This window comes from Muntiacus reevesi, chromosome 2 (assembly GCF_963930625.1).
Source record: "Muntiacus reevesi chromosome 2, mMunRee1.1, whole genome shotgun sequence".
Lineage (NCBI taxonomy): Eukaryota > Metazoa > Chordata > Mammalia > Artiodactyla > Cervidae > Muntiacus > Muntiacus reevesi.
The window spans coordinates 37,309,082-37,380,641 of NC_089250.1; the positions used below are offsets into that span (position 1 = coordinate 37,309,082).

Consider the following 71,560-nt stretch of genomic DNA (forward strand, 5'->3'; position numbering starts at 1 on the left):
GATTAGACCTTCCACACTGCAGACCACTCCTGAAGAGGGACCTCGCCATGGACAGTGAAGAGCACAGATCAGAATGCATGCTGGAATGACTGTGGAGTGGGGCTCTGTGTGCCATTTAGCTTCTAATAGACTTCCTGGGGACATCTCATTCTTTCTTCTGTCCCCATGTTAGTCTGATTTATGCACTCTTTGCCTGATGTCTTCATGTTCCTCACAGAAAGTTCCCAAATAAGAATGTTAGTCTGTCCCTTGTAAGAAAAATACTAAACCTTAATTCATTTTTTTTAGGGGGTTATTTATGTATGCTAGGTTTGAATGACATTCTGATGTGATTGTTTTACTTCTCTTTCTCCAAGTTTCCAAATGCTATCAACCTATCCTTAAAATGCAAACAAGCAAAAACCATTCCAAACAGAAAGAAGCTGAGACAATTGTGTATGTTTTTAATGATCTTAAAAGTACAATGGTTATGAGATTGGTTACTACTGGAAAAGGATCAATGTTGCATACATTTTCCTGATATTAACTCATTTATTCCACAAAGATCTATTCATCTTCTTTTTCACTTTAGCTCACTTTTACTGACCATGTGGGAAGTGCAGTGATAGGTAAAGTGCTATCAGAGACAAACAAAATACAGCTTTTGCCTCCAGAAGTTTAAAATATGACAGGAATGAAGAGATCTTCTGGTGTGGCAGATTAAATAATAATAATACAAGAATTAAATAAACTACATCTGACTATATAAGAATTTTTTAAAATTTCTACAAAGATATCAAGATAGGAAAAATGACATCATTAGATGTGAGGTGATTAAAAGCTATTTCAGTGGGTACATTTTGCTGCCTTTTTGGTAAAAATGAGGGAAAATATTTGTATTTGCTTACACATACTTAAACTCTGGAAAGATTCATGCAAAATGAAGACAGAAGTTATCCTAAGGCAATGGGGAAGATCTGGACAAATGGGGAAAGAGTGTTCACTGCTTACCATATGTAAGTGTAAATTACAGAGTTTGAAGACTAGATACAAAAACAAAATGTGAAATATCTCATTGATAAATTTTATATTGATTACATGTTGGAAGGATAGTTCAGATATAATGGGTCAAATAAAATATATAAAAGTTCATTTCACCTGTTTATTTTTTCATTTCTGTTTTTCTTTTCTTGTTTTTGATATGGTACAAGAAAATATAAGATGACACCTGTGGCTCATGTCCTATCTCCTGGATGGCACTGCTGGACAAAAGAGAGACCTTTGAACACTCAGTGAAGATTTTCCAGCTTCTTTCCTTCCCATGTCTTGGTCATTCATCTTTTCCTTCAATTATCTGAAAACTTCACAATACTTCATAGATTCATGTATAAACTAGCTGAAGTCCATATCTATTTCTCGCCACAAAATTAAATCGCAGGATGTTGCATGTATTTATAAGTCCATATTGATATAAATAAATGATTGAATAATTTCCTGAGTGGGAGAGAAGAGACACACCTCCACTGTAGAATTATATAGTTCCTCCACTGAATTCCCATTGATCCATTTCCATTGATCAATTCCAGCACTAGAGGGAAGACTGTGTTGGACCTACTGAGAGAAAGTCTATTTTCTCCAACAGGCCGCCTTCCTTCAAGGAGAGTTTGGACGGTGGATGGCTGAAATGAGAAGCTAAGCTCAAGGAAGATGGGACCCTATTGCTTACTATCTGCTAGGGCCCACATGGGCCATACATGAAGCAGGGCCCTACATTTGCTTTTTAAACAGTCCTAATGGTGCCTTCACGGGGTCCCACGATGTTTCCAAACCGTTTGGTGCTGAGATTGGAACATGTACATAAAAGAGGATCACTGGTGCCACTTCAGCAATGCCCTCCACCTTCTTCCTAAACAAACAGTGGCCTCTCTGCCTCATCTTTCTTCCTCAGCACTGCCTCACATGACCTTCAAGTTCACTATACCTCCGCCCTCACCTGTGCACTGCTGCCCACCATTTATTCCACCTTGAACCTTTGCTTGCCTATGAACACCTCCCTCTAGATGAGAGTAGATGATTAATATTACCAGCGACTTGGAAATCCACAAGCGCTTCGAGGACCTGGCCCTCAAACCTGCAGGACAGAAGCCACGTTACACTCAGTGGTGAAGGCATTTTTTCAAATCCCACCCTTGCACGAGTGCAGGTGGAAGCAGCGCTGATGACCATAGTGTTCAAACACGGGAAGGGGGCTGTACTTCCTCCACTTCGTTTCCATTGCTTGGTTCTCCTACAAGCTGCTCATCTCCAGCTGCACTTGCTTTTGACTGTGTGGTTCAGCTGGTAAAGAAATGGCCTGCAATGCAGGAGACCTGGCTGGGTTCAGTCCCTGGGTTGAGGAGATCCCCTGGAGAAGGGAAAGGCTACCCACTCCAGTATTTTGACCTGGAGAATTCCATGGATATACAATCCATGAGGTTGCAAAGAGTCGGAGATGACAGAGTGACTTTCACTTTCACTTTTACTTTGCAGAGACTGCAGGGAAGGGCAAAGGGTAGTTTCCTATTCTAAGCAGTTTGGAGCCTTATCCTAAGGAATGGGGAGCCATTGAGAGGTTTCTGAGAAGGTCAGATTCATTATTTTTGTCTTAGATGGTAAGTTCAATCTGATGGCAGTGTTTAGGTCTCCCGGTGGTTTTACTTAGGAAGAAGTATCACGCACCAGGGGCTTCCCAGATGGCTCAGTGGTAAAGAATTCACTTGCCAATGCAGGAGATGCAGGAGAGTTGGGTTTGATCCCTGGGTTGGGCAGATCCCCTGAAGAAGGAAATGGCAACCCACTCCAGCATTCTTGCCTGGGAAATTCCACAGACAGAGGAGCCTGGCGGGCTACAGTCCATGGAGTTGCAAGTTCTACATGACTTAGCTACTAAACAACAACAAATACATATATATGTGTGTATGTGTGTGTGTGTATACTTTTTCAAATTCTTTTCCACTACAAGACATTGAGTATAGTTCTCTGTGCTATACTGTAGGTTCTCGTTCTTTACCTATATTATATAGTATATAGTAGCGTGTATATGTTAATCCCATACTCCTAATTTATTCCCCCATTCCTTTTGGAAACCACAAGCTTCTTTTCTATGTCTATGAGTCTATTTCTGTTTTGTAAATAAGTTTGTTTGTAACGTTAAAAAAATTCCACATATAAGTGAGATCATGTATTTGTGTTTATCTGACTTACTTCAGTTAATAAGACCACAATTCTTGATAGTCATCATGGAGAAAAAACTTTCTTGGTGCAAAAAGCAGTGATAAAATGTGAAGTCTTTTTTATTCAGTTCATAATTTTACGTAAGATTTTTTTTCTTTTTGCCTTGCCCCACAGCTTGTGGAACCTTAGTTTCCCAACTAGGGATTGAACTGGAACCCTCAGAAGTAAAAGCACGAAGTCTTAATTGCTGGACTGCCAAGGACGTCCTTTATATAAGATTTTGTATAACAGTAGGCCATGCATATAGATATGAGCACAAAATCTATTACCACTTGATTCATCTTCACGAATACCCAGTAGCAGCATCAAGATTAGGAAACAGGACTTCCCTGGTGGTCCAGTGGTTAAGATCCTGAGCTCCCACTGCAGAGGGCCTGGGTTTGATCCTTGGCCAGGGAACTAGATCCACGTGTTGCAACCAAGATTTCACATGCCACAATTAGGACCTGGCACAGCCAAATAAATAAATATTAAAGGGGAAAAAAAAAGATTAGGAAGCAGGATGACATCAGCTTCCCAGAAGACCCACTCACACTCTATTTTTTCAGGAAATACTCTCCCACGCTGCCCCCACCCCCAGTAAGGTAAGCACCTGCAGACTTCTGCAAGTGGGATACACACAGATACACTTGCACATGTTTTGGGTGCACACACCTATGCAGTTCTGTGGGGCCTCCATCTGGGGTTGAAGGTTCTGGGTCACAGGATTCAAACTGGTTCAGCTCCAGTAGATTCAGCTGAAGTGGTTGCAAGAGACACTCCCACCCAGAGCACAGCGCGTTCCAGCTGTTCTACGTCTTTGCTAACGTATGGTATTGTCAGTTAAAGCCATTATTTTTTTCACAATGATTCATAAATTTACAGCAGTCGAAATTGCCTGTCTTTAAAGGATCTAACAGCTCCTTTCTTCCATTAACAACCGGTAAGGTTGACATTTTTCTCTGACAACGTGACTGGATTTTGAATCCAAAGGAACTCAGCCAGCCACACCAAGAATTTTGAATCACGGTTGGGGCAAGTGTGGTGAGAACGCTTGCGCTGCCTCTAGCTGGGATGTTGCTGAAAGGCCCTCTGAGCTGCAAATGAACAGACTTCTCCCAAGGCTGTGAAGACAAGGATTCCCCCTCCCCTCAGGGCTGAGGGGGTCCCCATCTCGCCACTCCTAGGGGATCCCTGAAGACTTACTGGCCAGAGCATGACATGCATTACTGCCACATACCTGACTTGGTGCAGTCATGCTGCTAATTCATCATCTCAACCAGCAAGCCCAGGGGGCAGCAGACATATCAACTGTCCCCACAGTGCAGAGGGGGAAACTGAGGCCCCCGGAGGTTAGGTACTGTCCCCAGTGAAGCCAGAAGCCCTTTGTCGTAGAGCTTCACTCACTGAGGCCACTTTCTGAGAACAACATCCTGCCAGAGGGCAGCAAGGCTCCCACAAAGGGAGGAATGGGATACTCGAAAACTGAACTCGAGGCCCATGTGAACGGGGTGTAGCTGTCAGAGGCCAAATGAACATCCTGAGAGGCCAATGTTCTGACCTCAGAACCTACGGGCAATCTGTTGCTTTCCTGTTCTCTTCTTTCTTTCTCTCCTCCCACCTGTGTGTCTAACCTTAACTGCCTCCCTTTCTTTCCACTCCTCCCATTCTGTAAGTACCTGAAATACAGAATTGAAAGTCTACGTATACACATTCTTCTTGTTGATTGCCTCAAGGTGAAAGTTCTCCGTTAAACCAAGTGAATTCACTTTTAAACCAGGTGAGTTTAATCTTTTGTCTTTTGAAAACAAAACTAAAAACCAATTATGTTGCTCTGTAACTTTCAGGCTGTGGACTCTGGGCAAGTTACCTTCCTCCTTTGTATAATGGGCATAATAATAGCACCTATTAAAAAAAATATAGCACCTATTGTGCAGATGAAATGAATTGATACATACTTTACTTTTTAAAATATTTTTAAATATTTTAAAAATATTTTTTATATTTTTTATTTTTATTATTATTTTATACATATATACAGCTTTATTTTTTTTGCCTTCTTTTAATAACTTTATTGAAATCATAATTCAGTTCAGTCACTCAGTCGTGTCCGGCTCTTTGAAGACCACATGAACCGCAGCACGCCAGGCCTCCCTGTCCATCACCAACTCCCGGAGTCCACTCAAACTCATGTCCATTGAGTCGGTGATGCCATCCAACCATCTCATCCTCTGTCATCCCCTTCTCCTCCTGCCCTCAATCTTTCCCAGCATCAGGGTCTTTTCCAATGAGTCAGCTTTTCGCATCAGGTGGCCAAAGTATTGGAGTCTCAGCTTCAACATCAGTCCTTCCAATGAATACCCAGGACTGATCTCCTTCAGGATAGACTGGTTGGATCTCCTTGCAGTCCAAGGGACTCTCAAGAGTCTTCTCCAACACCACAGTTCAAAAGCATCAATTCTTCAGTGCTCAGCATTCTTTATAGTCCAACTCTCACATCTATACATGACCACCGGAAAAACCATAGCCTTGACTAGACGGACCTTTGTTGGCAAAGTAATGTCTCTGCTTTTTAATATGCTGTCTAGGTTGGTCATAACTTTCCTTCCATAATTAGCATACCTTAAAATATATCCCCTCTTTTTTTAAAAGGGGATGATTTTTTTAGTATTGTTATTTATTTATTTGGCTATGTTGGCTCTTAGTTGCAGATAAATAAATATATAAACAAACAGATAATCCATTTCTGAATTTGACACTGTTAACTCATAAGGTATATTTTGTGAGGGGGAGCCCACACCTTAAGGCTTGAGGGATCTTAAGGAATTGGGACATGGAAGTGAAAGTACAGAGTCCTAACTCCTGAACAGCCAGTGAATCCTCATGAGGGACTTTTGAAAAGCAGAATTACAAACCATGTGAAAAAGACAAGCTGAAAAATCAGTCATGGTAGAATGAAAGACCATCTCACTCTGACATACAGTCTAAGACATGCAGCTTTACTGAAGGCTCACTGACTAAGAGGGAGAAAATATCTGGAGTCTACCACAAGTAAAAAGTAGTCTAATATACCTTTTTTTTCTTTAGAGAAACAGCCAAACTGGCTGTCCTGAAGTTTTCTCAAACTCATGTCCATTGGGTCAGTGATGCCATCCAACCGCTTCTTGATCATAATACCTCTTCCTTGGAAAGCCCATTGTCTGTGTGAGCTGGGCATAGTATCTTCTTCCGTGAGCTTCTCAGTTCTCCACTTCGCTCCACCATTTCTGACCCTAGTAACGCGGGCACCTCAACGTGGAAACCGATGTAGACAGGATGTCTCAAGGGTTACCTGGAGACAAAGTGGCAGTGTCTTTCGTACCAGCAGGAGAGGAACCGCTGCCTGGAGGGCTTGCCCTGCAGCCAGAAGGTTTTCCGTCGACATCAAGAAAAAGCAGACTCTGAATATTCATTGGAAGGACTGATGCTAAAGTTGAAACTCCAATACTCTGGCCACCTGATGTGAAGAACTGACTCATTTGAAAAGACCCTGATGCTGGGAAAGATTGAAGGCGGGAGGAGAAGGGGACGACAGAGGATGAGATGGTTGGATGGCATCACGACTCAATGGACATACTGCTGCTGCTGCTGCTGCTGCTGCTGCTGCTGCTAAGTCGCTTCAGTCGTGTCTGGCTCTGTGCGACCCCATAGACAGAAGCCCACTAGGCTCCCCCGTCCCTGGGATTCTCCAGGCAAGAACACTGGAGTGGGTTGCCATTTCCTCCTCCAATGCATGAAAGTGAAAAGTGAAAGTGAAGTCGCTCAGTTGTGTCCGACTCTTAGCGACCCCATGGACTGCAGCCTACCAGGCTCCTCCGTCCATGGGATTTTCCAGGGAAGAGTACTGGAGTGGGTTGCCATTGTCTTCTCCGCAATGGACATGAGTTTGAGTAAACTCCGGGAGCTGGTGATGGTCAGGGAAGCCTGGCGTGCTGTAATCCATGGGGTCGCAAAGAATCAGCAATTGAACTGAACAGAGTAACGCGGGCACCTGAACGCGGAAACTGTTGTAGACGGGATGTCCCAAGGGTTACCTGGAGACAAGATGACAGCGTCTTTCGTACCAGCAGGACAGGTACCGCTGCCTGGAGAGCTGGCTCTGCAGCCAGAATGTTTCCTGACGACGACGTCAAGAAAAACCAGACCCTGCCCTCGCCCTCCCACAGCGTCAATGTGGAAGCAGGGGGACGTCTGCCACGTCTCACCAGGAAAACTCCCTCTCCTGGTGCCCTCCCCTGCCAAGGGGCAACGAGTGCTTAGTTTGGGGATGGTGGCGTGGCAGCGCCCAGCGCTCCGACGGGACATGTGCGACTGAGGGTCCGCAAGGTACTTAAGCCGGGGATCCTGCTTCCCGACACTCCCGCCGCAGAGGACGGCGGATGAGAGGAAGGGGCTCAGGCCTCCAAACCCCGTCCCGGGTGGTGATGCCGGGGCCAGCTCTGGGCGGGGGCTCTTGGAAGTGGCCCCTTTCCAGTCCGCAGGGCAAGGAGACGATCTGGTCACTCGGGTCCTCCCCAGGCCCCGCCAGAAGTCACGCTCTCTGGCGGAGTAAGGGCAGCGCTCGGCGCTCGACTCCCCGCGCCTGGCAGCGGCCGGGCTCTGCGCTCGAGGCATCGCGCCTGGCCCCGCCCCGGGCGGCGACGCGCATTCGGCGGCGGCGGCGGCCCCGGGCCTCTGGCGCTGCGAGCTGGCCCGCGACCGACCGTCAGGCAGGCGCGGGGGATGTCGAGGCGCTCCAAGGTGGTGTTGGGCCTCTCGGTGCTGCTGACGGCGGCCACCGTGGCGGGCGTGCATCTGAAGCAGCGCCAGGACCAGGAGGTCGGTGTCCCGGGTCCGCGCGGTTCGGGCCTGGGGCCTGGCTCCGTGTGGCGCCTCTTTTCCTCACCTTTCCTCCCTCCTCCGGGGCCGGGGACCCCCCCCCCCCCGCCCTTGGGAGGAACGGTCCTGGGGGTGAGGGGGTAGTCCCCGGGTACACTGGGCTCAGGGACGCCCCCAACCCCGGCCCTCGGGCCGCCGGGGTCGGAGCGCGGGAGGTGGACAATTCGCGCTGTGTCTCTCAGCTCTCGCGTCTTCCTTTTCCCAATCGGTCAGTGTGACTCCCGGGCGCAAGCCTTGGCCCCGAGCTCGTAGGGAAGAAAGAAGAGGAAGCGCCCCTCGTCTTGGGCCTGAGGGTCGAGCGCCGGGAGGGGCCGGGGGCGGCGGAACCCGGGTCGCTGGGTGTGGGCGCAGGCAGCGGTGGGAGGGGGAGGTCGGTGCGTGTGCTGGTGGTGCGGAGATGCTGCCGGCGAGGCCTCTGTCCTGTTCCACGCTCTGGAAATCAGGAGACGAAGTCGACGGTGGTATAGGGATTTAGCGGAGGGAATGGAATGATTAACGATGGTAGGACACCGAGGAGATGAGAGATTTGGGCTTAAAATAGGGCTCTAAGGGACTTCCCTGGTGGCTCAGAGGGTAAAGAATGTGCCTGCAATGCGGGAGACCTGGGTTCCATCCCTGGGTGGGCAAGATCCCCTGGAGGAGGGCATGGCAACTCACCCCGGTATTCTGGCCTGGAGAATTTCCATGGACAGAGGAGCCTGGGGGGCTACAGTCCGTGGGGTCGCAGAGAGAGTCCTGCACGACTGAGCAACTAAGACAGCTAAGGGGGTAGCTTTCCGAACATAGGCAGGAGGCTTCCTTCTCTAAGAAGGAAAAGGTGGTGATGGGAGGAAATTTGACAAGGGGGTAGAGGATTCTGTATTGAATGTAGCTCTGAGGTCAGGGAGCAGGGGTTTTTCCGAGTATAGAGTAAGGCTGGGCGCAAGCTTGGTTCTGATCTCCACCTACACGTGCCAATGTTCCTGGGAAATTTGTTGTAGTTTTTTTTTTAATACCGTGAAACCGCCTGGGTCCTGCTCCAGACCTGTCAAATCAGAATCTCTTGTGGGTGTGGATCCCGCTGAAGTATGTTTTAAAAGCGATTCAGGGGTTCTGACATGCAGCCAGGGTTGAGAACCGATGTTAGAATGTGAAAAGTGGAAGATTTAGCTATTTGGAAGTTAGAGGTGAAGGTTGACAAGAATAACTTGTGTTTGTTGTACCTCCAGTCATTCATGTGGCTTACTTCCTGGGAAACAGGACATGTGATTTGACATAGTTGGGTGTGTTGGAAGGTTCAGGGAAGCAAGAAATAAACCAGTGGTTGGTGTGGTCCCCCATTGTTTCCTGACTGTATACCACATACCAGGCGCTGTAGGGAGCATTCATCCTCACAGGAAGCCAGCAAAACTGTCAGTACTACCCGAGGAGTAAGAACTGCACCAGGAGCCAACTTCCAGCTGTGTTATGGTAATGAAGAGGTCTGAGTGGTCAGCACAGTTGTCAACCGGAATTCCCAGGAAGGGTGTGCCAGGCAGTTGGCACAGATCTTGAAACTTGGGGGGAAAACTAGCAAATGATGGATGGAGAACAAGAACCCAAGCCACGTGCCAAAGTCTGAGAAAGGAAGGGAGGACCTCAGAGTAGGTGTGGAAGGTGTGGGCTTCAGGAGTTGGGTGAGGTGTGTAAGTGTGTCCTGACGGAACGCACACAGGACAGGAGCTGGGGAGGGAAGATAGAATGAGAGCTTCCGATTCTATCTGGAGATCTGGCCCAGAGCGCAGGGTTCAAGACAAGTGGGTTTCAGTTGTGTTATCAGTCCCAGAACTCTTAAATTTCCCAGCTCCCTGATAATGGTAACTGAGGCTCCAGGCCTGGAGGAGGGCCGGCACCAAGGTATTTGGTGAGTTGTTAAGGTAGACATAATAGTAAATTGAAAAACCAAAGACAAGCAGATCGGTAACTTGGTGCTTGTTGATGAATTGCAAGCTGGCCTTGCAGATGGAGATACTTCTCTGGTAGTTTATTTGAAAGAGGTCTGGTTTAAAAGTAAAAAAACAAAAAAAACATACCCAGGTCCTATGCCCTGCCCCTGTTATTTTGCCTCACAGGCCACTGCTATGAGAGTATTTAATGACCTGTAAACTATAAAATGTTAGTTATTAGTAATGACTGGATTGATGCTTTAGAAAGTCATCTTAGATGCCACATTCATATTCTGGAATCTTCTGTCGTTAGTGTTTGTGAAAGTAACTGCCATTGCTGGCCCTTTGTTTTTCCTCTGGTGATAGCTTTCTTTTTTTCCCCTTCTCTGCCCATTAGATAGTTGATGGTAATTCTGTGTAATTTGTACTTATTCTCTTTACGTAATAGAACAAGTCAGGTTCTTTACTTTCTCGCATCCTTACACTTTGTTCAAATTTTAGTACTTTTTTTCTATGATATTTATTATTCAGCTAAGACAGTTGCTAACAGGAATGTAGTTCACAATTACTTTAACTCTCCATCAAGGTTTTTTTTGAGGGGGCGGGGGACATAGGTAGCCTCTGTGGGGTCTTTGTTCCCCAACCAGTGGAAGCACAGATTCTTAACTACTGGACCACCAGGGAATTCTCTCCTCAAATTTTTATTTAGCTCTTTTTCTTTTTTTCTCTTCTGTTTTTGTTTTTCACTTTTTTGTTTTATTTATTTTTCCCATTACTCTCAAATTTTAAAGTATCATATATCAACTAAACTAAAATCCAGTGCAGTGGCAGGTTTTTTTTTTTTCCTAAGATTTAATTTTGGCTGTGCTGGGTCATTGTTGCTGTGCTCGGGCTTTCTCTGATTTTGGGTCATGGAGGCTACTCTTCATTACAGGTTGCAGTGCTCAGGCTTTTCACTTCGATGGAGTACAGACTCTAGGGCGTTGAGGCTCATCTGCTAAATAGTGGTACACAGGCTTAGTGTTGCCCTGAAGCATGAGGAATCTTCCCAGCAGAAGCAGGGATCAAATCTGTGTCCCCTGCATTGGCAGGAGGATTCTTACCCACTAGACCACCAACGGAAGCCCCAGTTTTTAATTTTTAATTGTTATTTACCATATTTGTATCAAACAATGTGGAATTTCCTAAAAGACGATAAGAAGTCTGTAATAATACTATGGCACTCTACCAAGTTAATTTTATGGTTTCTTTATTACGTTTATACAGTAAATTAAAATCGTAATTGGGTGGTTGGAATCTAAAAGTTTTAAGTGTATCTAAACAGTGTTTTAGATTTGAATGATGCAAGGATGGGAACTACCTGTTCCAGTTTTACTGAAATCTCTTTCTTAAATTTTTAGAGGCTTCGTGATGGAGTGATCAGAGACATTGAAAGGCAAAATCGGAAAAAAGAAAATATTCGTCTTTTGGGAGAACAGATTCTTCTGACTGAGCAGCTTGAAGCAGAAAGAGAGAAAATGGTGTTGGCAAAGGGATCTCAAGAAACGTGACTTGAAGTGTGTGTGAAGTATTGATGAAAGAGACAGCATTCAATGTGTGTGTTGATGGAGAACAGCTTAGTGAAAGCTTTTTTGCTTACTGACCTTTTAAACTTGGTCAGAAAAAGGACAATGGCTCATATATTCTAAATACTGTCTTTAGAGCCCCTTGTGTCTGAGTAGGGGTGGGCAGACACCCTTGTGAGAGTTTCTGTTTGTGTGGTCAGCGAAGAGCCCTTCAAGCTTGGTGTCCAGGGATTGGGGTTGTTCCTGAGAACCCTGACCCTGTGAGCCAGGAGGGATGGAGGGTAGCATCCACCTGAGCGGTTTGATCAGTCGGCATGATGATGAAGCCACGAGAACATCAACGTCGGAGGGGCTGGAGGAGGGGGAGGTGGAGGGGGAGACCCTGCTGATCGTGGAGTCGGAGGACCAGGCATCCGTGGACTTGTCTCATGACCAGAGTGGGGACTCCCTCAACAGTGATGAAGGGGACGTGTCGTGGATGGAGGAGCAGCTGTCCTACTTCTGCGACAAGTGCCAGAAGTGGATCCCGGCCAGTAAGGAGCTTCTCCTTTCCTTTGCTCTGTCAGTTCCTATGGGAAGATGTGTTTTCCTAACCTGTGAAAGAAACAGGAATGTGAAGTAGATCTAAATAAAAAGATAACTCTTACATTTATTACTAGTTTAGTTGCTTAACTGAAGGTTTATATAAAACATAGACACATTTGTCCTAATAAATATGACTGCTAACCTCTATCATGTTGTTAAATTAACGTTCTTGATTGCCACCCAATAAAAATTAGAAATTCTGTGTGACTTAAAGAATCAGCTGCATTTTTTGATCAGGGTCACATCACTGTGGATTTGCAGACAAATTCTAGGCCCAGCATAGAGCTGAAGTTCAGACTTATAACTCGGGTAATATTTAACTTACATGGAAAACAGCTGCGATAGTTTGCTGATATAAGGAATTAGCAGATTAGAAATGTGTTGCGCCTGTTTCTAGTGTTTTTTACTTTCTACTTGCTGGCCTCCTTGATCTGCTGGCAGTAGAAACACACACACAAACCAGGAGGTCCTTTGCCAGGCATCAGGGCTGTTACCAAAGCAGGGCTTTTCCATTAGATGGAGACTGTAAAGACACATGTATTGGAGGAGTACTCTGTGTAATGGAACCTGTAACCGGGTCAGAGAAATTTAGATATGTGTGTGTGTTTATTTTTTGTTGTGAACTGGGTCATTTTCTGGTATGTGGAGATGTTTTTAAGATGGATTCAGCTATTCAGATTCCTAATACTATTTAATAAAGTGACACCATTTTCACAGAAAGCAAACCTAAAATTTACTACCTATAAGCTAGTTTTGGGGGCTTCCCAGGTGGCTCAGGAGTAAAGAATCCACCTGCCAGTGCAAGAGACACGGGTTCAATCCCTAGGTCAAGTAGATCCCCTGGAGTAGGAAATGGCAGCCCATTCTAGTTATCTTGCCTGGAAAATACCATGGACAGAGGAGCCTGATGGGCTACAGCCCGTGAAGTCACAAAGAGTCGGACACGACTGAGTACATACGAGCGCGTGTGAGCGCACACACACACACACACGCATGCTTGCACGCACTAGCTAGTTTTTGCTCTTGAGCTGTCTCTGCTTATAGACCCAGGGTTCTGGATGGCTGGGTGCCCTGGGTGGCTCTCCCCTGTCCTCACAGCCTACACTGTAAACTGCCCTTCCTGCTGGAGCAAATCCTCCAGCCTCTGCTTCATGTCCTCTCCCCACAGATAATCCCCGCAGAGCTCTGTAGCCAGGGTGAGCTTTTCATTCTCCACAAGCGGGTCTTTCTTCTCTCTGGGACTTTGCACATATAAATTTCCTTTGTGGAACATGTGTCTTTGCAACCTCTATCCTCCTCACACCCCCAGCACCTTTTTCCACCTGCCAATTCTAACCATCCTTCAGTCCCTAGTGCCCCTACTTTTTCCAGCTTTTCCCGTCTTCCTAGTGTAGGTTGGCATTTCTTTTAAGTGCCCTCACGTTGCCCTGCTGAGCCCATCACATTCCACTCCAGGGGTCTTCATGTCTCCCAGAGCTTCAGCACTCCCTGGGGAACTTCAGAAAATGCACTGCATCTAGAGGTTGATTAACTTTGTGTGGGACAAGCCCAGGCATATTAAAACAAACAGTTTCTTGGGCGGTTCTGATACACAGGATGGAGAGCCGCTGTGATGCTATGTTACCTGCTTGCACCCCTGTGCCCCTCGCAGCAGCTGTAAGCCTGTGAGGGCGCTCAGCACGTCTGCCCTGGGCATCCTGTTCCCAGTTTCTAGCCCAATGGCACAGTGGGAGCTCAGATATTTCTTGCAGGATATGTGAGGAGACCTCCTGTAGGAGTCAGGAGTGTTAACAGTTGGAACGGCCAGTGAGGACAACCCTACCCGTCTTCCCAGTGTCTGTTCTGAAAGTCAGGGAACCATGGATCTATCTTACTGGGCATGCACTTGATGTTAGAAGAATAAACTGCTGACTTGGGTTGACTGAAAGAAAAATGGAAGACAGCTTGGGAAACTTGGGAAGTGGTTGGTAAACTGATTAAACCTTTGGTTACCTCTGTTCTAGTGATGTGCCTTTTTGTTTTCCTCCTAGGTCAGCTGAGGGAACAGCTCAGTTACCTTAAGGGCGATAATTTTTTTAGGTTTACCTGTTCCGATTGCTCAGAAGATGGCAAGGAGCAGTATGAGAGGCTGAAGCTGACATGGCAGCAAGTGAGTAAAAGCTCTTCCCTCTAGAGTTTGTGAGGTTGGTCTCCCCCAGGTTTATTGGAGTTAGTGTCTAGAGAATGAGGACCTTACATATGAGCTTTTGAGTTGTTTTGAGGGTCACTTTATTTCACAGTGAAAATCATACTGAATATGTGGAGAAAAGAGTTCTTAGTAAAATTACTCACTGCCGACTTAGCACACTGGGTTTGAGATTCTTGAAACTCTCACCCACACCATTTATATATAATACCAAATTCTGATTTTAGTCAAAGAGGTTCACATTTTTCTGGCAGCTGTTTTTAGAGAAATAAAACCATTCTAAAAAAATGTGAAGATGGTGAATCACTACACTGTACACCTGAAAACAACACGATATTGTAAAGCAACTGTGCTTCAATTGAAAAAAAAGTTGGCCAACCTAACCCTGCCCAGCTATAGTCTAAATAGTATCTTTTAACTGATCTCCAGGTTGTGTTAATTTTGGGGGGGTTGTTTTTATATTAATATGTTTATAGCAAGACACCAATGGTATATGCAGCCTTTTAAGTTCTAAAAAGAATGAATTAAACATCACTTACTCATGGCTCAGCTGGTAAAGAATCTGCCTGCAATGCGGGAGATCTGGGTTTGATCCCTGGGTTGGTAAGATCCCCTGGAGGAGGGAAAGGCTACCTACTCCAGTATTCTGGCCTGGAGAATTCCATGGACGGTACCGTCTATGGGATTGCAAAGAGTCAGACAGGACTGAGTGACTTCCACTTTCACTCAGTTGTTACGTTTATTCTTTTAACAAATACTGAGTGCGTACAATGCACCAGACACTGTTCTAGGCCTGGAGAGCAGAGTCTAGTCAAGACTAGCTAATTCTCATCCAGCTCTTTTCTGCGGTGAATGAGACAGCCAAGAAGACCCCAGCCCCAGGCAGCTGACTTTCTGGACATTTATTTTAGATGATAAGCAGACAAATACATAGGTTAATTATCCCTAGCACTTTTTACTATGAGGGGAAATAAATGGGATAATGAGAAGGTGATTTTATGTTATACCGTCTAAGTCACTCACTTATACCCTCTAAGGCCACCCTCTAAGTGGCCTTAAAGATTGTAGTTGTGTTTGCAGCTTGGGGCTGTCATCTTAATTATCGTTGCTTTTATTAGGACATCTAATGAAATCTGTCAGTGGTGGTTTTAGGGAGACATTTTTTGACTTGCCCAACAATATGTGAATAGAAAATGAAGCTTGTACTGAGGATGTTTACAGTCTAATGAATATTCTAACTGGGATTTTTTTTTCAAAGCATACATGAACTACTTTGTCTTGGCAAGATCAGATTAATATTAGCATTATTCTGATGTGTGCACACATAGGCAGATTTGGAATTATGGAAGGATTCTCATCTTAGATTCTCTGTCCCCTTTTCAGTTTCATTGGCCCAAACTTAATCATTATTTTTATAAGGATGAAAACATGGTTTTGAATAGCATGTATAGCTTCTTGTCCATATATGACTATAAAACTTTCTTTAGAAGAGAAGAGAAATGTCTGAAAGGACAGTCACTGAAAAATGTTAAAAAGGATTATTTCTTCATGGTGGATTTAAAATGATTTTTACTTCCTTCTTTGTTCTTTTTTATACAGTGTGTTATTTATATTTCTGGAAAGTACTTTCCCATTTGGGGCTGTGAATGCATTACCTGAGAAATACACGGTTGGGCCCGATGTGGTGGAGCTGGGGGTGTCGTGCTTTCTGAGGATAAGCAGGGCAGCCAGGCATGTCAGGTCTCTGCCCCTTGTCCATGCCAGTTTCATCTCAGGAGGAATTGGCCATGGCTGAAAAAGGCTAAACCCAGAGTAGATGCTCCCTCACTTTGTCTTCAGCTCTGAAATTCTGATAGTCTCTTGTTTCTGCCTCTGAAGGGCTTAGAAAGTGTATGTGCAGGGGTGATGCTCAGAATATTTAGTAAAGGTCAGCATTATCCATCAGCAACGCCAGCTGGAGCAGGCCCTGGGGCCTCCTGATGCCTGTGGTTAACACGGTGTTTAGTGCTGCCTTTGAGTGATGGAGGGGGCGGGGATGGGGGTGCTTAGGACAGTCCTTACTCGTCACCAGCTCAGCCACACAGCAGCCTCATTGTGGTGACATGTGAGGAGCAAGTGCACATGATTACAAGGCTCAGTGATGCTCATCTGTGGAAGGCAAACAGGAAGTAGAATTCTGTACTGAAGACGCTCCAGGGTATTATCCTTCCCCTTCCCTGATGCCCACTCAGACAGCAAACGTTCCTCCTGTTGGTGTTTTTTTCTCCCAACCTGTGCACTCATGTTCTAGGTGGTCGTGCTGGCGATGTACAACTTGTCCCTGGAAGGCAGCGGGAGGCAGGGCTATTTCCGGTGGAAGGAAGATATCTGCGCCTTTATCGAGAAACACTGGACTTTTCTACTAGGAAATAGGTAATGTGACTTTTAAAAGTCTTATCCTTGAATGAAGATGTAAAGAACAAAATACATGCAACTTAAGACAGTTTATTTATTTATTTATTTGACTCAAGAAAAACATTTATTATTATTTTTTTACTTGTTCTGCAGATTCTTTTGGATTTTTTTTCCTCCCCCCGCCCCGTTGTAGTTGTCGATTTTTTTTTTCTTTTTTTAATTTTTCAGTGGGTTTTGTCATACATTGATATGAATCAACCATAGAGTTACACGTATTCCCATTCCCGGTCCCCCATCCCACCTCACTCTCCACCCGATTCCTCTGGGTCTTCCCAGCCCACCAGGCCCGAGCACTTGATTCATGCATCCCACCTGGGCTGGTGATCTGTTTCACCATAGATAATATACATGCTGTTCTTGATTTCACTTTAAGTTAACAATCTCAGCAGAGGTGGGTATAATTACCAGCATAGATATAAGTGTAGGTTTCCATACTTCTTACCCTACATCCGGGGGAAACTGCTGGTTTCTACTGAGCAGAAAGATGTTTGAACAGATTCTTAGACTGTTGAGAAACAGAGTTTGATTAAATGAGGCTGTTTAATAGCTGGGTAGGTGACTAATTTGAGGACAGAGGACTATTATGTCCTTTTAGAATCAGTGCTTTATAGGTCAGAAGAAGAGTAATAATGTCAGTTATTGACTGGACTCATTGAAGTTGCTCTTGGTTAATTACTAGTGTTTGTCTTTATTACCTCTAGAAGGTAGAAACCGTTGTGTCCTTTTTGGCATTCATAACACTTTGCCAGGTCTGGGAAGATTCACATGCATGTGGTTTATTCATTTGTTACTCTTTTTTTAAAAATTGTACTTATTTATTTATTATTTTTGGCTATGCTGGGTCTTTGTTGCTGCATAGACTTTCTCTAGTGAGAAGGTCCCCTTGCAGTGAGCAGGGGCTATTCTCTAGTTTCAATGCCTGGGCTTCTCATTGTGGTGGCTTCTCTTGCTGCGAAGCACAGGCCCTAGGGCACACAGGCTTCAGTAGTTGTGGTTCCTGGATTCTAGAGCATAGGCTCAGTAGTCCTGGCACATGAGCTTAGTTGCTTTGTTAGGGGGGACCTTCCTGGACCAGAGGTGGAACCCGTACCTCCTACATTGGCAGGTGGATTCCTCATTGAGCTATCAGGGAAGCTCCATATTGCTATTTTTAAAATGGATAAGTGATAAGGACCCACTGCTGTATAGCACAGGAAACTGCTCAATATTCTATAACAACCTAGTTGGGAATTTGAAAAAGAATAGATACATGTATATGCATAACTGAATCACTTTACTGTATACCTGAAATTTATACAACATTGTTAATCAACTGTACTCAGATATAAAATAAAAAGTTAAAAAAAAATAGATTCAGACACTTTGGAAATCTGACTTAATATGAAGTATATTGCATTCACTGCAAGATGGTACCTATGTGTTCTAAGCAATATGTTTCGGGTGCTCAGTTGCTCAGTCATGTCTGACTCTCTCTGACCCGATGGACTGTAGCCAGCCAGGCTCCTCTGTCCATGGAATTTTCCAGGGGAGAATACTGGAGTGGATTGCCATTTCTTATTCCACATTCGTTACTTTTTCATCATGATGCTTTTTCATCATGATGCTTTGAGTTTGCTCCTCCTTTGTGACCCACTCCTTGGGTCATCAGATATAGGGATGCTGGGCCACAGACATCCAGACCAGACATTGAAGCTGAAGTTACCTGTGCATCAAGCAAGATTTTCATTGCTATCAGGGATTTAGCAAGTTGGCCGTTGCACTGGCAGATTGTTTGAGACTGTGATTGTTAGCTGCCTTCTGAAGTCCTGGGTGAGATGCATGAAACCTGCAGAATTGGATCTATATGGACACGATAAAAGGTGGGCACGGGGAGTTTGTGCCTGTCCTCGCCTGTGTCCTCAGGTGCTGAGAAGTCATAGCTGTGCCATAGTTGCTGCAGAATCGGGGAAGGGTGACCGTCTGCAGGCTGCCGTGAGGAGAAATAGATTCGGTGCCTTTTTACAAAAGGAGCTATTTTTGTTCTGGACATATTTAGTGGCATAAGAAAAGAATTGACAGTTTAACTGGTTTTTTCTTAAGGAAAGGAAATCTGTTGTCTTAGTTTAATGATTTAGGTCTATTTATGGAACTTAATATACCCCATTTATAAGAGGCAAGAAAGGGGAAAAAACTGATAAAATTAGATCTTGGCAGGTTTTCATGGTCAGTGCTGTTCTACTTGGTGGATTATCCTCTGGAAGAAGCTGAACCATAAATTACAGTCCATTTGGTCAGTTTTAGCTCTGATTACAGTAGTGTCTAATGACCTCATACCCTTCAGCCCCATGACAGACACCCATACACACCTTCCGGGAGCAGCTTGGCACAGTGTGGGGTCTGGGTAGACACATAGGACCGTGTCCTCCAATCATATTTGTGCTCTGATCTCCCACTGCTGCTTCTGATCACAGAAGTGCTGACAAAGGGATAGGCAGCCTTTGTCATTGCACCTCCCCACACTGTTGCAGGCCCTGCCCCTCTGGCTGGATTGACTTTAAAGGAACTTAAGGGCTGGCACCTTCTTCCCCATCTTCACTTTCCTCTTTGTCCCTCTTTTGGAGCCAGACATTGAAGACTGCAGATGTTCGAAAGCAACCACCTCTACAGGGGCGATTAGTCTCCATGCATGCCTGGGGGAAGGCACAGGCTTAGACGTGAGCCAAGAGGACCTTGAGTTTTCAGTCCAGCTGATCCCTGGCACAGAGACAGCCTGCAGCCATCATGTCCAGTGAACCCTGGGGAAAGAGGAAAGACTGACATCCAAATGTCCCATGTTTGTTTTCAACAGACAAACCCCAAGGAATACAGAGAACCAGAAAGTATGACCCATTTGAAGGGAGAAAATAAACTAACCCGAAACTGTCCCTGAAGAAGGACCTAATGGTGGATTTACTAGTCAGACTTTAGAACAGCTTAGAGATGCCCAGAGAGCTAAAGGAAGAGGTGGGAAACATCAGGCAGCAAGGTATGAATGAAACAGAAATATCATCAAAGAGATAGAAAACCTAAGTAAATAAAAAAGAAGTTCTGGAGCTGAGAAGTACAATAACTGAAATGGGAAATTCACTAGAGGGATTTGTAGCCAAATAGGACAATGGGAAGAAAAGTGAACAGCGCTCCAGAGACCTGTGGAGTGGGTTCCCCTGGTCAGACCTCTGGGCTGTGGGGCCAGGGGTCTGGAAGATTCAAAACCAGGTGAGATGGTGGCAGAAGAGAGGTACTCTGGGGCCAGAGGCTGGGTGTCGTTCTCCCATCTCAGTGCTTAGGCTCTTTACAGTCTTTTTGTTTTCTGTGAGGTTCTGGTTTATATTTGTCTAGTATATCTCTGTTCTTAAGGATACCTTTTTCCTTTGCTTTTTCAGCAGTATTTTCCATCTGTTAGACTGGCCTTTGTATGAAAGGCGATTCTCCAGGATTTCTGGCCATGGGTTTATGTTTTCGAGGTGGAAATAGAACACTTTCCTTAAATAATAGACCAGTTTTTTACAGGAACCTGAAGAGTTGACATTTTGTGTGCTGTGCATGCTCAGTCATGTCCGATTCTATGTGACCCCACAGACTGTAGCCCACCAGGATTTCCCAGCAAGAATGCTGGGGTGGGTTGCCATTTCCTACTCCAGGGGGTCTTCCTGACCCAGGGATCCAGTCTGTGTCTGCTGCACTGGCAGGCAGATTCTTCTCCCATGCATGCATGCATGCTAAGTTGCCTCAGTCGTGTCTGACTCTCTGCGACCCCATGGACAGCAGCCCACCAGGTTTCTCTGTCCACGGGATGCTCCAGGCAAGAATACTGGAGTGGGTTGCCATTTCCCCCTGGTGGCTCAGAGGTTAAAGTGTCTGCCTGCAATGTGGGAGACCTGGGTTCAATCCCTGGGTCGGGAAGATCCCCTGGAGAAGGAAATAGCAACCCATTCCAATATTCTTGCCTGGAGAATCCCGTGGATGGAGTAGCCTGGTGGGCTACAGTCCATGGGGTTGCAAAGAGTTGGACACGACTGAGCAACTTCACTTTCACTTTTCGCTTTCTCCCCATACATAAAAGCAGCTCAACTTAAATAAAATAGGCCTGTTGTTGTTGTCTAGTCGTTAAGTTGTGTGAGGCTCCATGGACTGTAGCCTGCCAGGATTTCCCAGGCAAGAATGCTGGAGTGGGTTGCCATTCCCTGCTCTAGGGGATCTTCCCAACTGGAACTCTGTAATCATGTGGATTCTGATAAGAAGTGTTTTATGAGCTCTGTTTTATGGCATTAATCCCCTCATCAGCCTTGCAAGTTTTATTATCCTGATTTTAAAGATGAGGAACCTGAGACAGCTATTAATAGAAGGAGTGGTGAAGACGGGATTTGAAGCCATACAGCCCCCTGTGCCTCTCCCGTACCTGAGGAACTCTGTTCCTTCGAAGAGGCAGGCTCCATAGCCCATCCCAGACCTGGAGGCAGAGACTCTCTAGTAAGGAGAGAGCTGTAAAACCAGTAATTTTTAAATCCCTGGGCTGTCAGGAAGAAGACCTCCACCTGGTGGAGCACGGTCGCCGGCTGCCTCAGCGTGGGGAGCCCCATGTACTTCCGCTCAGGAGCTCAGGAGTTCGGAGAACCAGGATGGTGGAAGCTCGTCCACAACAGGCCTCCGACCCTGAAACCCGAGGGAGAGAAGCTGTCCGCCTCCGCTCTGAAAGTGAAAGGTACTGTCGTAAGCCCGGAAATGCCAGTGTAGACGACCCACTTTTACCAGGCACGGCACCGTGGCCTCCCTGGAGCTGCTCTGATCCCCAGTTTTCTTCTAACACAGGTTTTTATGCCGTAAATAGTGTACAAAAATATTTTGTAACTTCCTAATCAAGGAATCCCCTAAACAGGAGCCTGGTGTGGTATAGGCCGTGGAGTCGCAAAAGAGTCAGACATGACTTAGCAACTTTATAAATTTCCTTTGGTGTCTGAAAGGTTGTCTGTTTTCAGTCAGGTTTTTATGTTTTTAACCTTTTTAGTATGTAAAATGTTAAATATATGGATGTGAAGAGAGTTCATGTAGTGAATCCCTTTACACCTTTGTCTTCACTTTAGCTGTTAACCCTGGAAATCTACGTTTGTCTCATTTATCTGGGCCCCTGGGTGCTTCCTCCCAGCCCCCCACCCATCCACACCCTTGGATTATTTAGAAGGAACTTCCAGGTATCAGCAGTTCTTTCTTAAATATTTCATTATTAGCCATAAGGATTCTTTCCTGTAACCTCACCATAATGGCATTTTCTCACTTATAAAAAACTAATAGTAGCTCCTTACTATCACATATTGATCTGATTTTTTTAATCTAAAATTGTTTTAATAATGAACTTCTAACTTTTTAACAATATAACTGGGAATAAATCACATAGTATTGAAGCTATAAAGTCTGAAAGTCCCTCTCGCACCTCCCACAGCTTAACTTCAGCAGAGCCACTGTTGTCTCTTGTGAGTGCTTTTAGAAGTCTTCTTTGTATATTTAAGCATTTTCTTTAAACAAACAAACAAACTGGTTCATACTATATTACCTCTTCTCCATTTTTTCCACACTTACCAGTATATCTTGGCCATCTTTCCATAGCAGTACATGTAGTTCTGTCCTGTTTCTTTTATTTCATTGCATTTCACTGAGTAGCTGCATGATAACTAAACCATTACCTTGTTGATGCACATTTTGGTTATTTCTATCATTTTTGTTATTTAAACAATACTGTAATTATATACATTTGCCAATATTTTGTGATAAATTGCTAGAAATAGGTTGTTGTATCAAAGGGTATATATTTATTCAAAATTTTAGACATATTACCAAATTACCCTCCAAAAAGATATGATAAACTTTTGCTCTACCGAAAGACATGAAAATACCCGTTTCCCCCTGTGCTCTCTGAGCATTATCAAACTTTTAGTGTTAGTCACTCAGTCGTGTCCAACTCTTTGTGATCCCATGAACTGTATGTAGCCTGCCAGGCTCCTCTGTCCATGGAATTCTCCAGGCAAGAATACTGGAGTGAGTTGCCATTCCCTTCTCCAGGGGATCTTCCCGACGCAGGGATTGAACCCAGACCTCTTGCATTGCAGATTCTTTATCATCCCTGAGCCACCCCAGTTTCTAAACTTTTAACTTTTACCAGTTCCAGTAAGTGAAAGACCGTGTGGAAGTGTTTGTATTTGCATTATAATTCCTTTTTCCTGGTTAAGAGAAATTTTAATCTTAGTTCAGGGCACTCATTGAACATTTCTCTTTCTATGGTAGTAGTAGATTCACAATAAGTTATTAAAAGTAGCTAACGCTGAATTGGTATTTAAAAATTTAGATCTTTTGTTCTTCACCAGCAGCCTCCAAACCAACTTTAGATCCCATCATCACTGTTGAGGGACTTAGAAAGCGAGCGAGTCGGAATCCTGTGGAATCTGCCATGGAACTGAAAGAGAAAAGGTCTCGGACTCAGGAAGCCAAGGACATCAGGAGAGCCCAGAAGGAGGCGGCTGGCTTTGCTGACCGGAGCAGCTCTTCCACGCCTGTAAAGTTCATCAGCCGAGGCCGCAGGCCGGATGTGATTCTGGAGAAGGGAGAAGTCATCGACTTTTCGTCCCTGAGCTCCTCGGACCGCACCCCGCTCACGAGCCCATCACCCTCGCCATCCCTGGACTTCTCTGCCCCAGGGACCCCAGCCTCTCACTCAGCCACACCCAGCCTGCTTTCAGAAGCCGACCTCATTCCAGACGTGATGCCGCCACAGGCCTTGTTTCACGGTGAGCCATTGTGCTGGGGCCTCAGGGCCTGTGTGGCCCTGGGGGGAGTGGGTGCGCTCTCCTTGGGGGGCAGTGGGGCCACATTTCCTTACCTGCTTTCTGCTCCTCACAGATGACGATGAGATGGAAGGGGACGGTGTCATAGACCCTGGGATGGAGTATGTCCCGCCCCCTGCCGGCGCGGCTGCCTCAGGGACAGGGCTCGGGGGCAGAAAGAAGGTCAGGGCCCCTGAGCAGATCAAGCAGGAGGTGGAGAGTGAGGAAGAGAAGCCCGACAGGATGGACATCGACAGTGAAGACACAGACTCCAACACGTCTTTGCAGACAAGGGCGAGAGAGAAGAGGAAACCTGTGCTGGAGAAGGACCGGAAGCCCAAAGGGCCCAAGTTCACCCCCGTGAGCATCTATGAGGAGAAGCTGCTCCTCAGGCGATTGGAGGCCTGTCCTGGGGCCGTGGCCATGACCCCGGAGGCCCGGCGGCTAAAGCGGAAGTTGATCGTCCGGCAGGCAAAGAGGGACCGTGGGCTGCCGCTCTTTGACCTGGACCAGGTCGTGAACGCTGCACTCCTGTTAGTGGACGGAATTTACGGGGCCAAAGACGGAGGAGTTTCCAGGCTTCCAGCTGGACAGGCCACGTACAGGACGACCTGTCAGGACTTTAGAATCCTTGACCGGTACCAGGTGGGTGTTGTCTCGCTCTCCAACTCCTGGGACTGCGGCTCCCTGGTGCATTCAGGAGAGTGGAAGAACAGTGAGGGAAGAAGTGCAAAGATGGCTGGGCAGTGTTTAATTGTCCAACGTGAACATTCCTGAATACCTCTGAGTTTGGGTTTCTGTTTTCCTTCTGGGTATTCCAGACAGAACCTAGACATTATCTTCATGTCTCTTAAGTCTCTGAGGGCGGCTACTCGTGGTCTGGGTTGTAGCTTTGATTGGCAGGTTTGTTGAGGATGTACAATGTGCCAGTGTACCGGACACTGACCTGAGCAGGAGTGAAGGCGTGGTTTTGTCAGTGTAGTTAGGATACGCCCTGCAGGAAGAGCAGCAGGTCAGCATGGTGTCCACATGGAGGACGCTGGTGTGTTAGCGCTCCAGGGACAGGTGATTCCACCACAAGTGCCAGACTCCGCCTTCCCACGGCAGGAGCCAGCCAGCCTCTCTCCCTGTGTCTTGCTGGCATTGTTGCTGACCATTCCTTAACTAGTTTTGCTATTCTAATGGCTTTAAAATGAAGTCTTGTGTTTTTTTTGTTTGTTTTTTGGATGCATTTCTTTGATTACAGGTGAAGTTAGAACATTCTCCTATTTCCTGATTGGTTGTGCATTGTGTGTCTGGACTGTTTGGACTCTTTCCTGTCTTCTTCTGTGGTGGTCTGGCCTTTTACCTGTCTTCTCTGGACACTGGTGGGGTGTGGACTTCGCTGCTGGTATTCTGGTTACCCAGCACTGCGCTGCATGTGGGGCTGTTCTTCCCAGTGCTAGGCCTTTGCCTATGGCCCTTTCTATTTGAAATGCTCTTTGTTGAGTTCTGGAATTTCCTGGCATCTATTTCTGTTTGTTTGGAGCACTCCTGTTATCTGGCTATTGAACCCTCTTGACCAGAGGTTTGCAAGCCTTTTCTGTGAAGGGTCAGAGAGTAAGTAGCTGTAGCTTTGCTAGCCAGCTCTGCTGTGTAGTATGAGGGCAGCATACATGACATGTGATGAAAGGGCATCACTGTATGCCAGAACAGTATGGACAAAAACAGGCTGGATTCGCTCTCTGGGTTCTGTGGTTTCCAAAGACCTTCACTCCAGATGGATCCCTGTAATTCTTTTCCCTGTTTCTCCTTCCGGGAAGCCATAACCTGCCTGCCTGCATCTTAGGAACCTTGTCAGGAGAGCCAGGGGCTGACCATGCAGTTGTTAAACTTTCCCTGGGCCTCCCTGTTTTCTGGACAGAACTTCCACCCTTGGCTGCATCAGAATCTCTCATTGGAGCCTCCAGAGAGTCTGGTCTGCCCTGAAGGGAGAGGTTGTTTCTGTATGTGGATGGCAGAAGTGTCATTGGAGCTTTAATACCTCTTGACCCAAGAGACCCTCAGTCCATGGCCCCCTGCCCGCCCTCAGCTTCAGTTGGACCTGATGTCCCTGTTGCCTTGCTGACCTGAGGCACTGGGTCTGGCCTGTCCTCATGGGCACCTTTGGTTTGGGCTCTCCTGGTCTTAGTCAATTGCCACTTATTCATATGCTTTTGTTGCTGTCATCTGCTCACCTGTTCTTTGTTCCTTTTAATACCTATACTTAACTGTTGAAATTATGAAAGGCATCATACCCATACAAGAACGCATATGAGTATAGTTTAGAGGTTAATTAGGTCAATAACTATGAATCTAGCTCCTGGGTTAAGAAACAGGGCATTAAAACCACCTTAATTCTGCAGACTGCCTGCTCCCCAGAGGAAGTAACTCTCACTTTTAGTGTTAACCATTCCCTCTGCCTTTTAAAATTCTTTATCCATAAACAGTGTAGGAAGCATGGATGGAGCCATGTGAGGACATTGCTGCTGTTAGATGAAGGCTTCCGGCAGAAGATAGGCTTAATGGGTTTTGCGGGTCACTGATGCAGACTGAATTGTGTCCTCAAAAGTGTGTATTGTCCTGACTCCTGGTGCCTGTGCATGTGACCTCACGTGGAAATAGGGCCTTTGCAGATATAAGTAGTTAAGCTGAGGTTGCATGGGGCAAAGTGGGCCCTTAGCCCAGCGTGACTGGTGTCCTTCCAAGAACAGGAGAGACGCCCTGTGACGGCCCAGGCAGCAGTTCGAGCAGTGTGTCTGCAGAGCTGAGGGGCACAGGCCTTGCAGCCACATCAGAAGCTGAGAGAAGGGCCTGGCATAGGTTGTCCCTTGGAGTCTCAGAGAGCACAGCCCTGCTGAGGGGTCTTACTGCTCTGCACACAGCTTTAACCTGCACCTTAGTTCTCTGCCTGCCTTATTCCTGGTTCCAGACGAAACTTGTGCTACCACTTGCATTGTAAGAGGATTCTGCAGTACACGTTGGGCTGGTTCTCACTTCACCCAAAGCCAGCTCCAGATTCTGGCTTGAAATCTCTTAATTTGTATCTGTTTGCTCCCCAGTTACTGTGGTTTATTTTGATCTTTTTGTTCTTGTGTGTTTGTCTTTTATTTATTTATTTTTAAAGTCTACTTCTATAGTTGTGGTGGAGTTTTGGGAAGAAGTAAAATTAAATGTTTGTGTATCATCCCCCATCTTAACCTGGAATATTAGTATCACTTTAATACGGTTACATAGGGGAGCAGCCGTAAATGCGTTTGTTCAGTCCACTTGCCTTCTTGTCCTCTGATCAGTATATTCATAGCTGTAACTGTCCCTGTGATATTTTAGCTGTTACTCATGACTTTTGAAATGATGTGACTTTTTTTATAGTTCAGTATTTAGTGTTTTGCAATTTTTGTTAGCCTTTCCTCTTTAACCTGAGAGTTATTTAGTGCTAAATAACTCTTAGTTTTCAGATACGTGAGAATTTTTATACTATCTTTTAGTAAGTGATTTAATTTCTAATCAGATTATATTGTAGTCAGAGAAAATAGTCTATGTGATGTTGATTCTTTTCTATAGAGAAAATCGTATGTTCCGTTTTTATTCTTTTTATAGGTCCTAACTTAAGACATGTATTTCTTTTTCTGTATTTTTTTTTAGTATTACCATGTGATCCTCGCCCTGCAAACGAAAAGCTACCTCTGCCTGCTCTCATTTTTCTTTTTTCCATTGTGTTGCTTATTTAGTTGACAGTAAACCTCACTAAACTTTAACTTTTCATTCAGCCTCACTTCCCATCATTTCTTCCAGGTTAATTTCTTGCTGAAGCATTTTTTGTAACAGTTCTTAAAATGTGGTCCTTTTGAGGTTCAGAACATCCTCACTCGCATTTCAATGATAGTATAGCTAGATATAAAATTGTCATTTTTTTTTTTTCCTGTTGACATTTAGCATCACCATTTAGCATCATTGTCTCACTATCAGCTTGTTCCTGGAGCTGCATTGTCATTCTTAATGCTTGCTTCTTTATAGGTGGTCTTCTCTTATTCTCCTATGCCCTGGTAGCTTTCAGAGTTTTCTCTTTGTTTTTGATATTTATTTTTATTCACACACTTTTTAAAGTGCTTTTGCTCACATTTATCTTGCCTGGCACCTCTGCCCTTTTGTTACAGGTGACTGATAGGCTTCTTAGCATTTATCCTCCTCATTCTGTGAGCCCCTTGGATCTGTGGTTTTGGTTTGGTGTCTGATTAACTTGGGGAAATTCTCAGCTGTTACCATTTCAGGTATTTCTTGTGTCCTATGTGCTCCTCCTGCTATTCCCATTATGCATATATTACACTTTTAGTAGTTACGCCACAGATTTTAGATATTCTGTTCCTTTCTGGGGGTGGGGGGGGGGTTGGCCTTTTTTTTCCTCTCTGCTTTTCAGTTTTGGCAGTGGGTCTCAGCAGTGGGCTTAAAGTATTCAAAAAACCATGTTGAAAACAGATGTGCTGTCATCCAGACTCTGTTGTTCCATTTACAGAGCACAGGCTGTGTAGACGGAGCATAAATCAGATGGTGAGTGAGCACTGGCTTCAGCTTAACACCACCAGCTGCAGTAGCCCCTCCTCATAAGAGAGTCAGCCTAAGAGAGAGGAAAAAAAAAAAAGAGTCAGCCTGTCCTTTGAAGCTTTGAAGCCTGAAGCCAGGCACTGACTTCTCCTCTCTAGTTATTAAAGCCCTGGATGGCAGCTTCTTCCAGTGGATGGCTGTTCTATCTATACTGACAGTCTGTTGTTTAGTGCAGCCACCTTCTGTCACTATCTCACCTAAGTATTCTGTGTGACTTGCCACAGCTTCTGCATCAGCACTTGCACTTCTGTCCTGGAAACAGATGTCTTCTTGCCTTAAACCTCATGAACCTTAAACCTCCAGAAGCCTCAGACTTTTTTTCTGCAGCTTCCTCACCTCTCAGCCTTCATGGAATTGAAAGGAGTTAGGGCCTGACTGTGGATTAGACAGTGACTTAAGACAGAGGCTATCTCTGACACCAGGAGCAGGGAGATGACTGTACTCAACCAGCAGGGACGTTGCCTCCAAGTGAGTGCCATGGGGAGCGGGGGTGGGGGGGGGACTGCACCTTTTGTGGAGGTGATGCTCGAACCATGTCCTGATCCACAGGAGGAGCCCATCCAGGAAGGTTCAGGGCAGGAAGGCCCCGAGGCAGGATTTCATTTGGCACGTGGGGTGGGAATGTCTTAATGGTGGTGAACCGTGGACCTGGTTGATGGGGTTGTGGATCCTGCAGGGCGTGGGACAGGAGTCTGCATCGTATTCTGAATGCACAGCTGGAAGCCATGTAGGCGTTTCAGACCAGGAAGGTGACTTTTATTAGTTTTTAAAAGTAGGCTCTGGCCTTGTGTGGAGATGGATGGGGTGGCGTGAGTGTGGTAGGGAGGAGCCTGGTAGGGGGCAGGGGTAGTTCGTGGACCAGGCAGAAGCTAAGGATAGTTAAACTGGTGTGGAAGCTGGGGAGACAGACAGGGTGAGGACTGTGCATATCTGGGGGTCTCACAGACCTCACCTCCACATGCTGACTTGACGCTGTTCATAGGCTTGGTGGCTGGTGTTACCTGTTCTCATGTTGCACACCATCCCAAAACTTAGTAGCTTCAAACAATAACTAATTCTTCTGAGTCTGTGGGTTGACTGGGTTCAGTTGGGTATTTCTTCTGCTTCATGAGCTGAAGGAAGGGGTATCTTGTGGCTCCACTTAGCTGGAGCTTGGTCTGCTAGAGCCTGTTTACATGTGGCCACCAGCCCTTCAGTGTCCCACCTGGGCACTGCAGCAGCTGGACTCGAGGAGGAAGGAAGCAGAAGCCACCAGCTCCCTTACGGCCTGGACTCAGAGGTCCCAGAATGTTATTACTTTTGCCATGTTCTGACTGGTTAGGCTTACCTCAGGCCTGCCAGGTTCCAGAGGAGGGAACATTGACTTCGCCTTTTGATACAGGAGATGAGTATGCCTTCAGGCTCAGGAGGAAACATGGGCTATACTTGGAAACTGTGTACCCCAAGTTTGAATTTCACTTGAAAACTCAAAGTCCTGGCAGAATTTCAGAGTTGGTTGGCCTCTGAAAGTTTTGGTGTCCACTTTGGGAAAGTAATCAAAGCAAAATTATTAAGGAAGGAATTCATGCTCTTCTCCCAACAAAGTTATTTTCTAGGCCAAGAGCAAGCTGATTCTACAAAAACAACTCAGGTTTCTAAACTTCATCCAATCCCTGGCAGGCCGCTTTGTAAATGTACTTTTTAATCTTCTGTCTGAGCTCTTTGCTATGAAACCTAATTGTCCGTGTTCTGTTACGACGTGGCCGAGGGCCCTTAAGCAGCCCTATGTGGAGAGCAGGCATTTGCAGACCTGTGGGGAGCAGGGACCACATCCCCTGGACCCTCTGGTCAGTCCTCTCCACTCACACTGTGTTGTAGGGATAATAATCTATGTCAGTCCTACTTTTGTGAGATTTACTCAGTAGAGATATACTGTAATAAATCCATATACACATGCAGCAGTGATTTCTGCTGTGGTAACAGAGATCCTTCATGAGACAGGAGCCGTGTGTGTGTGTGTGTGTGTGTGTGTGACCCACTTGATGCTTGGGCTGACTGATACTTGATGAATGGATTCAAGGTGCCTTATAGACAACATGAAACTTGGAGAAACTATATGTAACTTAATATTTTTAATTATTTTGTCTTTAAACTATTAAACTGGAGTTAGGTTTTCATATCCAGTTTTATGCAAAGGTACCTATGAAGTTTTTATGAACCTTAAATTTTCCAATTAAGTCCTACAGAAAGACCTACTTTCTGACACATAAAAATGTCCTAAGTACTACTCATCTGTAGAAATGAAACCAGCCCTTTGAGTAATTTTATTTTGGTATAACTGGCCTGTCTTTCTCACAGACTGCCTTGCCATCCAGGAAAGGATTCCGGCACCAGAGCACAAAGTTTCTGTACCGTTTGGTGGGATCAGAAGATATGGCTGTGGACCAGAGCATCGTCAGCCCGTACACGTCTCGGATCCTGAAACCCTACATCAGGTACACAGAGGAGAACTGTGACACTGGGTGTGGCATGAGCAGTGATGCTTGTGGGTTCTGAGCCAGCCCCATCCCCCCCAGATCTGTGAAGTGGCATCGGCAAGGACCAGGCCTCTGCTCTGTGTCTAGTCTCCTCCTGAAACAATATACAGCTTGTTTCAACTGTACATTATTGCAGAAAAGTTGGTCCCTTTGAAAGAAATATACAAGGCAAGGATAAGTCAACTCTGTGAGATTTCATTCTGATTATCATACTCATTGTTTTATGTTAAATTTCAAATTGTACATAGTTGTCTGCAAAAGGAAACAGTGGGACAGTGGGACCTGTCCGTGGACTGATGATGAATTTCCCATGTAGGCAGCACCTGGACAGCGAGCTGGCCAGAGAGTTCCCACCCCTACCCGCACTGGGCTGTGCATGACTGATAGCCATCTCTGCCACCCGTCATGTGTCCTCCTGGCCCAGCCCCCTGTCGTCCCCCGGGCAGACCCATGTGTCAGCATACGAGCCTGCTCCTTGCCCCGGGGTCCCCAGCTGTCCAGGCGTGGTTGGGCCTTCCTCCCCAGGCTCTGTCCTGGGTCAGAGGGTGGAATTAGGAAGCCATTTCTGTTTCTGCAGTCCGTATTAAGGCTCACCAGCACTAGTGGACTTCCTGGCAGGTTCCAACAGGTCTGGTCTGATGAATGTTAGTAGAGATCATCTTAAGTGTCATACCAGAAGAATGCTGTAGCTCTTAAGTTGGCTGACGTAGAACGAAGTGCGAATTAATTTAAAAGTTTGAGCAGATCAAGGAGCATTGTGAATCAAACGACTGGGAGTAATGGGTATTTTCCTTGCCTTCCATGTTTCTTTTCTGGGTTCTGGAGGCGTGATTATGAAACAAAGCCACCCAAACTGCAACTGCTCTCCCAGATCCGCTCCCACCGACACAGGGGGGACCCGCACTGGACGCCGGAGCCAGATGCCCCTCTCGATTACTGCTATGTCCGGCCAAATCACATCCCAACCATAAACTCCATGTGTCAGGAGTTCTTCTGGCCTGGTATGTTCTCCCTATCCAAGCTCAGCAGATCCACCTTCCATATTGTTCACTTCAGCAGCTTTTAAAACTAGTGTGTGTCATGTGACCCCAAAACCTTTACTCATATGGTTTCACTCAGTTTGTCTCTGCTTATATAGACAGTTTAAAATATGAACATCTCTTTCTTTCCTAAGATCGGGAAGAAGCAAGCAGTTAAAGCTGTTTGTTCCTCTTCCCTGTTTGTCTCTGGTTTCAGAAGAAACGGTTCACCCTGTTTTCTTCTGCATGTATCAAGATCCCAGGTTATACCCATCAGCACCATGGGCTGGTGGCTTGGGTGTGTCTGGACACTTTTGATGTTTGCATAATAATTTGTGTGTGCTTTGTTTACTTAACTGGTTCTTAGTGTTAGTACAGCCAAAAGTTGTTTTTAAAAAGCCAAAAACCCCAATCACAGACTTTGAAAATAATAGACCCAACGTGATTTGTCATTTTATCAGCCTTACCATATTATATATAGTCTCTGAAGTCATTGATTAAAAGAACACTCCCTCATTGCTAAATATAAGTATGTTCTTTGTGGCTCTGCTTTGAAATGTAAAGGAAACAATACTTCTTCTAGGGGATAAAATTTTGTTAGGATGTCTGTGCATGTGGTGGGGGGTGGGATGGGGCTGAAAGGAACATTCTGGGAGTGTCTGCTTCTTCCTGCCCCTGTGCGAGGTGGCTTCCAAACAATAAGCATGGAATTATGTGATATTTAACTCCTTTATTGTAAAAAGTGGCATTTGTACCAAAGAGCTTGTCAGTGGTCTGCATATGAGGTAAAGACCACAATGATTTGGGTGGTCTCAGATCTTCCCTTCAGGTCTGGGTATCTCTCATCTCACCTGAGGCAGATTCCCAAGGCAGAGCGTTGGGGTAAGTGCCAGCTGGCGCACATGGCCCAGAGGCCAAGCGCAAAGCCAGGTGTGTCCAGTTCCAGCCTGTGTGCTTTCTCCTACCCACCCTGTCCTGCTTCCCTTCTTTTAACATATGTACACAGTCCACACAATGCTAATTTTGGTATTTATGTGTGGCATCTGCAGTGGTGTCTCTGTCTGCAGTCTGGGTCTTTTTAGCAGGCAGGTGCAGCTGAAGCACAGACTGAACAACCTGCCGCTCACTCATCCCAGAGTCTGGGCTGACTCTGATCGCCTCTCTCTGTAGGCGTCGACCTGTCCGAGTGCCTACAGTACCCTGACTTTAGCGTCGTCGTCCTCTATAAGAAAGTCATCATAGCCTTCGGCTTCATGGTCCCCGACGTGAAGTACAACGAAGCTTATATTTCGTTTCTGTTTGTCCATCCTGACTGGAGAAGAGCGGGGATCGCGACTTTCATGATTTATCATCTGATTCAGGTATGTTGTCTCTGCTTACTGTCTGCCCACCTGCCTTGAGCTGCCCTGAAAGGCTTGGAGTGGGGACAGGGCCAGAGCCAGGCAATACCAGGTGAAGGGGAGCCAGCTCTGTTGTCCACAAGGTTATTTACACCCAGACAGAAGCCTCACCCCCAAAGAGGTCACTCCTTAAACCCAAGTTTCAAAGAAATCAGTTTGTGGACATGTGTAATAAATAAAATGAGACAAGTACAGAGGTGAGAGCCTGCAACACTCAGACTATCTTTTTTTTTAATTAGTTTTTATTTGGCTACACCAGGTGTTACTTGCAGCACGTGGGATCTTTGATCTTCATTGCAGCAAACTTTTAGTTGCAGCACATGGGAATCAAATTCCTGGTCATTCCCTGACCAGGAATCGAACCCGGGCACCCTGCATTGGTTGCATGCAGTCTTAGCCACTGGACCACCCGGGAAGTCCCAGACCATCCATCTTTTAACTGCTTCTGGTCTTGGGAGTCACCACTGTGGTGACTCTGAGAAGTGGGGGTGAACCTGTAATTTTTAGTTCTTAGGTATTGTTAAACACTTTAACAAAATCATTTATCAGCGACTTCCCTGGTAGTCTAGTGATTAAGATTGCACTCCCAATGCAGGAGGTGCAGGTTCCATCCCTGGTGGGAGAACTAGATCCCGCATGCCACCTAGCCTGACCAAAACAAAAAAAAAAACTCATGCTATTAGTAGTAGGTACATTCTGTTATTGTTACTTGTTTTTAGTTTTACTGTCACTGTGTAAGCTGCTGTGAACAGTCTAAGTAATCCATCCTTTGAAGTATCTGTATCACCTTTGAGGAAGATACACCATATATACACACACACACACACACACACACACACACACACACACACACACACACACACACACACACACACACACACACACACACACACACACACACACACACACACACACACACACACACACACACACACTAACACCAGTATCTGTATCACCTTTGAGGAAGATACACACACACACACACACACACACACACACACACACACACACACACACACACACACACACACACACACACACACACACACACACACACACACACACACACACACTAACACCAGAAACACAGGCAAGGTTTTTTTTACCCCAGAATTCATCTGGTGACTTATTTAGAAGCCATTCAGTATGGAACATTGTGTGTGTCAAGATTCTTTTTAAATAGGAGATGGTGATTGAATGTTTTTTCCCTGTTTTTAATGAAACTTACTCAATAACTCCCACATGTTGGTGTCTGTCCACCTTTGATGAGTCTTCTTAGTATAGGAAGCCTTAAGGACCCTGAGGTTGTAAAACCTCCTTGATTCATGAAGTCCACGATCTTAGCGTCTCCTCACTAAAGAGCCAGTTCTGAGTTTATGAAGCTTCCGGTGCTGTCTTCTGTGTGGCTAATTGGAGTCTGAGAACCTGCCTAGCTGCAGTAGGACAGACACCCCTCTTCTTCCCCACAGGATAAGGCTGGTGCTGCATGAAGAAACCTCAGTTCTGAGAAGTCTGGGAGTGCTGAGGGGGTCTTTGGGATTCAAAATGTCCCTAGGGGGTACCCAGCTTGTATAATTAAACAGAAGTCTTGAGGTTTCATACCCGGTCACATAACTTGACTTCTTTCCTAGTAGGTCCAGGCAGGGAGCATTTATGACTGTCTTGCAGGATGACATCTAGTTTTTAAAAACAGAACGTCTGGTCTCATCCCTTGTTTCTTCAAGATTGTCATAGTGTCTGGTATTGTTACGCTGGATATACTTAAATGTAACTGAATTATAAAACAGTTGGCAATGGAATATCCCCGGTGGCTCTTTGCTCCAGAGAGAAAAAACTAGAGGTTTTACAACCCCAGGGTCCTTTAAGCTTCCTAAACTAAGAGGCCTCATCAAAGGTGGACAGACACCAACATGTGGGAATTACTGAGCAAGTTTTATTAAAAACTGGAAAAAAACATTCAATCAGCTTAGCGTCCACCTCCTCAGTCTGGAACATTTCAGCGAGGGTTTTGGCCACGGCCAACCGGGCCTGGGTCCCCGCATTGGTGCTGGCTGGTGGTTCCACGCCCCAGCCTCAGGCCAGACTCCTCCAACCTCCGTACCTGACTGCCTGCACGTCAGGGACTCTGTCCATCTATTCCTTTTCCCCGAGGCCCTCTCATTCTCACTGTGTGCTTCTCCATTCTTGCAGACGTGCATGGGCAAGGACGTGACCCTGCATGTCTCCGCCAGCAACCCTGCCATGCTGCTCTACCAGAAGTTCGGGTTCAAGACGGAAGAGTACGTCTTAGACTTTTATGACAAGTATTACCCCCTGGAGAGCACGGAGTGTAAGCACGCGTTCTTTCTGCGTCTACGTCGCTGACGTGAGCGTGGCTCCTCATAGCGCACACGCTTGAAGGAGAGGGCTGACGTGAGCGCGGCTCCTCACGGGGTGCATGTACTTGGAGGAGAGGGCTGACTGGGCTGACGTGAGTGCGGCTCCTCACGGCTCACGCGCTTGGAGGAGAGGGCTGACGTGAGCGCGGCTCTTCACGGCACAGGCGCTTGGAGGAAAGGGCCAACAGGAGGCCCAGTGGCAGGTGCTCACCCACTGCAGGTTCTGAGCTCCGCGGAGCTGAGGGGCTTGGGTGGCGGTGTAAGTGGTGAGCGCCTTTTCAGCACAGTCACTGGACAGGCTTTCGCCCGCACCTTGGACTCCCAAGGTCTGCCAAAACTGACAGGTGTGCAGACCTTCAGCCGACAGCCCATTGAGCCAGAAAGGCCTGAGCTGATGTTCCTGAGGAGAGAAGTTCTGTCCCATTTAAAGTGAGCAGGTTGATTGCAGTCCAAGGTCCCTGCTGTGTCCGCGAGGCCCTGTGCTGTCTGGTGACGACCTTACGCTGGCCCAGCCGGTCCCAACCCGGCTGTGCTGTCCCCAGAGCGGGGCACGCGCTGACTTTGGTCACAGTGTCGGTGGTCACAGTGTCGGTGTGTGACTTTGCCTCACCTTTCTCCTGTGAGCATGTCCGGCTGAGACCCTGGCCTGGGAGGTGGGAGTTGTTCCCCTGTCCTGTGAAGTGAGGTCAGTTTGGGGCTGGAGGAGCTGGGCAGCCTGCTGTTTGTGCCCCCGACAGAGGTGTGCGGTGGTGGGAGGGGTCAGCCGTGGACAGACACACCTCGCATCTGGCAGCCGAGGCTGTTGGCGGGCTTGTGGGGAGTGGAAGTGGACCATCAGTCGGGTGCTTTTGGATTTAGTAGAAATGCTTCCCACAGTATCAAATGTTCTCAAATAAAATATTTTCTTGTGACAACCTATGGCCAGTCTAACCAGTTTGCTTTCCAACTCTCTTAAGAGCTAGTTCTTATTTTGGGGGGTGGTGGGACACAAATCCCTTTGAGAATGCAAAGAAAGCTCTGCACGTGTAAAATTTTGCATCTGTGATCCTTGTACACCAGGACCTCTGTTCTCGAATCTGTGCTTAGAGGGAACTGGAATCCCTTCATTCAAGGGAAATGTGTGTGTCTTCCCCAAGTGGAAATCTGAGGCTGTCCTGTTGCTTGTTTCTGATAAGTGGGATGGGCTTGGGGCTCCCAGGGAACCAGTCCCTTTCCCCTCCCCCCACGAGACACAGGCTGGACACATGGGGTCACTCAGGTACCGGGTTTCCCAGAGCAACAATGATCAGCCTTCAAGACGGGGGTCTTCTGGAAGGAGGTTCAAGAGGGAGGGGACATATGTATACCTATGGCTGATTGATGTTGAGGTTTGACAGAAAACAACAAAATTCTGTAGAGCAATTACCCTTCAATTAAAAAAATAAAAAAGGGGTCTTCTGGGCTGTTTTCACCCTCTTCCTTTTCAGAGAGTCAGCACCAGCATTTCCCCAGCCTGGCCTTCCAGGGACCCCCCAGCAGACTGGGAGGGGCCAGCTGTCATCTGATGTACACTTGGCCTTAAGGTTTAGGTTTTTAACATTACAGGTGTGTCATATTCTACTCTCTGAGTGTATCTGTTTTAATGCTTAAGTGACCCCCTCAGTCAGTCTCTCCCATTAGGAATCTTGCATAAATGTATTATCTTTATCCATCAGAGGGCAGACAGAATGAAAACCACAATCACAGAAAACTCATCAAACTGATCACATGGACTGCAGCCTAGTCTAACTCAATGAAACTATGAACCATGCTGTGTAGAGTCACCCAAGACAGATAGATCATGGTGTAGAGTTCTGACAAAACGTAGTCCACTGGAAAAGGGAATGGCAAACCACTTCAGTATTCTTGCCTTGAGAACTCCATGAACAGCATGAAAAGGCACAAAGATAGGACACTGAAAGATGAACTCCCCAAGTTGGTAGGTGCCCAATATGCTACTGGAGTTCGGTGGAGAACTAACTCCAGAAAGAATGAAAAGACAGAGCCAAAGCAAAAATAACACCCAGTTGTGGATGTGACTGGTGATGGAAGTAAAGTCTGATGCTGTAAAGAGCAATATTGCATAGGAACCTGGAATGTTAGGTCCTTGAATCAAGGTAAATTAGTAGTGGTCAAGCAGAAGATGGCAAGAGTGAACATCAATATTTTAGGAATCAGTGAACTAAAATGGACTGGAATTGGTGAATTTAACTCAAATGGCCATCATATATACTACTGTGGGAGGAGAAGGACAGAACTGAGGATTAGATGGTTGGATGGCATCACTGACTCGATGGACATGAGTTTGAGGAAGCTCCGGGAGTTGGTGGTGGACAGGAAGCCTGGCATGGTGCAGCCCATGGGGTCGCAAAGAGTTGAACATGACTGAACTGGACGGGTTTTTCCAACCCAGAGCTCAAGGAAGAGCCGACAGCTGTACATACAAGCCCCGGGTGTGTGTGTCCCGCCACGGGTGGACCTGTTGTCTCATTCCTCTGCAATGAAATGTCAGGGATTCCAGACAGACTGATCTGCGCTCGGAGTGACACCTGCTAGTTCGTGTCATCTTGGGTTTTGAGTTGAGGATAAGTGGTGGCTGAAAAGCAAATATACTGCTTTTATCTTTGTGTATGTGTGTGTCTGTGTGCACATGCATGCTCAGTCGTGTCTGACTCTTTGCGGTCCCATGGACTGTAGCCCACCAGGTTCCTCTCTCCATGAAATTTTCTAGGCAAGACTACTGGAGTGGGTAGCCATTCCCTTCTCCAAGGATCTTTCCAGCCCAGGGATCGCTCATATGTTTACATTTCGCCAAAATGTCAAGCCTTGGTCAGGAACCGGCACATTCTCACTCAGCCCCCTTTCCTTCAGCTCAAGCAAATCATGCTTCCCATCCTCGGTTCAGTTAGAGCGGGGGAGATAAATTCTGCTCACGCCAGTTGGTCGTACAGTAGTGTCAAATCACATGCAAAGGACATGAATTATACAAGTGTAATCGATAGATTAGGTCAAAGATTGTATTACTTAACGTTGTTAAATTCAAACTGTTCTCTCATTTCTCTCATAATTTCTTCTTTGACTCCTGAATTATTTAGAAGCAAGTCTTTTAGTTTCCATATCTTGGGGGAATGTTTTCATCTGTCTTTCTGTTACTGATTTCTAGTTTAATTCTCATGATCAGAGAACATACTTTGTATCAGTGTTTAATTCCTTAAGCCAAAGGCTGTGCTGTGGTGATGTAATAGAACCTCTTTGTTCTTAGGAAATACATTCTGGAGTCTAGGGGTGAATGACCATGATGTATGTAACTAACCCTTACATGGATCAGCAAAAAAAAATGTGTGTGTGTGTGTGTGTTTGTGTGTGTAGAAATTGCAAGTAAGTGAAGGGTGGGCAGGAAACATGTATAAATCATAAAGCTAAAGGATAAAATGTTAACAGCACATGAATCTTGACAATGGATATGTAAGGGTTCTTTGTACCACTTTTAATTTTGGCAACTCTTCTGTAAACTTGAAATCTCCAAATAAAAAAAATGAAGAGAAAGGAAAAGCTAATAATCTCTCCCTACTCCTTCAGTTGTGTATCCTTCCCATACCCCTTCCACCCCTGCACAAACATATGCGAATGTTTATACACTTAGATGGACTTTTATCCTTTTATTAAAATGGGATTATTCTCAGTGCATTAAATACTGTGCAACTTGATTTTCTCTCTTAACAAGACATTGTAAAACTCCTTCTAGGTCAAAAGACACAGGTTTAATTTATTTTTAAACAGGTGTATATCAGTTTCTTCAACCATGCCCCTAATGTTAGACATTCTGGTGGTTTCCAGTTTTTTTGGTCACTACAAACAAGGCAGCAAAAACCATTCATGTGCGCATCACCCACAGTATTGGTACCAGGTCCATGACTCACTTCTGGAATTAGAATTTCAGTCAGATCAGCTCCTATGACACATAACTTCACAATCCACCGTGTTTGAGGCTGTCGGGCTGTGGGAGTGAGGCCTGTCTCTAGAGGCCATCTGCTTATAACCTCGTGTCCAGTTGCACACAAGCCCAGCATTTTCAGAGGTGGCTGGAACAGCCCTCCCATGTTTCTCTTTGGACACAAGAGACTGTTAGAACCCATCTTGCTGTCTGCGGCGGGGCCTCATGTTGATATTGTAGGGAGTCCAGCCTCTCCATGTATCAGCCAGACTTGGAACATCCCTCTTCAGCTAGTTCATGCATCTGTTCATTATATAACTTTATCAAGGTTTTGATTGACATTTCAGGCAGAGCCCAGGCTTCCAGAGGTGGGGCCGCAGATGGCACCTGAACAGCTGGTTGGATGCTCTAGTGGAGACATCTGGCACAGTTGATCTGGCTGAGGTCATAGCCGTGACCTTCACGTGGGACAGTCCCTCTCCAAGGATGGCAGTTAACATCCGTGCAGTGTTGCCTCTTGCCTGGCAGTGGACTGAGCACTTCTATGCAGAGCATCTTGTTTGACTCCTACATCACTTGCCTATGGCATGGCCACAGTTCTGCCTAAAACCAGTGCCAGGGCGTGGGCATGTCATTTCCCAAGTCTCTGTGCAAGGCACCAGATTCCCAAGAGGATTCCTATCTGCAAGGAGTTTACAGTCTGAGCCCGCCCCACAGGGCCCTGAGTAAGGTCAGGGACACTGTCCTAGCTGATGGCCAAAGAGAGGCCCTCTCCCTCCTTCTTTGTGGGGTCCTCTGGGTGAGTGTGTTGTGGATCCTACATCTGTACCCAGGCATCATGACAAGTATCCCAGTCTACCCCAAAGGGGTTTGTGGGAAAGGCCTTGACTCCGGTCTGGAAGCAGCTCCCAGCCATCTGCCTGCTGAGGAGGGACGTCAGTGTTGCTCCCAGAGGCACTCATTCAGAGTTCATGTCACTGTCCATGACTCCATCTCCTCTAGGAGATGACCTCCACTGGGGTCAAGGGACCCTCCAGCACCTGGATGAGACCTCAGAGAGCAACAGCTTGGACAGCTGCCTCACCACCTGCCAGCTTCCACCCAACACTCCCAGGTCTGTTTCCTTTCAAATGTGTGTATTTTACTGGGTCAGCTTGACAACTTTTTAACCGAAATATATGGGGTGCCTAGTTGAAGACGACCCTTCCAGCACTTCAGAATGTCCCTGTGTCCTCCATTGTCCTTTTTAAGGTCACCAGTTTTCTGACCTTTATCCCTGAAGGTGACTTTTGCAACTTCTTTGCTTTCTTAGAAGTAGAGTCATCCTGCATCTTACGCTTTTCCTTGTTGATCTGCACAGTTCCCACAGAGTTCCTTGAGGGTAGGAATGTTACAGAACTCAGGTACAGCTGCTCACTGCTCCAAAGCTAATACCTGAGAGGCAGGTGTTGGTGGAAAGGAAAGTTTGCTTTATTCCAGAGACCAGCAACCAGGGGAGAAGGCAGACTCCTATCCAAAGGCCAGCTCCCCCCACCATCAGTGAGCAAAAGCTCTTATGGGAGGGGCTACATACAGAAGCGGCACAGTCAGCTCTGACAGTCATCTTGAAATTGGTCCTTGGTGGTCTGACCAGCATCATCTTGATGGTTATAGGTATGGTTAATCTTCAGTTCCAAGGTCAGTTTGTTGCCATTTCTTTGAAGCCAATTCCTGGAATTGTGGCAGCTTATGTCATGGCTACAGTCTGGTCATCAAGTAGTTAACTTCTTGCATCTGGTGGGGGTCTCAGTATCTACAAGACAGCTCACAGGATATGGCTCAATATTATCTGCAGCTCTTGAGAAGGAACTGAAGACAGTTCATGACAGTTTGCTTCGTGACAGAACTATTATTATTTGGTCTTGGACTGCTTTCCTTTGTTTCTATATTTTCTGATCTCTCTGATGAAATTTATTCTTTGGCTAAATATTTTGTACAGACAAGAGGGAGGTGGAAGACTTCAGAAGTCGGGGGTAGTCGATCCTGAGAAGGCCCCATAAGGATCCTGCCCATCTCAGAACGGTCTTCATCACCTCAGTCCCTGTCCGCTCCCTCTAGGCCAACACAGAGCAGGGTGCCCAGTGTGTTCCTTCCATGAACGCCAGCCTGCCTCTGCACAGCACAGGATGATGGGAAAGAGCACAGGCTCCTGCGTTCAAACCCTGATGCTCCCACTTACTGCTGTGTGACCTTGGGCAAGTTACCTAACCTCTCTGTACCAAACCAGGGAGAATAATAGTAAATACTTGCCTAATATTAATAGGATCATTGTGATAATTAAGTGCATCGATATTTATAAAGTTCTTCCCAATGTTTGGGCCTCCCTTGTGGCTCAGCTGGTAAAGAATCCACCTGCAGTGCAGGAGACCTGGGTTCGATCCCTGGGTTGGGAAAATCCCCTGGAGAAGGGAAATGGCCTGGAGAATTCCATGGACTATAGCGTCCATGGTGTCGCAAAGAGTCGGACCGACTGAGCAACTTTCACTTTTCACTTTCCAAACGTCTGTGGCCTAATGTGGCTGTTTAAATGTTTGTTAAATGAAGACATGAAAAAAAAAATTTTTTTTCCATCTGAACAGCTGAGGGCAAGGCCCAGCCCTGTTTTTTGACCACCATCTCCTGAGTCAGGAGTCAGCAAATTACAGCCTCCCCACCGCCAGGTCTTGTAGGTAAAGTGAAGCACAGCCACGCCCCTGGTTTGTGTCTTGTCTAGGGCTCCTTCCACACTGCAGGGGCAGAGTTGAGTGGTGACCATACAGACGATTTACTCTCTGGCCTTTCCTGGAGTGACATTATGGACCCTACCCTGAGTTTTCTAAACTCACCATCCACAAGGGTCTGCCACAGCTGCCAAGCAGACCGCTCTGATCTGGCAAAAAGTGGCTTCTGTGGATGTCACCCATTTAACTGCCTCAGCTGTCCTCTCTGCGAAAACCACTTGCCTCCCAGGGGTTTCCTTGGCCTTCTTCATGGGTCCTGGAGAGCTCTGGGAGAGGTCAGGCCAGGCAGGTTGAAACAAGACTGTCTCACTGAGTGGTGGAACAGTCTGGGCCTACAGGGTCTGTTCCTTCCTCCATCTGATCATTCATCACAAGTTTTCTGAGAGGCGACCATAGGCAGGGCCAACATGCAGCAGTAAAGTGGAAACACAAACAAAAGCATGAACACAAAGGAAACATTAATTAATTGGACTTTATTAAGAGGCTATTTCATGTAACTTGATGATTTTCCAACTTTGCTGGTGGGGCACAGGGATTCTGAGTTATTTCAGAAGACAAAGAGGAATTCCTTGGTGGTCCAGTGGTTGGGACTCAGTAGTTTCACTGCCAAGGGCATGGGTTCTATCCCAAGTTGGGAAACTCATCCTGCAAGCTGTACATGCATGCTAAGTCACTTCAGTCGTGTCTCTTTGTGACCCTATGGAGTATAGCCCGCCAGGCTCCTCTGTCCATGGGATTCTCCAGGCAAGAGTACTGGAGTGGGTTGCCATGCCCTCCTCCAGGGGATCTTCCCAACCCAGGGGTTGAACCCAAGTCTCCTGCATTGGCAGGAGTGGGTTCTTTACCACTAACACCACCTGGGAAGCTGTGCTTGCAGCCAAGAAAAAGGAAAATGAAGAAACAGAGAGAGCCCGCTTGAGAAAAATTAACAAGGAGATCCTGGTAAAACCCTGGTTCTGTTACTTACTGGCCCTTTACTGCCATGTGACCCTGGAGAATTATCTCACTGGGCACACAGGGGCAATTGGACACAGAGGGCAGGAAGGGGTGCCAAGCAGCCACCTGAGCACAGCCCTACGTGCCATCTGTTCACTTCTGTCAGCAGAAGACTTGATGGCCTCCACCGCCCAGAGTCAGAGACAACCATCTGAAAATGCAGAGAGTCAAACGATGCAACCTGCAAGTGCTTTACTCAAAGCACAAGCCATGCCAAATAGGAATATTAATTCAAAGGAACAAAAAGAAAAGCTTAACCTTTATGTACTTATTTAGACCCTTCTAGCAATATAGGTCTGCTGTCTACTGGAGAGACAATTGGAGAGGTTTTTTTTTAGTTTATTTTATTTTTATTTATTTTTAATTTTTATTTCTTTTATTTTAATGTTTATGTGTCAGGCCTTTATTTTTTATTTTATTTATTTTTTAATTTCAATGTTTGTTTATGCGTCAGGTCTTATTTGCAGCATAACAAGATCTTTGTTGCATCATGTGGGATCTTTTGCTGAGGGACTCTCTCGTGGCTCACGGGCTCCAGAGCGGGCTCAGTAGTTGTGGTCCACGGGCTTAGTTGCTCCTTGGCATGTAGGATCTTAATTCCCTGGCCAGGGCTTGAACCTGTGTCCCTCACGTTGCAAGGCAGATTCTTAACCCCTGGGCCACCAGGGAAGTCCCTGACAACTGAAGTTTAATCAGTCTGTGTGGCTGGATGTCCTCACCTGGGAAAGAAAAACCTATGGTGGCTGGGTCTTGGCAACTGAAGACCAAGTTGTCAAGATGGAGCAGGTTTGTCTAGAAGTAGCAGGATTCAAGGCGAGGGACATTGTCCCTTAATAGTCAAAGACTGGTGGCCATTAAAAAAAAAAAAAAAACTGCCATGAAAGGTAAAACTACCTATTGTATGGGCTGGTGGTTGGGACTGGAGTTGAACATCCTTCAGATATTAGGCATGTGAATGTGTGGTCACTAGTATGATTATTACCGCTGTTACGAAGTGAATGATTTGAATGTCCCATCTAGTCAGTTCTTTTAGCTCTGATAGTCAGAACTTCAGTATCATGTAGCTTTTAAATCTGGGGCTTTTGGTCAACTCTAAGCCTGGCCTGATCCTAGGAATTCCTATTGTTGCTACAGGACTTGCTATCAGTCAATAGGACCCCCCCAAAAAAAAATCATTTTCAAGAACCTAGAAAGTAGGTGGTATCTTTGCATCAGCCTGGTTTTATTCCCTCTCTGAGCCCAAGGCTGACTGATGGGGGAGGGTTCTTGAACCTCAATCTTCTGTTTTTTAATTCACTTTGCTTTTTCTTAAACACCACCCGGCTTTTCTGCTGGATCCCACGGAAAGAGTGCCCAGCAGTACCCTGTATCATGCTTGGGACAAGCTGATATGTGTAAGACAGAGCCACCAGCCAAGGGGCCTCGGGACTGGGGTTAAACCAGACTCACTTCTTTACCACTGCCTGCAAAATAAGAAAACCTCTGAGCTGAAGGGTGGCAGGTCCTGGTTGGAGGGTGGTGATTCTTGGATCATCAAGAGAAAAGTCCTTATGTTTGCTTACTTTGCTTTCTTGCCCTTTCTCATCAAGATTTAAACAGTGCCAAGCCTGAGAATGAGCAGATTTAGGGAAAAACAGCAATAACAACAATAACAACCTGGAAAATGAGCTGGGGAGCCCTGTTGACTGGGGACTGACAGGCTCAGAGGCCCTCTGGAGGTGGTGACTTTTTGACTTTGAATTGAATCCCTGCCGTGTCCCACTGTCTTTTCCCTTACCTTTTCCATGCTGGGCTCTGGAATTAAGGTCCAGAATTGAGGGCTGTTCTGAGCATGAGGTGAATAGAGAGGTGATGTGTCCATTTTCTCTGGTGTCCTAAGGAAGAGAAACCTGAATTTAGCCAAGAGGATAATTTTTCTGAGGCTAAGAAAGAAAAATGCCTGTGTGGAACACGCATTCTCAGAGATGTTATCTTATGACCAGCTATGTGTCCTGTGGGCTTCCCCTGTGGCTCAGATGGCAAAGAATCCGCCTGCAATGTGGGAGACCTGGGTTCAATCCCTGGGTTGGGAAGACCCCCTGGAGGAGGGCACGGCAACCCACTCCAGTATTCTTGCCTGGAGAGTCCCCGTGGACAGAGGAGCCTGGTGGGGTATGTATGGTCCACGGGATCACAGAGAATCGGACACAACTTAGCGACTGAGCATGCAGAATACACGTGTCCTGCACTGTTCTGGAAAGTACCTAAAATGAATGAAACCATGGTACTTAAGCTAGTTGCAGAGGCTCTGAATGGAGGTGATATGGAGGTCTAGGGTATTATTTTAATCCTATCACACCACTGTCAATAAATATATCTACTTTTATTCATGATTAATTAGATAGCAATATTGCTTGTGCTTCTTTTCTTGCAGCGAGATGGGGAAAATACAAGGTGAGCCAGAAGCATCAATTTTTTTCAAACTGGGGTATACTTGATTTACAATATTTTGTAAGTTTCAGGTATACAACATAGTGATTCACAATTTTTAAAGGTTATACTTCATTTACAGTTATTATAAAATGTTGGCTGTAATCTCTGTGCTGTACAATGTATCCCTATAACTATTTATTTAATATATAGTAGTTTGTATCTTTTAATCCCTTATCCCTATTTTGCTGCTTCCTCCTTCCTTCCCCCCCGCCCCCGCTCCCAGTAACCACTAATTTATTCTCTATGTCTGTGAGTCTGTTTCTTTTTTGTTATATTCACTAGCTTGTTTTATTTTTTAGATTCCACATTTTAAAAGTATTTATTTGGCTGCACCAGACCTTTATTGGTTCATTTGGCTGCACACAGTTGTGGTGTGTGAGACCTTTTAATTGAGGTCTTTGAACTCTTAGTTGTGGGCATGTTTAGTTCCTCAACCAGGGATCAAACCCTGGGCTCCCTGCATTGGAAACACAAGAGTCTTAGCCACTGGACCACCAGTGAAGTCCCCTAGATTCAACATTTAAGTGATATCATGTAATATTTCCTTCTCTTATTTCACTAAGCATAATACTCTGAAAGTTCAACCATATTGCTGCAAATGGCAAAATGTCACTCTTTTTTAAGGCAGAGTAATATTCCATTGTATATATGTGCCACATATTCTTTATCCACTCCTCTGTTCATGGTCACTTAGGTGGCTTTTGGATCTTGGCTGTTGTAAACAGTGCTGCTAGGAAGAGCCTGAAGCATCTTGTCGGACCAGTAAGGAAGGAAGTACTTGAAAAGAATGGGGATGTGGCAGATGGTTCAGGAACAACGTGACAGAACTTCTCATGGCTAAAGCTGGAGCAATGGAAGCAATAAAATAAATAACAATGTTAACTATAACCCATAGAATAAAATAAATATCCATAAGCACATACTGATATAAGTAAATGAAGTTTTCAAAATTAACAAGTAAATAAGGGAGAAATGCCAGCTCTTCGGTATAAAAGATTTCTAATTAGTAAATGTAGAAAGAAAGAGGGGAACAGAAAATCTCCTGGAGAAAACCAATCTAATAGTTCTCGGATCCACAAATGAATGTTCAAGTTGTCAGCAAAAGTTTGTGGACAAACAAGATATTTGCACTCTCAAGTGTCCCCACCCACAAGATATTTATTAATTACAAAGAGGAAAACAGTAATCTTATGGTCAGGAGATAGCACCATAACCAAGTGATCAAACACAATACCACTGTAAAAAGATGTCAACATGCTGCTCCCCTGATAGGATACATGAAGTGAGACAAACCCAAATGGAGGATGTCCTGCTGAATAAGTGGCCAGTGCTTTTCAATAATGCCCACGTCATGAAAGACAAGGGAAGACAGGGAAAGTCGCAGATCTAAGGAGATTAAGGATATATGACAGCCAAATGCAGATGTGGGAAAACTGTTCAAGTCCAAATAAAGTCTGCAGATGGGTTAATAATACTGTATGCATGACTACTTCTTAACTTTTAAATGATTATGCTAGATAGTAACATTAGGGGGATCTGGGTAAAGTGTAAGTAATCAACTTTTCTCTAAGTTGAAAAATATTTTTAAAGGACAGAATACATTTGAAAGTAGGTTTTTTTTATGTTTAATAGGAAGAGAGTTACCTTTAGGTTCAAAACAGTCTGGTTTTACAAAGCACCTGCTTATCATGGTCTTAGGGTCATCGAGATTCGCAAACATGTGTATCTAAGGAGAAAGGGCCAAAACCAGCAGTCAGTGTAGCTGAGACCTTCCTTCTTGCTTGGCCACTTCAGTTCAGTTCAGTTCAGTCGCTCAGTTGTTTCCGACTCTTTGCGACCCCATGAACTGTGGCACACCAGGCCTCCCTGTCCATCACCGACTCCCGGAGTCCACCCAAACTCATGTCCATTGAGTCGGTGATGCCATCCAACCATCTCATCCTCTGTCATCCCCTTCTCCTCCTGCCCTCAATCTTTCCCAGCATCAGGGTCTTTTCCAATGAGTCAGCTCTTCGCATCAGGTGGCCAAAGTATTGGAGTTTCAGCTTCAACATCAGACCTTCCAATGGACACCCAGGACAGATCTCCTTTAGGATGGACTAGTTGGATCTCCTTGCAGTCCAAGGGACTCTCAAGAGTCTTCTCCAACACCACAGTTCAAAAGCATCAATTCTTCGGCGCTCAGCTTTCTTTATAGTCCAACTCATACATCCATACATGATCACTGGAAAAACCATAGCTTTGACTAGACGGACCTTTGTTGGTAATGTCTCTGCTTTTTAATATGCTGTCTAGGTTGGTCATAACTTTCCTTCCAAGGAGTAAGTGTCTTTTAATTTCATGGCTGCTGACTCAGTATTTCCAGGTCATTTTCATTTTCCAGATTTGTAATGAATCTGTGGTGCATAAGTATGACAAATAATCACAGTTCTTTGCATGGGGTCATAAGGCTTGTACCAAACATTATTCTTAAAAAAAAAAAAAAAAGGCAATACAGAAACCACTTAGTGTGCATTTTGTTTATCTGAAATCAGACATCACACTGACCCTATAACTTCTGGCCTCACAGTGGTGCATCAAAGTCCTCAGACCACATCCAGATAGACCACATTACTAAACACAGCTGGTTATAGGGATCCAACTGATAGAAAGAAAAATAAAGAACAAGAGAGTTTTCCCTAGTAACTAAACAATTCGGACTTTCTGAGAGAAAAATTCAAATTTCAAGTAACCAGAAAGTTTCACAGGTCACGTGGTTATGAATATCACTGTAATCAACAATTAACAGAAAATCTGGATGGTGCTTTTTGTACTGTATCAACTGAAAAGAGTGGACTACTCCCCTTATCTTTTGTAAGCTTTTCAAAGAAACTTTTTTTTTTAAGGAAACTGTATTTTTAACAAAGGTGCTATGTATTCTTTCTTGGTCAATGAAAAATAACACTGGTCAAGTAGGGAAAAATTGGCCCCAGGCAGAAACACCGTGAACAGCTGTACATGTTGCGCACTGCAAAAATGGCACCCCAATGAAGGCCTAGTGGGCCTGAAACCCGTCCTTCTTTCTGCCCTCCAGGCTGCATGACTGAGAGTCATATCCACCCAGAGGAGTGGTTGCCTTATTCTAATTACACAAAGGTGCTGAGTAGGCTGATGTTGACTTTAGCAGTAGGTGTGGTTTGACCAGTGTGGGAAGTAGATTGGGAATTACAAGTTTGGTGTGGCAGAAGGGATTTTGATGATCTATGACTGTTGAAAACAGTTTACTATTTTATGGCAAATATTTCTTTCTAAATCCAGAGTTTTTATTGAAAGAGTAAGGCTCTCTGTTGGGCTTCTTTAGTGACTCAGTGGTAAAGAACCCGCCTGCCAATGCAGGAGACGCAGGTTCATTCCCTGGGTCACGAAGATTCCCCTGGAGAAGAAAATGGCAACTCACTCCAGTATTCTTGCCTGGGAAATCCCATGGATGGAAGTACCTGGTGGGCTACAGTCCATAGGATTGCAAGAGAGTTGCTGACATGACTTAGTGACTGAACAACAAGGCTCTCTGCCATCCCAGAAACCCACCATATTTCTCACATGTCATTCAGAAATTTCCTATATTCACATATGTATGCACATAAATTTGTATAATTGGCAGCTTATTATTACATCCTTTGCTTTTTAAAAATGTTAAATAATATTCTTTTATTAATCTGATAAAATATATATAATATAAAATTTGCCATTTTAACCATTTTTAAGTGTACAATTCAATGACCTTAAGTATATTCATGTTATTGTTCAGCCGTAACTACTTTTTATGTTCCGAATTCTTTCATCACCCCAAACTGAAATCTATTCCCAGTAAACAATAACTCCCTATACCCCCCTGCCCCCAGCCCATGGTGATTGCCATTCTACTTTCTGTCTCTACGAATTTGATTGTTTCAGGTACCTCATGTAAGTGAAATCATACAATATTTGTCCTTTTGTATCTTTCTTATTTCACTTCAAATAATGTCTTCAAGTTCCATTCAAATAATGTCATCTATGTGGTAGTGTATACTAGAATGTCATTTCTTTTTCAGGCTGAATAATATTTCAGTGTGTGTGTGTGTGTGTGTATGAGTGTATCTCATATCTTGTTTATCCATTCATCTGTCAATGGATACTTGGGTTGCTTCAGCCTTTTTGGCTTCTATGGATAATACTACTACAAACATGGGTGTACAGATCTCTCTCAAGAAACCCTGCTTTTTTATAGACCCTGCATATAAACCCAAAAGTGGAATTGTTGGATCACATAGTAATTTTATTTTTTAGCTTTAAAGGAATCACCAAGCTGTTTTCCAGAACAGTTGCAACATTTTACATTCCCACCAACAGTGAATAGGTGTTCCAATCTCTCCACATCCTTGCCAACACTTGTTCTTTTCTGGGTTTTTTATAAAAGCCATCCTTATTGCTGTAAGGTTGTAGATCACTGTAGTTTTGATTTGCATTTCCTTAATGATGAGTGACATTTGAGCATTGTTTCATGTGTTTATTGGCCATCAGTGTAGAGTTGAATGTCTTCCCTGCACCATTTGTTGAAAAGACTGTGCTTTCCCCATCGATAGTGTTAGTACCCTCGTCAAAAATCATTTGACCCTGTATGTGAGGTTTATTTCCAAGCTCTGTATTCTGTTCCAGTGGTCTGTATGTCTGTCTTTATGCCAGTACCATACTGAAAGTATGAGTCCTCCAACTCTGTTTTTTTTAAAGATTGTTTTAGCTATTTGCAGTCTCTTGAGAGTCTATATGAATTTAAGAATGAAATTTTTTATTTCTGCAAAAATATCTTTGAGGTTTTGATAGGGATTATATTTTACTCTATAGATCAGTTTGGGTAATAGTAACATCTTGATGATATTAAGTCTTCCAATCCATGAACACAAAATGCCTTTCATTTATTTGTGTCTTTAGTTTCTTTTAGCAATGTTTTATACTTTTCAGTATGTAAGTCTTTCACCTCCTTGGTTAAATTAATTCCTAAGTATTTCATTCTTTTTGTGCTACTGTAAATAAGATTATTTTCTTAATTTCCTTTTCGCACTGTTCATTGTTAGTGTATAGAAACACAACTGATATTTGTGTGTTGATTGCATATCTTGCAGTCCATGGGGTCGCAAGAAGTCAGACACGAGCAAGCAACTTAATTGAATTAACTACCTCTTACTTTTTAAAACGTATGTCTTGGGGCTTTTTCACACAATAAATATTTGGACATGCCTCGTCATACTCTGGATAGCATTTCATTGTGTAGATATCCTAGACCCAAGACCAAAGACATCTGTTTTCATATTTGACTGAGAATAGTTTTAAAGAAGTGCCTACGTAATAAACTCTGTGCTGCTTCTTTGCCCCAGAAACCTAAAATACTATGTGGCCCTTTAAGAAACAGCTTGTCAGTCCCAATTCTAGAGCACACTTGGCCAGGCCTTACTGAAAGGCTATTTGAATTGTTTCCAGTTTAGTGCTATTATAAACAATTTTCAGTTATGGAATTCTGCCCTCAGAATCTGTAGAGGAAGAAGTGCCAGATGCAGAGGTACACGCGTCCAGTTTTTGACACTGAACCAATGAGCCCTGGAGAACACAGAGTCTTTGGCCTCTCACCAGCACCGCCTCTGGTGGTGTCCTATGTGGATGATCCGTCATTTCAATTTTTATTGTCTGGTTGGAATTTCCATTTTGCTTTTACTGTGAATTAGGTTGAGCACCTTTTTATATATAAACTACCTGCTCTTGTCTTTTGTTCACTTTTCCTTTGGATGTTGGATTATGGATATTAACCAGCTCTTTCTGTTTTTTAAATAACAATTCTTTCAGTATTAAGGCAGTTAGACCTTTGTTGTTTTAGTAGCAAATGTTTTTTCCAAGTCTGTCATTTCAAAAAACTTTTAGAAATAACTATTTTTCCCTAAATAAACTTTTTTCCTTAGAAAATTAATCTACTGTAAAAAAGTATAGTTGATGTACAGTATTATATAAATTACAGGTACACAATATAGTGAATCACAATTTTTAAAGGTTATACTCCATTTATAGGCATTATAAAATATTGGCTGTAGTCTGCATACTGTATAATATATTCTTATAGCTTATTTTATACATAATAGTTTGTACCTCTTAATCGTCTATAAAACCTTTATGGGTATGTAAACGTAGCAGCCTTTTCCTTTATGGCTTCTGGGTTTTATGTCTTATTTAGAAAAATCTTCCCTATTTGGAGATGATTTTTTAAAAAAACAAAACAACCCTCAAGCTTCTTTCCGTGCTTTTATGTTTTTAAAGTACTTTTCTCCATCTGGAATTTTCTTCAGTGTAAGGAGCAAGCCATGGCTCCAGCTGGTACTCAGCTGTCCTAGAGTCATTTATTGAATAATCTATCTTTTTTTCATTGCTTTGAAATGTCATCTTTCCATATGTGTTGGGGTCTATTTCTGGGCTCTCTTATTTGTCCCATTGATCTCACTGAACATTCATATGCTGTTTCAAACACCTTTAAGTAAGTACAGTTTTATGCGTGCTTAGTCACTCGGTCATGTCCGACTCTTTGCGACCCTATGGACTGTAGCCCGCCAGGCTCCTCTAGCCATGGGATTCTCCAGGCAAGAATACTGGGGTGGCTTGCCATGTCCTCCTCCAGGGGATCTTCCCAAGCCAGGGGTCAAACCCAAGTCTCCCGCATTGCAGGTGGATTCTTTACCAACTGAGCCACCAGGGAAGCCTAAGAAGACTGGAATGAATAGCCTATCCCTTCTCCGGGGGATCTTCCAACCCAGGAATCAAACTGGGGCCTCCTGCATTGCAGGCAGATTCTTTACCAACTGAGCTACCAGGGAAACCCTAGTTATTATTATTTAGAAGGGCAGTCTCACCTATTAGCTTTCTTTTATAGCGTTTTCTCGGCTAGTTTTGCATGATATGAACTTTATTTTTTTGATGTTCTAATTCTAAATTTTTTCATAGTTTCTTTGTGTAAATCTTACACTTCTACTTATTTATTTTTGACTGCACTGGGTCTTCTTTGCTTTGTGCAAGCTTTCTCCAATTGCAGTGAGTGGGGGCTGCTCTAGTTGCAGTGTGCTGGCTTCTCATAGAGGTGGCTTCTTTTGTTGCAGTGCACAGGTTTTATGCACACAGGCTTCAGTAGTTGCGGCATATGGGCTTAGGTGCTCCACAGCATGTGGGATCTTCCTGGACCTGGGACTGAACTCATGTCCCCTACACAGGCAGGTGGATTTTAAACAACTCTACCACCAGGGAAGTCCTCATATGAACTTTAGAATCAGCTTGTCTAATTAAGAAATAGATATTTTAATTGAGATTGCATTAAATTTTTAGATAAGCATGGCAACCCACTCCAGGATTCTTGCCGGGAGAATCCCATGGACAGAGGAGCCTTTCTGGCTACAGTCCATAGGGTCACAAAGAGTTGGACATGACTGAAGTGACTGAGCATAGGGAGGAAAAAGCATAATGTCAGTTCTTGTTATTAATAAATAGGGTGTATCTTGCTATTTGTTCAATATTTTTAAAATTTTACTGGAGCTATAAAGTTTTGGTTCCTTTAAGTTCATCTTAATTGAGTTTATTCCTAGATATTCTGTCGTTTGTGGGCATTGCAAGTGAGTTTTCCTTCTGTTATATTTTCTAACAGGTTCCTTGCACATCAGAAAGCCATTGCTTATTGAATGTTAAATTTGTAATTAGTCACATTACTGAATTTTCTTATTATTTCTATTCATCTTTCAGTTGAATCTCCCAGATACACAATCATATCACCCACAAGTAGCAATTCTTTCACCTAAAATTTAGCTTATACATTTACTTTTACTGTAAGATTTCATTACAGGGCCATGCAAGGATTTTCCGATTTGTTATCTTCTAAGGCTGAGTCTATAGCTAGGACAGGCAGGATCCAGGTACTCTGCTTTCCACCTTGGAAGCCCGTGGAGGATTCCCCTGAGCATAAAACTTAACAGAGAGGAGCTCTAAGCAGAGGGTCATACCTGGAGGTGAGAAAACCGCTGGGCATCTCCCAAAATGACCTTCCTCTCTGTATCCTTGAGCAATATTTTCCACATCTCTGTTGAAATGAAGATGGTTCAGATCACTCAAGTCATACCAGGCCTCAACTGAGTGGTTCAAATATTGAAATTATTTCAAATATTTTTGAAATTTTGAAATAATTTCAAATAATTCAAAATCTGAAATAATTTCAAATAATTCAAAAATTGAAATTATGTTCCCAGCTCTTAAAGCTACTAATCCCAGGCAGGAATAAATTGGCACAATCACTTTGGAAACCTGTTTGGCATTATTTCCTAAGTCTTAACTCACCTCTAGTCTCTGATCCAGCAATTTCACTCCTAAATTTTTATGCTCAAGAGAAATGAAATGCTCACACCTAGAGTCAATTAATCTATGACAAAGGAGGGAAGGATATACAATAGAGAAAATACAGTCTATTCAGCAAAGCTGGGAAAACTGGACAACCTCATGTAAGTCAGTGACGCTAGAACCCACTCACACCATATACAAAAATAAACTCAAAGTGACTTAAAGACTTAAACATAAGACATGATACCATAAAACTCCTAGAAGAGATCATAGGCAAAATGTTCTCTGACATAAATTGCACTAGGGTCGTCTTAGGTCAATCTCCCAAGGCAACAGTAATAAAAACAAAAATAAACAAACGGGACCTAATCAGACTTACAAGCTTCTGCACAGCAAAGGAAATAATAAACAAAAGGAAAAGACAACCTACAGAATGGGAGGAAACATTTGCAAACAATGTGACCAACAAGGACATGATCTCCAAAATATACAAACAGCTCATACAACCCAGAAAAAAAAAATAACCCAATCGAAAAATTGGCAGACCTATTCTCCAATGAAGAAATACAGAAAGTCAACAAGCAAGTGAAAAGATCCTCAGCATCACTATTTATTAGGGAAATGCAAATCAAACCCACAATGAGGTATCACCTCATACTGGTCAGAATGGCCATCATTAAAAATTCTACAAATAATTAATACTGGAGAGGGTATGGAGAAAAGGGAACCCTCCTGCACTGATGGTGGAAATGTTAATTCGTGCAGCCACTATGGAGGACAGTATAGAGGTTGCTCAGAAAACTAAAAATAGAACTACCTTATGACCCAGCAATCCCACTCCTGAGCATATATCCAGAGAAAACTGTAATTAAAAAAAAAACAACATGCACCCCGATGTTCATAGCAGCACTATTTGCAATAGGCAAGACATGGAAACAACGCGAACGTCCATTGACAGATGAATGGATAAAGGTGTGGTACATATATACAGTGGAATACTACTCAGCCATAAAAAATGAGATGCCATTTAAAATAACATGGAAGGACTTAGCGATTATCATGGAGACGGCCATGGCACCCCACTCCAGTACTCTTGCCTGGAAAATCCCATGGACAGAGGAGCCTGGTGGGCTGCAGTCCATGGGGTCTCGAAGAGTCGGACATGACTGAGTGATTTCACTTTCACTTTTCACTTTCATGTATTGGAGAAGGAAATGGCAACCCACTCCAGTTTTCTTGCCTGGAGAATCTCTGGGACGGCGGAGCCTGGTGGGCTGCCGTCTATGGGGTCACACAGAGTCAGACACGACTGAAGCAACTTAGCAGCAACAGCAGCAATTATCATACCAAGTAAAGTAAGTTAGAGAAAGACAAATACAATCACTTATATGTGAAATCTAAAATATGACACAAATGAACATATCTATGAAATAGAAACAGACTCACTGACATAGAGAAAAGACTTGTGGTTGCCAAGGGGAGGGGTGGTGGGAGACAGATGGGTTGGGAGTTTGGGATTAGCAGATATAAACTATTATATACAGAATGGATAAACAATAAGGTCCTACTGTATAGCACATAGAAATATATTCAATATCCTGTAACAAACCATAATGGAAGAGAATATTAAAAAGAATGCACATATGCATGTAACTGAATCACTTTGCTGTACAGTAGAAATTAACCCAATTATAAATCAACTATACTTAAATAAAAAGTAAGAAGAGCAAGAAATGAGCGTACAGAGTCTCCAGTGTCACAGGCAGGAACATTTTCAGTATTTCTGCTGGCTCCATCTTCCAATCAAAACCAACTCAAATGTCCATCAGCAGAAGGACAGATAAACTGTGATCTATTCACTCAACATAATCTTTTGTAGCAGTGCAAATACCTGGCAGAGACATTCACCATGATAATGACCATATTCCTGCTACACTCACAGCGTGATTGGTTCCACAGATGTGATGTGAGCCCAGAGGCCAGACTTGGCACAGGGCACACTGCGGGTTTCTACTATGAACTACTTTTGTGTATCTTCAAAATTCTGCATAATAAAGTTTTTTTTTCAAGCTGCCCTGAAAGAAAAATGTAAAGAAACATGTAAAACCACTTAGAAAATTTTCCATCAAAATTGCTAAAATTAAGTCTGACAGTAGAAGAAGAAAAAATGCAAGGAAAACAGTAAATTTTACAAAAACATTAACCCAAAATATTATTTAAGAAGTTTTTGCTGTATGGAGGAGTGGGGTGGCGTCATCTGTGACCTGAATCGGACAGCCTGGAAGAACTGGCCATGCTAATTCACTCACTGTGTATGGACCACAGGGACCCAAGCTCAAGGGCAGAGGGACAGTGCACCCTGCGTCTGCCACTCACCTGTGCCCACACTGCTCACCTCTCCTGGTTCTAGACCAGCACCCACTTCAGCGTGTCGTGAGGAATGAGAATCACGGATACAGATGCTCTCACTTCTTGCAGGAAACAAAAAGCCATGGAGTGTAGGGGGGCAGATTGCTTTTGGAATGATGCTCTGAGTAGGCAGGGCAAGCAGATGGCAGTTCATTTAGAGAAGCACACAGAGCCCTGCGGTCGGAGTGGTTGGAAGATTAGTTCCGCAGGATGACTGGCAGCACAACCCCTGGAGCCAAAGCCTGGAGATTTGTCTGTGCCTCGATTCCCTGAATTCAGTATGACCTCGAAGACCAGGGGGACAGAGTATGTGGGAAGGTTTAGCAGCCTACTTGGCCTGAAGGATGTTTAATGCTGGTGCTCAGTGAACCTACTTTCTGTTATTACAATCATAATAGAGCTGCCCCTTTGTTCTGACACAGGCTTCCCTTGTGGTCAGCTGGTAAAGAATCTGCCTGCAATGCGGGAGACCTGGGTTTGATCCCTGGGTTGGGAAGATCCCTGGAGAAGGGAAAGGCTACCCACTCCAGTATTCTGGCCTAGAGAATTCCATGGACGTATAGTCCATGGGGTTGCAAAGAGTCAGACATGACTGAGCGACTTTCACTTTCACTTTTGTTCTGATGCGTCATGGGCCCCTTAAGGATTTCTGGGGCCAGCCCACATTTGCAGAATGACCAGACTTCACTATGGGTAGCTTGAGCATCTTTTTGCTAAAGTTTTCATTGATTCAGGCTGCACCTAATCAAATTAGGTAGGCACTCGGAGTTTTTAAATAGCCAAATAGACCTTTAATAACACTTTTATAGATCATATCAAGGGTCACGTGATACAAACCTCCATTTGCTCTTCTGTGAAATGGGTACACATCCTCCAGGTGCTAGGAAGGAGAAGCCTGTGGTTAATAGGAATAGATCCTTGCATAAGGGTAAGACTTAGAGGTCCCAGGAAGATGGCCCCAGGTGATTCCTCTCCTCTCTGGGTTTGCCCCAGACTCTCCTGCTCCTGACTTCCTCACCACGAGATGCCGGGCGATTCACCAGGTTCAGTCCGAGAGCAAGCGAGAAGGGTCCTGCCCATCTTCTCAGACACACAAGATCGCAGGTTTTCTTCTCTAGGTCTTGGTGTCTCTGCCACATATCCTGGGTACAGGCTGTAGACTGTGGGAGAGTGGATTCCCACCATCCCCGCCTTCTCCCCACAGGGCATAGGGCGGGCATTCGTCACCGAGAACACCCTCTGCGCATTTGTTTAGTAGGTGTAGCAGTAGACACGTTTCGCCCCAGCAACTTCTTTAGTATTGTCACTATCATCTCAAGAAAGCCTCATCAAGCTGTTCCATTTACTCCAAAGCAGCGCAACGAAATGCCGCTGTGACCAGGGCTCAGCCTGCTCTTGATTTCAAAAGGCCTCAGGCGGCCCCTCCCGAGATCGTCTGGGCTCAGGATGTCCCTCCCTGGTCATGCCCAGATTCTTGGTGGACTTATTAAGTTTCATGGGAGAAAGCTTTTCTCTGATTATTTGTTTAGCAAATCCTCCTGTTGAGAGATGATTGTAAGAAGCACACGGAAAAGAAATCCAATCACATGTGGCCTCCAGAGCTGATCCCCAGTATTCCAGAGGCCCCAGGGGCCAGGTGGGGAAAACATGGGACTGGACTGGGGTGAGATGTTTGCCTAAAGGTCTGGACTCATTGAGAGCAACGCTGACCACCCCTCAGGGAGTCTCAGGCACCCATGCCCCGGGATCAGGCAGCAGGGAGGGAGTAGTGGTGAGGACCAGGGTGAGCAGGAGAGCCTTGCCCCTTCCAGAGGGAGCCCCCACCCCACCCCTGGCCCACTTGCCTTGTGGGAACGAATGCCAGCTTTTGATTTGTCAAAAGAGGCCAGGAATTTGGAGTTGTGAAGTTTCCAGATTGTTCTGTTATGCCCGATGTCCGAATCCCCGAGCGGGAAGAGAGAAGGCTTCCAAGACAATGCAACTCGCAGGAAGGGAAGCTTATTACTGACTCGAGTCAGGACTCCCTGCCGCAACCAACACAGTGGTGCGGGTCAGAGAGCCCCGAGCCCAACCTGTTACACAAATTTATAGAGTGGGAATCAGATTGGTTACACGTTTGCAAAACAATTTCATTGGTCAATACTTTTGCGTGGGCGGGACTTTCCTGGGGGTTTCCACCCTGTTCCTAATTTCCTAATTGGCAAACATCGGTGAAAGCTAATTGGTCCTAGTTGGCAAATAGTGGTCATTGTTAAGCGAAAGCTACCTGATAGTAGGAAGGCCTACTCCTAATCTAAGTTGCATTACTTCTGCTCGCCTCACAGTTCATGTTGGAAACTTTCTTTTTTAATGAAAAAGATGTTCAGCATCAGTCATCATTAGGGAAATGAAAATCAAACAACAGTGAGATACCACCTCATGCCCATTAGGACAGGTTATTATTCAAAAGATAATAAAACAAACAAACAAAAAGTCTTGGTGAAAATGTAGGCAGGCTGGAACCCTTGTACACTGCTGATGGGAATGCCACCAGGTACAGCTGCTGGGGAAAACAGGATGGCTGTTCATCAAAAAATCAAGGATAGAATTACCCTATGATACAGCAATTCCATTTCTGGATGTATGATTTGAAACAGGGTCTCAAAGAGGTGTTTGTACACTCATGTTCATAGCAGAATTATTCACAATAGCTAAAATGTGGAAGTACCCCCGCTGTCCATTGATGGATGAATGAATGAATAAAGTGTGGTATATTCACATGATGGAAATCTATTCAACCTTAAAAAGGTAGAATATTCTGGCACATACTATAACATGAACCTAACATAGAACATCACTGACATTATGATACCCGAAATAAGCCAGTCACAACCAGACAAATAGTATTGTTGTTGTTCGGTCACCAAGTCATATCCGACTCTTTTGTGACCCTGTGGATTGTCGCCCACCAGTCTCCTCTGTCCATGGGATTTCTCAGGCAAGAATACTGGAGTGGGTTGCCATTTCCTCCTCCAGGGGATCTTCCCAACCCAGGGATCCAACCCGTGTTTCCTGCATTGGCAGGTGGATTCTTTACCACTGAGTCACCAAGGAAGCCCACAAATCATTCCATTTAGACAAGGTACTTAAAATCATAAAATTCATAGAAATTCAGTAGAAAGTAGAACTGTGGTTGCCAGGGGCTGGGGGAGTGGGGAATGGGGAGTTAGTGTTTAATGGGGACAGGGTTTTGTAAGAGGAAAAGAGTTTGGGAGACAGATAGTGAAGATGGCTGCAAAACAATGTGAGTGCACTTAATGCCATTGAACTCTACACTTAAAAGTAGTTAAGAAGGTAAATTTTATGTGTATTTTCCCACAATAAAAAGCAAATTGGAAATAAACTTTAAGTATAGCACACACCAAGGAAGACTTGTCATTGGACCACTGGAGCCCGAGGCTGCTGGCTTGTCTCCTCTGCTGTGGGGGACGAGCTCCCACGGCAGCCCGAGCACCAAGTCCACTCTCCTGGCCCAGCTCTGTGCCGTCTCTGGAACTGGGCGCACCTGGGTTTGAATCCTGGCTCTGCTCCTCACAGTCGTGAGATGCTGGAGACTTCTACGCAGGGGCCACGATTACAGAAGCAGCTTTGTCTCTGTGTTGGTCTCCTACCTGAAGGTGCCTGGAGGTTCTGACCCCACGTGCCGCAGCCCAGGAAACCTGGGTGATGGCAGAGGTGAGTTCGGCTCCTGCCCATGTGAACTGGTACCCACACGCCGACCTCAAATGGTGTTTTAGAATCCCAGGCTCTCTTGGAATCTGTGCTTAACAGTTTAAGGGGAGGGCAGCTGTGCACGTGGGCTGAGCTCAACCCTGTGAAGAAAGCGGGGAGGGTGCTTCAGCAAAACGATTTTTACATAATTTCCCCTCACAGTTTTCCTGGAGAATTTGGAAGTTTTATTATTGCCTGTTTTCTTTAAGGAATTCCAGTGGACTTGTCTTTCCTGACAGCGTAAAATTTAGTAAATTAGAACGTTTTTGATAAAAGTAAATGTATGAGTTATATTCTTAAAATATGCCATCTTTTCTTGGACATTTACCGAGGATTTGAAAACAAGTAAGTTGTGCAGGGCCCTGTCCTCAAGGAGCTTACATTCCAGAGGAGAGACAGAAAATTAAAGCACTTTTGTAGCTTCTGGGCAAGGGGGTACTAGGGGTCAGTGAGTGACTGGCTGGAGGGGAGAGGTCAGGGGACATGTCCTGGTGGATGGGAAGCCCGAGCTGACAGTCCCGGGGACCAGGACTGGGCCAGAGAGTCAGGGGGAGGGAAATGGAGAAACACAGAGACAGAGTTCTCAGGCCTGTGGATGATTAGGGCCTGGTATTAAGTGCTATGGGTCCGGTATTAAGTGCACATATAGTGAAGCCCACAGAGCCTCAAATGCCTGGGCCACAGTCTCTCCTACCCACCCTGCTCCCCAGGAGGAAGTCCCCCACCCAAACAACCCTCCTTGTCAAGAGGGACCAGCACGGATCCTGCTTATTTCTGAGAAGCGGGTGTCAGTCTGTGGCATCGTTCAGACAAGCCAGACACATCCTCCTACATGAGCCCGAGGTTACCCCGTCCCTCGATACCACCAAGCCCACCTCCACGAGCAATAGGCTGTTCAGGCCTCCCTGGTGACTCAGTGGTGGAGAATCCGCCTTCCAGTGCAGGAGACATGGGTTCAGTCCCTGATCCGGGAAGATCTCACATGCCGTGGAGCAACTCAGCCCATGCAGCACAACCACTGAGCCTGTGCTCTAGAGCCTGGGAGCCACAACTTCCAAGCCCACGTGCCACCACTACCGAAGTCCGTATGCCCAGGAACCTGTGCTCCATAACAAGAGAAGCCTCCGCAGTGAGAAGCTCGTGCACCACAACTAGAGAGTAGCCCCTTCGCTCAGCAACAGAGACTCAGTGCAGCCATAAATAAATAAAACATTGAAACAGGCTGTTCGCTCTGCCTCCAGTGCAGTCCTTCTGGGGTCCTCCCCCAGCTGTGAGCACAGGTGAGGGTCTCACCTGTCCATCGAGTGTCAGTGTCCTCGGCCATCCCCATAATCTAGGATGGGAATCGCTTCCTCACCAGCAGGATGAAGAGGAGACAGTTAAGCAATGCCCAGAACGATGTGTATGGAGGGCTGTAGATGACGTTTGTTGGGGTATTCCATGAAGCAGGAGCAGTGGATAGCTGCTCCGGAAGTGGGCAGAGGCCAGCTTATGACCATTCTGGCGCCTTTAACCAGGCCGTGCAGACCTTAGTGGCAGGTGCCACTGGAGCTTGCCCAGCAGAGAGGAGGACTGACCCTATCTGAGTGGTAAACGGATGACTCTGGGCAGCGTGTGGACTGGGTTTGGAGGGGCTGAGGCTCGAGGTCAAGCAAGTCTGATTAGGGAGCCACTCTGGACATCCAGGTAAGAGAATGAGGACCTCCACCAGGACTGGGGTGTGAGGGGGAGAGGCGGCCTTGGGAAGGGTTTATGATGCAGGAAACATAGTCAGTTTGCCTCACCTGATCCAAAGGCAGCAGGTGTGTGTCGAATCCGCTAGTGAGTGGGTGTTAAAGGAGCTTTGACTGGAGCCCAGCAGGACCACAGAATAAGGCTGTGCAGGTTAGCTCTTCCCCAGGGTGGCTGGCTTGAGGATGTGCGGGAGCCGGGGGCCCACCTTGCCCTCCCCTGGCCCAGCGAAGCAGGGAAATTTGTAGGAGGTCACCAGGAGAGCTGAGATGAAGATACGGCCCCCAGGTGATGGTTTTGAGCATAACCCCGAAAGACGACATGATCTCGTGCTCAAGCGCTGACTCAGGCTGGGCATGCAGAATTCTGAAAAGTCAAACACCATGTCTCTCTCCATTTTCCCATGTGAGATAGGAGTTGGAAGAAAAAAAACTCTCATTTCTTCCCTTTGGGTATGATTAACCTTTAGCATGTTGACTCAAGTATGAATTAACCAACAGATCCAAATTTAGGTGTTTTTTTTTTTTTGCCCTGAGTTAGGGAGTGTTTCCAGGGTCCTTTGGATTATGACTTCAAGAGAAAACACAGAAAGATGAGAAACTCAGTGAATGAAATACTCAAGAGCTGGATGGTTGTGGTTCTCAACCCTGGCTGCATGGTAGAAATATCTGGGGAGACTTTTAAAAATAGTTAAACGCAGGTCCTCACCCAGAGGTTGTGATATAGTTAGAGGGACAGAACCCTGGCATCTGTATTTATGTTAACACCCCCAGAAAGATTTGTAGAAGGGGTGCCATCCAGGTTGTTAGCCCAGGAGCTGGTGAAAGAGAAAATACCATCACGAGTCCAGCAGGCAACATGTTATATTAAAGGACTTCCACAATCACTAGTTTTCACGACCTCGTTTCACTCGCATATCACACTAAACCCTTACTCATGAAATGGTTCTCAGACCAAGCATTTAAGATTCAAGCATGTGAGGGACTTCCCTCGTGGTCCAGTGGTTGAAATTTTGCCTTCCAATGCAGGGGGTGCAGGTTCAATCAGGTCGGGGAGCTGACATCCACGTGCCTCACGGACAAAAAATCACAACATAAAACAGGAATGATATTGTAACATATTCAATAAAGACTTTTAAAATGGTCCACATCAGAAAAATCTTTTAAAAATTATAAAATACTGTTTTAAGAAAAGATTTAAGTATGTGAAATCTTCAAGTTGGCAAAAGAAAACATTCAAGAAGTTTCCACCTTATTGGTTCAAGCTTAAGCACATTATGAAGCACTTTGGAGGGCTGGTTATTATCCAGTAGGTTAGCCGGGTTTGGTGAACCACTAGAGAATTAAACTAGAAGCAGTACCCAGAAGTGAAGGTTAGGTGGATGTCTTATATTCTGATGATGATTTTCGTTTCACCTTCTCCCTGCCCCAGGGTAAACCAGAAGTCAAGGTTTACAAGGACTCAGAGGATTTTTTTTTCCCTAATAAGTACCCCAAAAGGTGTGGTGGACTCTGGAGAAACCTGCTTTACATGTGCTCCTGGGTTCAGCTACTGATTCTCCCTGTGGCTCTGAGCAGTTTCTTCTCAGTTTTCCCATCAATGTAACTATTGAGAGGCACCACACCCCACACACGACACTCACAGCAACATGAAACTCTGCCAAAGACTTTCAAAAACATAGAAAAGCCTCCTTCCCCTCCACATACATGCTTAAATTCCGGAACAACACATTCATTCACATGGTGGTACAGTGAGCAAAGAAAATTACAGATTCTCAAGGAAATCTGACTAAAGGCATATGTATGTGTATATGACAGTTTTTCAGTTTTTGTCTTTTGGTTTAGAATACTTAATTCATTCACACTTAAGGCAATTACTGATATGTCTGCTGGGTTTACAGCTGCCAGTTTGCTTTTTGTTCTCTATGTGTATCATCTCCTTTTCATTCCTATCTTCCTCCATTAGCACTTATTTTGTGTTGAACAAATATTTAGGATGTCATTTTAACTGCTTTTGTTGCTTTTATAATTTTTTGAAAGTTTTCCCCCACTGGTTACTGGAGGTATTTTAATCAACATGATTAACTTATCAATAATTACTCATTTCAAGTTAATTAATACTGACTTAATTCTGACAAAATATGTCAATTTTACCCCAATATGGATCCATTTCCTCCCATTCCTTATGATATTGCCCTAAGTATTACACTCTAAGTCTTATGTTGCCTCACATACCACACAATCTTTATTATTTATGAATTACTCTTTTTATGCAATTCTTCACAGGTTTTTTTATTCCACCCTGTTGCTGAAGCTTTCAGGTGGACTCCTGAACTCTCCTAGAGCTGTTTTCATTCCTAGCTAGCTGTCTAACTGTTGATCTCTGTCAGGGAATGGAGGTTGGGGTCCCTTCAGTTCAGTTCAGTCGTTCAGTCGTGTCTGACTCTTTGCGACCCCATGAACTGTAGCTTGCCAGGCTCCTCTGTCCATGGGATTCTCCAGGCAAGAACACTGGAGTGGATTGCCATTTCCTTCTTCAGGGGATCTTCCCAACCCAGGGATCGAACCTGGGTCTCCCACATTGCAGGCAGAGTCTTTACAGTCTGAGCCACCAGGGAAGCCCTTATACTTTTAAAGAACGGATCTAACTACTGATTTTTTTCACTTAATAAATTGCAAAAGCAGGGATTTAATTTCAGATAATTCGACGCATATTGACATACTTATTTTATATTATTACAGACAAGTAGAATAGAGAAAAAAGAGATGATGTGAGCCACAAAAAGTCTAAATCCTCACCCACTTTTGGTCCTTGACCTGCTGTGAATTAGGAAAAGTGACTTCACTGTGCTGTGTTAGTACTTTTAGTGCCTATTTTAAAGTGTCTATAAAAGGCTTAATTAAAAACATTAAAGTAATTATGTTACTTATCCCTTAGTTCCTCCTTCTGTATAATCACCATTTAGGCAGAATATCTTCCTCAGGGCATGATAAAAGATAAACAAAAGATAGACAAAACTGCAAGATATAAAATAAACAATTAGGTTTCAAACTTCAGATTTAAGATTTCATTCTCATCTTGGCCTTTTCTTGGGGGAAGCAATAGGATGCAGTTACAAGAGTGGCTTTTACAGAGACTGGTGTTTGAATCCAAGCTCAGTTCCTGAGACTAAGCCGGCACCCTCGGCTTTTTTCAATCCACTGATGTAAAGGATTCTGTGGCCGGGCTGGGTTTCCTCTGCTCTGTGCATGAAAGCCGGCTTCCTGTGAATGGCTGGAAGGAGTGCTGCCTGCGAGTTTTCACTTAAGTTCACTTAAGTTTTCACTTAAGTCCAGGGCTCCCTGTGTGTGTTAGTCGCTCAGTCGTGTCCAACTCTTTGTTTCCCCATGGACTGTAGCCCACCAGGTTCCTCTATCCATGGGATTTTCCAGGCAAGAATACTGAAGTGGGTTGCCATTCCCTTCTCCAGGGGATCTTCCCAACCCAGGGACTGAACCCAGGTTTCCCACATTGCAGGCAGATTCTTTACTGTCTGGGCCACCAGGGAAGTCCTCTCCCCCAGAGGGTACAGTCTACAATGCTCTTAAGTGAAGTGACTTCTGCCCCCAAGCAGGAGGAGTCTCAGCTTTCCCTGGACAGTACCTTGATTTTTTTTTTTTTTTTTTTTTTTAGTACCTTGATTTTTTGAGAGAAGTTTACAGTCAGCCCTCCATGTCCCTGGGTTCCACATCTGAGGATGCAACCAACAGTGGGTCAAAAATATCCATCTCCCTCCAAGTTCCAGAAAGTTCCAAAAAGCAAAACTCGAATTTTCTGGGCACTGGCAATTATTTACATAGATTTTATGGTTGTATTCATACAGCATTTACATTGTCCTGGGGGGCTTCCACGACAGCTGATGCTGGCTGTGGGCGGAGAAATGATGCCTGTTCCTTTAAACCACCAAGGCTTGGTGTGATTTGTTCCACGGGAATAGGTGACAGTCTAACCAGTTTGTTGGGACAAGTTGAACATCTTAAAGCAAAGCCACAATCAGACCTGACTACTGATGCTTAGACACAGGCTGCAGGTATGTAACCATCACCCGTGTGCTTCCAAAGGCCCTCGGGGATCTGGATCAGAAGTGCACGTTTCAGACTGAGGAGGTAAAGCAGAGATTCCCAGCAGGGTACCATTCCCCAAAGGGGTTTTGGAAGTTGGTAGAACTGTGGTTGGGGTGTAGGCAGGCGGTCTAGACTTACAGCAGAGTGCACCACAGCCCCACAAACTCAAGAAGCAGTTCACATCCCACAGGGCTTCCAAACGTGCTTTGCCGCTGGCTTCTGCTGGATCTGGCAAAGGAAGCCCCGAGAGCACTGTGGAGGGTGGAGGAGAGGTGAGGGTACTTGCTTTTGGTATATTCCTGCCCAGTAAAGGATCAGTTGTGGCCGAGATCTCCTGCCCGAGGCTCCAAGACTCACTGCATTCAGTCGATTGCTGCTTCTTCTCTGAAACTCCTTTGCTCACCCCTCCAGAGCCTCGGCTGTCCCCGATGGCTGCCAGAGCCTGCCTTTACCTTCCTGGACTTTACTTCCTCCTCCAAGCATGCCGTCTCTTTCTTGCTGAGGCACCTGCTGATATCTTGTGCGCCCTCTGTTTCCCCTCTTTAGAAGTGTTATCCCTGCTTATGGCAGGATGGTTTCCCTGTTTCTCTGATGATCCTCAAGTGAGTCTGGTCTGTCTTCTCTGAACACTAGTTTTTATTCTACCCCCTACCCTTAACTCTTCTATTTTTCTGTAACTTCTCATCTGGAATGTAATTCTGAGCTTCTCACTTACTTTAAGAAAACGCATGTTTTTATTTTGGCTGCACTGGGTCTTCGTTGCCACATGTGGGCTTTCTTTAGTTACAGTGAGTGGGAGCTACTCTCTAGTTGTGGTACTTGGGCTTCTCATTGCGGTGGCTTCTCTTGTTGCAGCACGAACTCCAGGCCCACAGGCTTCAGTAGTTGTGGCACATGGGCTTAGCTGCCCTGTGGCATATGGGATCTTCCTGGATCAGGGATGGAACCTGTGACCCTGCATTGGCAGGTGGGTTCTTAAACACTGCACCACCAGGGAAGTCCTCACTTACCTTTAAATCTAAACTTATTAATTATAATTAACTTCTACAGAGAAGTGTGAATATTTGCTCTTTTATTACATTTTCTACTGTAGTCATGCTGGAGCACCTACATTTTGGAATATGTATTACAAATTATTTCTTCATAAATGAATTTTCTTTTAGTTCTTTATATTATGATTTGGAATATACATTATATATACAATCAAATAAAACATACATATTTACTATACACATGGTATATAATATATATGTAATATTTAATTATATATGCTTATTAACCATGAATTTCATTTCCAGACAGTGAAAGGAATATTCTTAATATTAATTGTTTCAAACTCAAATCAAGCTGACTGTAATTCTGCTTTCTTACTACTACGGCCATCTGATTTTAAACCCTGGAGGGCAGAGATCATGTTGGTTGTGTTATATTTCTATCTCGAGCACATGATAACTTGCTTGGCATTAAATGTGTATGTGTGAGTTGAAAGAATAAATGAATATCTCTCCTTAAAAAAAAATTAAGTGTCACAGAGAGTCATCTGATCATAGAGTCCCACAGTGTTAAGAAGGTTTTATCAAGTGTAAAACAGATCGCCAGTCCAGGTTGGATGTATGAGACAAGTGCTCGGGGCTGGTGCAATGGGATGACCCAGAGGGATGGGATGGGGAGGGAGGTGGGAGGGGGGTTCAGGATGGGGAACACATGTAAATCCATGGCTGATTCATGTCAATGTATGGCAAAAACCACTACAATATTGTAATTAGCCTCCAACTAATAAAAATAAAGGTGGGGGGAGGTTTTAACAAAGTCTTCTCCATGACATTGACCTTGACTACCCCACAGACCCTTTGAGCAACTGGTAAGATTTTATGGGCTTCCAGAGAATAGCAGTTTGTCAGTCACAAAAAGGACTTTCAAGGGCAGGAAGCTTTCATCTGAGCCCCTCCCCATCACATGGTCCAGAAGCCTGGTGGGAATTCCCACCTCGCCAACACAGACTCAGAAGGTCAGTCTCCTGGGGTAGGAATGGCAGCCTGGCCTCTTTGGCCCGTGATTACTTACTCTGTCTGAGCCTCCCAAAACATTGGAAATATGCCCAGACAAGGTGGTGAAGACTCCCTGAAGTAGATGCTGAGTCCAGAATAATGACAATGGGACATGCCAGTGCCTCTTGAAGAGTGAAGAAAGTGCAAGTGTTAGTCTCTCAGTCGTGTCCGACTCTCTGTGACCCCATGGACTGTAACCTGCCAGGCTCCTCTGTCCATGGGATTCTCCAGGCAAGAATACTGGATGGGTTGCCATTCCCTCTCCAGGGGATCTTCCCTGACCCAGGGAAGAGTACTCTTGAAGAGTACCGGGTATTAAAGACAGTGGCAAGGAACATGTAGCCTTTAATACACCCTCCTACATGTTGACTGGCATTCCTAATTTCCTTATCCTTCTGTGTCTTCATTGTACACCCTGTTGCGACCTGTTGAGAAAGTTGCTGGCTATAATGAAACCAGACAAGTATGCTAGAGCTGGTCTCACTAAAAACGATTTGACTCTTGGCTGTTGTCATCACTGTGGTTCTGTAAAACCGCCTCTTCCGAGGAGTTGAGAATCTTTTGCAGACGTGACTTCATGTATCTATACGACAAACTTATTCATAGGTGGGTATCATCATCCCAATTATGCCTTAGGCAGTTAGGACTGTCTCAACACCACCCGGAAAATTGGCCATAAAGATGAGACTGGAAACTCTGTCCTGCAATTTTCACTTTCGCTCTGGACCTGTCAGAGCTTGTTGCCACTGGCTGCAAGGCTTGAAAGACACTTGGGAAAATATATAAGCATCTTGCTATCCAGAGTGCAAACAGCAATATCAAACATTCGGTGTTTGGAACACTCTCCAAAACAGGAAACCAATAAGATTCCAATAGGTCACCAGTAGACACTGTAGAACATCTCTGGCTAACAACACATGCCAAAAGTACTTGGGTCTTCCAAGTATCACACCATGAAATAAAAGCAAAAAAAGAAAAGAAATACAAATAAAGGATAAAGAGATGGAATCAAGAAATATTCCCTTTTAATTTCAATTTTTTTCTTTTTCTTTTTTAGCCACCCCATGTGGCTTTGGGAATCTAGTTCCCCAACGAGGGATCGAACCCATGCCACCTGCATTGGGAATGTGAAGTCCCAACCACTGGACCACCAGGGAAGTCACAAGAAACATTCCTTTAACAAAATAGTGCAAATAAGGGAGAAAGAGTTTCCTCCTAGAAAGCCTGTTCCAATACTCACACATGAGAGGGAATCAAAGAGAAGGGAATAACTACACTGACATCATTTGCTGTTTTAAGACATCTAATTCTGCCCCGAAGTCACGGCTGTCTTCTTCCAGCTGGTGTATCGCTCAGTGACAACCAAGAATCTGTAGGGTCTTGGGGTCCCAGTTGATGCCCATGTTCCCCCAACACGGGCTGTACTCATGACCCACATGGTTGACATAAAAGTCTACCCTTGAGTTGAAAGTGTCCCAGCTTATGGTTAACGGGAAGCTTATTTCCTAACTCAGAAAAGTTTCTTAACTAGAGATTTCCCTGCTGATCCAGGCGTTAAGAATCCATCCTGCAAGGCAATCAGTTTGATCTCTGGTCAGTGAACCAAGATCCCACATGCTGCGGGGCAACTGAGCTCAAGAGCCACAGCCACTGAGTGTTCTTGCCTAGAAAATCTCATGGACAGAGGAGCGTGGTGGGCTACAGTCCATGGGGTCGCAAAAGAGTCGGACACGACCAAGCGACTAAACAACAAAATAATTGTTTTGGATACTCTTTAAGCCCTCTGTGCGAATAAGCTAACTTAATAGATGAATAATGAAAATAATCACCAAAAATAATACTCAACTAAAACTATAATAGAACATGGTGTTTAAAATGCTGAAATCACCTCTCTAGTGCACTGAGTTTAGAGCTTCCCTTCTACCTGGTGCAGGGACACCAAGTATTCCCAGCACACCTGCCAGACTCAGAGCCGCTGTGAAGTGGGATGCGGTGCTGGGCTTGGGTCAGAGACCTGGCACTGTGCGGTGACCTTGCCCAGACCAGGGTCCGACGCCTGGGACCTCCCCTGTGAAGGAACAGGCCCAAACCCGAAGACTTCAGAAGCCTGTCTCTTGAGCTCCTACCTGCTTACATGTGAATCTGCCTGACTAGACCGTGCACTTTTCTAACTGCAGTTGTAGTCAGCTCATGTTGCCCTTTGATGTGGATCCCAGCATCGCCAGAGGACTATCTGATGGAACAAGGTGTTAAAGACCTTTCTACACCCACTGCAGGGACATATTTCTTGACTTTATCATCTCCCTGGTGAGACTGTGAGTGTCCTGGGTGCAGGAGAAGGACCCCCCCCCCCCACTTTGAATCACAGTAGCCCAGTAAGGACCCAATGCGTGGTTTTAGCCATGTGTGTTATAGCATATTATCAAACCAACAGAGACATAAACTTGTATTTCAAACTAATATAGACACATTTGTGGAAGATATGTATTTGTTTTTTAAATGAATCTACTTCAATATTTATAATCTAACATGACCTTTTTATTTCTTAAGAAAAAGAATTCTGAAAAAGTCTGTTTTCAGGCAAAAAGAAAATCAGTGAATTTAGCAGGCAGGATAATGAAACTCATTCATATTTTCTCAGTGGAATCTTGAACTCCAAGGAATTCAAAGTGCATAAGCAAGACTGATTTTGCTTTTGTGAACTATAATTCCAGCAGTGAATGAGAAGATAAAAAAGATCACTGCTTAATGTCTGACCCCCTGTCTACTCCGTCTACCTTGCTGGAGCCCATAAATCAATCCTAAAACTCTGACTTTGCAATTCGCTGAACTGTGATTTTTTTTTCTTCTTCTTGCATTTGTCTTTCTAAAGATGATCACTCTATATTCAACAGCAAAAATCATTTTATTTCATTTTGTAAAGCCCCAGTCCCATTGAACCCCAGAATTCAAGTGGACAGGAGAACATTCTGGGAAGCTCTGATTTTATACAACCTGAGTTTTCTCAATGTCTGAGCAACAGTGGCCTCGCCAAGGCCACAGCAGCCACCTCACTTCCACCCTGGAAGCTTTTCAGAAGTTGCTCAGGGACTTCCCTGGTGGTCTGGAGGTTAGGACCCCACAGTCTCACTGCTGGGGGCCTGGGTTCAATCTCCAGCTGGCAACTAAGATCCCACAAGCCTTGCAGTGCCATCAAAAAAAAAGAAAAAAAAAAAAAAAGAATTTGTTCAGTTCCATGGAGTCACCCTGTTGACCTTGTCTTTCCATTTCAAGGGTTCAGCCAACCCTTGAGTACTTTCTGGAGCGCCAACTCTGAAAGCAACAGGCAGTAAAATTAGACCCAGCACCTGCCTTGTGGGGAGCTCA

The 71,560-nt window shown here is 44.9% G+C and overlaps 2 protein-coding genes across 4 annotated transcripts; both read left to right on the forward strand.

The window, feature by feature from the left end:
- Nucleotides 1-7,907: 7,907 nt before the first annotated feature.
- PET117 (PET117 cytochrome c oxidase chaperone) lies at nt 7,908-11,604 on the forward strand. The gene is made up of 2 exons (XM_065921279.1): nt 7,908-8,088; nt 11,453-11,604. The coding sequence occupies exons 1-2, from the start codon at nt 7,993-7,995 to the stop codon at nt 11,600-11,602; spliced, it is 246 nt and encodes an 81-aa protein (XP_065777351.1). The 5' UTR covers nt 7,908-7,992; the 3' UTR covers nt 11,603-11,604.
- A 287-nt stretch (nt 11,605-11,891) lies between these two features.
- Nucleotides 11,892-39,182, forward strand: KAT14 (lysine acetyltransferase 14). Of its 3 annotated transcripts, none has more exons than XM_065921275.1 (10): nt 11,892-12,150; nt 14,233-14,351; nt 16,678-16,799; nt 21,380-21,561; nt 23,216-23,635; nt 23,748-24,316; nt 30,629-30,765; nt 31,633-31,808; nt 32,997-33,187; nt 35,417-39,182. In XM_065921275.1, the coding sequence occupies exons 1-10, from the start codon at nt 11,892-11,894 to the stop codon at nt 35,588-35,590; spliced, it is 2,349 nt and encodes a 782-aa protein (XP_065777347.1). In that variant the 3' UTR covers nt 35,591-39,182. The 3 variants fall into 3 exon arrangements, with proteins under 3 accessions (XP_065777347.1, XP_065777348.1, XP_065777350.1); XM_065921276.1 differs by having other exon boundaries at nt 23,219-23,635; XM_065921278.1 differs by having other exon boundaries at nt 12,076-12,150; nt 14,282-14,351.
- The last annotated feature ends 32,378 nt before the right edge of the window (nt 39,183-71,560 follow it).

Coding starts and splice junctions, on each gene's coding strand:
- KAT14 (XM_065921275.1), top strand. CDS start 11,892: ATGGAGGGTAGCATCCACCTGAGCGGTTTGATCAGTCGGCATGATGAT. Junction 14,352..16,677: donor TGAAGCTGACATGGCAGCAA/GTGAGTAAAAGC, acceptor CTCATGTTCTAG/GTGGTCGTGCTGGCGATGTA. Junction 23,636..23,747: donor GCCACAGGCCTTGTTTCACG/GTGAGCCATTGT, acceptor TGCTCCTCACAG/ATGACGATGAGATGGAAGGG.
- PET117 (XM_065921279.1), top strand. CDS start 7,993: ATGTCGAGGCGCTCCAAGGTGGTGTTGGGCCTCTCGGTGCTGCTGACG. Junction 8,089..11,452: donor AGCAGCGCCAGGACCAGGAG/GTCGGTGTCCCG, acceptor TTAAATTTTTAG/AGGCTTCGTGATGGAGTGAT.